This window comes from Coffea eugenioides, chromosome 11, assembly GCF_003713205.1.
Source record: "Coffea eugenioides isolate CCC68of chromosome 11, Ceug_1.0, whole genome shotgun sequence".
In the NCBI taxonomy this organism is placed as follows: domain Eukaryota; kingdom Viridiplantae; phylum Streptophyta; class Magnoliopsida; order Gentianales; family Rubiaceae; genus Coffea; species Coffea eugenioides.
Window position 1 is genome coordinate 39,166,167 of NC_040045.1, and position 68,255 is coordinate 39,234,421.

Consider the following 68,255-nt stretch of genomic DNA (forward strand, 5'->3'; position numbering starts at 1 on the left):
TGAATTATCCAACAGGCCTAACAGGACATGTAAAACTTATGTTAACGAGATTTTTTTTTTACTAAACACCTATTGGATAAACCTACACAATAGATCATTACAGATTTCTAAGCCAGATAAGAGGAGAAAAGAAAAAGTGAAAGCCGACATCTACTTAAGATTCCTTGAATGCAGAAGAAAAAATGGTATCAGGATTAATTATCCACTTGGGGATTCCGTACTACACTGATGATCATCTTGCTGTCACCAAACTCCGTGTTAATATGTCGACTGATTCACACAATTCTTTGGTGAAATTGACTCCATCCTAGTAAACAATTGCAATAAGACTGTATATGCAGGATACGTTTATCAAGTCAACCAATTGACTAGTATCAGTTTCTCATAATTAGCTAGCCAACCGACGGCTTTTGAAGAGATCCCCATGTGGGATTAAAAGTTCATTAGCCTTTTATTTTTTTATTTTTTTTAGTTTTATGTTAAGAGCTGATATATTATGAATTAATTAACAAGGACCAGATGACGGCCTTGTCGGTTTGTAGATTGCAGTTCCAATTACGTACCCACAATTTAAGATTCATTTCTTACTTTTTTTTTTCAATTTATTTATTCAAAACTCGAAGATTCAAAACAATCGAGATTGCATAAAATTATGCGATTGAATATTGACCTAACATTTTTTTCTTCTTCTTCTTTTCTTTGTTATTTATTCTTTACGTTGTAGCTTGTATGTTCTAGAAAAGGCAAATTAAAAATAAACACGACACAATTAGAACGTGTTCTTAGGACATTTTGACAACTTATTATTTATCACCTTGTAATCTTAGGAACTTCAGACTAGATGATATGCATTGGTAGGTAAGGGTCCATGCCCCTTTTTGTTAAACAATTGAAGATATAAGTATAGTTCATATAAAAAAAAAAATAGTTTTTATGCCTAAACAAATCCTTCTAGAAAATACGTACTCAGTCACAAATATAAATTTATCTCAACATCAAGAAGGTAGTTCTGAAATAGTCACATGAACAGAAATTATCCAAACATGAATTTAGGTAATAGTCTACGGTTTGCAAAATAAATCCATAAATTGCGCAATTCCGGTTGTAAGCCAAATCTGTACGTAAATTATCACCTGTTCAAGTAAAAGAACGCTTCAACTCATATAGAAGTAAACTGAGTCAAGATGAATGCTCGATCAAATTTATAAATATCTAAGTAACCTTAAATCCTATCATCTTTAGACACAACTCTTATTTTGTAAGAGCTTAAAGAGTTGTGTACACCACAGTTCCCTCAACCAAAAAAAAAAAAAAAAAAATTGTTGGTGACTACAAGTTAAAAGAAGAACGAAAGAAAGAAAAGAAATTGTGTTGTTCACCTAGATTATACAAAGTGGAATCCTACTCTCCATGTAGAGATCATAGGAAATAACTTCAAATATGAATTTATGCATCTCATCGAGTTTCACATATAAATTCTAACAGCAACATGTTGGAAGAGAAATATATGAAATGAGAATGATCAACAAGTCCATGAGTAGATAAGGATTGATGCAGCAGTTCTTCTCCAAAATTTGAAGAAGACGACAGCATCTGCTTATCAGTTATCAATATTTGCAAGGATTAAAAGTCTCTTTTAGGGGTTCCTAACAAGAGTTTTCCCTTTATTAGGACTTTCTAACGAGAGTTTCATTTTTATTAAATTGTTCTAATGAGAATTTTTTTCTCTCTTAAAATTTTCTTGTGAGGAGTTTTCTTTATTTTTAGTTATTTATCTTGTTAGATCTGCAATTTCTTAGATGTGTTTTTTGGAGACCTAGAAATTCGCAAATTTATTCTGTTGGATTTTTTTTTCTTTTAGTTTGAAAGAGTTTTACATTGGATTTGACAATTGACGACATGCACAAATTTGGGCTCCAAGATATTCGTCCGATGTTGAAAGATTTTTGGATCTTCATAGTACTATTTTACTTTTTTTAATTTCCAAATTTGTTGCGTCCGTCAATTTTCAAATTGTTTTTATCAATTGTATGTTCGATGTATTGTCCGTCGTTAGTACAGATTTATGGAATAAAATTATTTTGTTTATCAAAAAGAAATAAATGATCTTGTTATTTCATATTAAAAAAAATTAAGTACCCCATTAGGGAAAAAATAAAAAAACTCTTTTTAAACAGACATAGCTAAACACATTTATGTAACATGATAGTAGCCAGAACTAAGTTAGGCATGTAAATGTGTCCCTGTAGTTCTACCTGCGTAGGTGACCGAATCTTTAACACTTGCAATACAAAATTTTTTTGCCATTGACCAGTTACATAGGTAAAACCCAAAGAATTATCCAAAATCCGGAATAAATATTTGACGTTAACAACATGACATAAATATTTCTTTAACTGAGAAAAAAATCAATATTAATTTATTCTGTGACACTGCAAATTAATTATTTTCATTCGTATGCAATTTAGGTCATCTTGCTATCACCAAACTCTGTGTTAATATGCCGACTTATTTATATAATTCTTTGGTGAAATTGACTTTTGTCTTAAACAATTGCACAAAACTGGGTGCCATGCGTTTATGAGCCAACCAATTGACTAATATCAAATTTTTTTTTTATCATGATTAAAGCTTACCTAACGGCTTATGCTCAAATCCCATAATCCATTTGGTACTAAAGTACTTTCATTAACCCTTTTTTTGATATTGGGAGCTGGTCTATTGTGACCTAATTAGGACCACATCTCAACCTTGTCTATTTGTATACTAAAGTATCACGTACTGACAATTTAAGGTTCAGTAGTTAGATAATAAACAATTTAAACAACCAAACGCGTTTGGTCTAGTAGAGCCAAAATCGAAACTACTTTTTTTTGGAAGGAAAACTGCCCATTGTCAATTAGTTACATGTCATTTTATGTTTGGTGAATTAATCAGCTTAATTAAAATATTAATGTGTCCAAGATTGCAACAGCCACCCCATCCAACCCTGTGAGGGAAATTGTGACAACAGAGTGCTCAAACTTGATCTTCTTCTTGCCCTGATTTAAGTAAATTATTCGTCATTAATTACCTATTTAAGTAAACTCAAGTACCTCGAAGTCCAAGTAATTAAACTTACTCAACTACAAGCTTGATTATTACCAAGATCAATTCTTCGCCTTGAACTTTTCCGAGTATATAGCCTCTAATCCTAATTCTAGAAGATTTAGACATAACTCCATAACTGACTAGGTCTGTGTTAAGTACTGCCTTCCCAGGAAATAATAATTTCTCTTGCAGTCCTTGTCTAGATTAAAAGACTAAGTCTAAGCGGATTCCTACTCTCCAAGGAAATAATAATTTCAAACACATGATTCTTGTTTCTCATCAACATGATGTACATTTGAGTACTTCTACCATGTTGGAGGAGAAATTTTATAAAAGGATAAACAAGTGCAGGAGTAGGAAAATCAATCAATTGCTTATGAATATTGTTGCTCAGAAAGGGTAATGTTTGCTAGAGTCTTCAAGTTGATGGGTCGAATGCTGGTGCGGCCTCCACTCCACAAAGCCTTGGAAATGAGTTTGTAAGTGCGTTCAGAGGGGTGGAAGTAATCCCAGAACAAGTTTCGATCTGGCTCTGGACAAACTGTGTAACCCTCTTTTCCACATTGCACCATTCCGCCAAGAGTTCCATAACCACAACATGCATTTGTTACATCATTGAAGCCTGTTATATATCAAATATCAGTGGTCAGTAATGATACACATGAAACCAATTTTATGCAAAAAAAGGTTAGTACAAGTTTTGAGAGACGATATGCAGTGAAAAACTTAACAAGGAGAGAATCATACTCCTCATGAACCCCTAAAGAAAAATGGACAACATTTTAATGGATTCAAGAAAACCAAAAATGAAAAAGTAGATGGAATCAAAGGTAAAGAGAAAGGGTGGTGCCGTAGTGGGGAGGCAACTAATACCAATTTTTAGATAGTTATTGACTAAGTTTGGCTGATTCTTGCGTAGAACCATTTTTGATTTTGGGTCAAAAGGAGGGTTTAAGCCCATAAAACCATTTTTTACACTAACACAAGTAGGATAAAAAGTCATAGTTAACGAGATTCACGGCCTAATTAACCAACCAGTCTAATCTAGGACTTTGAAAAAAAATGCTCCAGAATGATTATACATATGACACAAAAATTTTTAGGAGAAAATGTGTAACAATTATAACTTTCCTTCACATTTTCTTTTCATTTCATTTTAGGTCAAACAGACGAGTAAACTTGTGAAAAACAAATATGAAAAAGATTACCGTATTGGCTCGGATTGTCTCGAAAAAGTTGGACAGTCTTATAAACCGCTCCATAAACAGCAATTGCGCCAGGGTACTTGCTAGGAATGGCCTTAACAAGATTTTCCAATCCCATGTTGAAATTCTTGACCATTTTGTTCATCTTTCCATTGCACTTATCAGTTGGTGCACCAGGCAAAAGGGCCCTTGCTGGGACACAGCCAACAGGTCCTAGTGAAAATAAGGCAATTTTGCGTGCCCCAAGCTCATAAATTTGGTCAACAAAATTACCAACTTGTTTTAACATTTCTTGGACATAAGCATCTGGGCTAAGAGTTGGGGCTTCAAATGGAAAAAAGTAGTTAAAGGCATCATTTGAGCCTGATTCCAAGAAGAACAGAGACTGCTTCACCACTTTCTTGTCTAGATGATTTTGGTCTATCAGCGACTTGAATTGTTGCAGTTGGGTTTGGAGTGATGTAACATTCTGGAGTTGAAATACATAAGAATGTCATGATTTGATTCTAAGAAGATCTAAAAATTGATTATTTGGTTCAGATTTGAATATTTATTCTTATCTTACCAAATCTTTGTTGGTTGTGTAAAGAACGCCGCTTCCAGCGCTAGCAAAATTGATGCCATTAGATGGATAATTCTTTAGAGTTCCATTAATTATATCAAGCTGTGCCTCGAGGAATGGTTTTTGTAACGGGAGACCAAGAAATTGAGCTGCATTTTGAAAGCATGAATTTAGAATAACAGAACAAAAAAGAAAAGCAAATGTAATATATATTAAGATAAATTTCACTTTATACCCTAAATATATATTATATTTATTTTATTGTACTTGTAATATTTGGCATCCTATACTCATGACAATTAGCACCAAGGCGCTATACAATTTTTTTTTTTTTTTTTTTTGTTCTTTTTCCAAATTGGCATAGTTTCTTATGAATCTCTTATATCAGGATTCGAAACATTGCACCATAAGATAATAAGAGGTCAGAACCAAATCATGAGAAATTAGGGTTAAAAAAAGCACATTTGCAATATATTTGAGAGTTTATAGGACAATCCATCCTGACTTTTGTGCCTGCATTAGTTTAAGAAAGGCAAAAGAAACACTCACATAAGAAATCTGCAACTGTTCTACCATTGGTGAATCTTCCAGTAGGGCGGTGAAAGAAAGTTGAACCATAAGGTGGAAAATCAGCTTGAGCAGCACAGTACTTGTTATAGTGATTGTTTCCGGCATCAAAAATTGAGTCTCCAAATACGTAGATTGATGATACCTTGTATCCTAAAACAGATGACAAAAAGTTTAGGAGGAGAAAGAATATGAGGGTTTTCTCCATCAGGGCTTATGTGAATAATATGCGCTAGAGCAAAAGGGTGGTGTGAATTTATCTGACTAGAAAGAGAGGAGAAGAAAACAAGGAGAGTGATGAAATGAAACGGAAAGCACGAGCTCAGGCCATGCATGATGAGCATCATCATTCATCACTTTCTGATCAAAAACAGCTAGCCAAAACTGTTACTTGCCACCAGAAAAATTTGTCTTTTTCTGCAAAAATAGTTCCATTTATCTGCTGTTTTTTGCATTTAAAGTTGTGAACTTGAGATGAAATGCATGCTGCAAAGGAAAATTTTTTTCCAGTAGAGATTTGACTTTCTCAATTGTATTTGCGTTACTTTTGAAAATCCTGTACATCCCCTTTAGCCATGGTTTTCCTTTTTTCTAACTTATTGAATTTTTGTTTAACTAAAATTGCAAAAGCAAGTCTTCTTTTCCCCAAAATGAACAGAGACTATAACTATATGGAGACCAACAAGAAAAGAATATAAGCACACATGAAGAGAGCTCCTTGATATGTAGATAGTAAACAAATTTTATGCAAAATTTCGCTGCCTTGATCCTTTTATTTTAGAGATGTGTACTCATTGTTTTCTTGGAATGTCCAACAATCTTTTCTATTTAAAATTGGGATGGGAAAAGAGAAACTAAAAACAGGAGGGGAAGTGGTAAAGGCCTGTTTTTTTTCATGATGAAGTAGAAAGCGTCATAATTAATGAGTTCTCTCAAGTTATTTCTCATCTAAAAGACTTCAAATTTACATAAGTTTTGGACATCCTGAAAAACAATGCAAGCTAGAAGGGCAAACAACTAATTTGTAAAAGAATGATGAGGCAAACCAATTGTTAATAATCATAATTACTTATTATTAGTGGCATGCTTCGAGTTCATCAGAAGCCATTTTTCAGCATATACATTATACAAGTCTACTTATGATAGAATACTTATTACTTAGTTGCTGTCTAAATACTACAAGAAATTCTTGATTCAGGTAGGACACTTTGAGTAATTACTATTACTTATGTGGGAGTTTTAATCATGCAAAATACAAGTCACAAAAAGTAAATTTGGTCACAGTAGAAACTGGAGATTGACATCTTATGCCTGAAGAAATTACTTTTGGATGGAAAAATTTTATCATCTTTTTGGATGAAAATTAACTATCAATTTGACAGTTAGAGGCAGGAGCAAATTGCAAATATAATGGATTCATAGGGCCAAATGCAACTTGCCCTTTAATTACAAGGTGTTTAGCGTAATTGAGCCATTCTTTCGTAGGTTGTATAACTTGTATTCATAATTTTAGCGCTCCCTCCTCCCTTGCTGGTTGCTGCATTGACCGCCTCAGACCCCCAAAAAAAAAGAAAAAATCGCAGTTGATTTCTTCGCGGAAATCAGTGAAATGAACAGAGAAATAGAAGAAATCCAAGAAGATTTATTAGCAAAGGCAGCAAAAGCAGCTGATGAGCTCTATAACATTCGGGACACCTACTTTCCTGCGGACCCAAATGACAAAATATCCAAATTGCAAGCTGAATCAGATCTTGTCCTGCAAACCCTCAATTCCATTCCTCCAGGTAGAAACATGTACTTGTGCATTACAAATTTAGCAAATTAGTAAAAAAGTTTCATTTTTGTTATTGGGTTTAAGAGATTTTCCTTTCTGGATTGATGTGCAGAAAACAGGAAATTGCCAATTCAACGTGCAATGTACGAGTACTTGAAAGGGAAAGTATTGGATGTCTTCTCTGATTATAGGAAAGATGCTGAGGATCATCTCTCAAAAGCAGTGAGTATAAAAGAATTGATTTGTATCAAATGGGTCTTTGTTTCTATTTTTGTCTATTTTTAATTGAATTGTTTGATTTTGCTGAAATTGATGGTTTTTTTTTAATTTTAACTATTTTTGGTGCTAAAGGTTAAGTTGAATCCATCTCTTGGAGATGCATGGTTGAGTTTAGGCAACTGTATTTGGAAGAAGGGAGATTTATCTGCGGCTAAGAATTGTTTTATGCTTGCTTTAAGCAAGGTCATTTCTTGTTTTATTCTTTGAAAACTTTGTTCATTTTATTAGTAGTATGTTAAGTCATGCAGTGATGTAAGTTAGCTAGTTGATGATATGAGACTGATGTTGTTTCTGTCCAGGGCCCCAACAAAAGGATACTCTGTCAATTATCTATGCTCGAAAGGAAAATGGCTCAAGGCAAGAATTTTATGGATATTGCTCTAGTTCTTTTCCATGTAATTTTGCTCATTCTTTGACTGTCTTCCTTTGAGAGATGGGGGAATCCATGAATGAATGACTGGAGTAATAGTATGGTGAAGCTGAAGGACGTGCCAAATTGTAAATGTGAATTTATAGCTGTTGAAAGTCAGAGATCCTTACTTTAGAATCTAGCGTAGTAAGATTTTGAGTATTACTTGAGGTAGGTTATCATGGTTTTTGAAAATTTTGAGCTTATCCAAGCGATTAGGGAAATGTGGCTAGCCAGATATCCTTAGTCATGGAGCGTGACTCATATGTTGGTTCTGGCTTTGTTGCACTGTGACCTCGATGAATAACTGTTCTCTTTGAGACTTTGACTGCTAAATTTCCTATATCTTTTGTCACAATAGATATCTTTGCCCAGCTAAACGTAACACTGATCAAATCATTTATCACGTATTGCCTTTTCGATTTTGGGGAAGAGTAAAAAAAAAGAGGGTTGAAACACCATGGCATGTTCAAGCTTCTTTGCTGCTTTGGTCCACTACACAGCAGAAAATATTCTCTGGACCTCCTGCAGTGATATGATCTTAGATGGTTGAAGCTTCAAGTTCCGCACTTCTCTGGTAGTTTATTCTGATTCTCTGTAAATCCATTGTGGCCTTTTCATCGAGGATTATCATGGATATGCTTTAATAACTTTAATATGAGGAGATAATTTTTATCTATACTGTTACACAGCTGTTACTCATAGAAGAACTAGATATGTTATGATGCCTCTATTCAAATAGACTGAAAAAGAGTAACAACTTTAAATATCCTAATGGCAGTTTCAACTCTGACATCTCCATGTCTTTATCCAAATTTCACCATACAAGCCTTATTGACAACACAACTCCACTTTTTCCTGATACTCTTTGCTGCTCATATGTATCCCTGCTTACAATTCGTAAAAATACTAGAGTTGAATTTAGCTGATGACTTCTTGTGCTATTCTGCTCATCAGATTCATTATCCACTTTCCAGGTGCTGAAAAACAGGCAGAAATTGTTGAAGAGAGCATTAAACATGCAAGGGAAGCTATTGCTCTTGATGTCAGGGATGGAAATTCCTGGTGTGAGTTTCTATTATAAGTCAAATTCTTCTGTACTTCCTTTTCTAATTTATTAGTTAAAGATCTGGTGTAGGGTATTCGCATTGCTTGGCAGAGCGCATGCTTTAGTTTGAGCATTTGTTTGTGAAACTGAATGTTAGCTGTAAAACCTGCCTACTGACAACTAGAGTAGTCCTTGTCTTCTCACTTAACATTCCAAATCAACATGCATGCTTGTGTGGACTCTGGCATCAGTGAATGGTTAGGACTGAAAAGTGTTGATTCAGCCTTCATCTGAAGCAAAGATCTGGAGACATGGGAGAGTATTACCAACTTCTAATGCTGAGATTTTGCATAATGATAACTTTAACCCTTCAATTCCTGTCCATCTATCGTGTGTTTAATATGCTTTGTGCTTGATAATGTTGACATTTGATATACAAGATGGCCCTTTTTATGCTTATTCAAGTCATATGCAATATTATTGTCTGATGTTGACAGGAGACTTGATACATTCTTGAAGAGTCTCTAAGACATGCTGTGGGTGTAATCAACATACTCATTGTTCTCACTTACCAACCCTTAAAAAGTAGAACTAAAAAGAAAAGGGAGACTTAAGATGGTAAAAGCTAGAAACACATGGTACTGATAGATTTCCTTTTATTTCAGGATTATGGGTACCTTGTTGTTGAGAGACCAAGAATAATTATGCCTATCTACCAGACATTTTGAGCATACAGCAGTTCTATGGCTAATAGTTACATATATTGTTTCATGTTTTCATCTTTGGCAGATAACCTAGGGAATGCATGCCTAACCTCTTTTTTTGTTACCGGAGCATGGGATCACAGTAAACTTCTGCAGTCACTGAAAGCATATCAAAATGCTGTATGTATGAGATAATAACTTGTACATCCTCCGCGTGATGTATTTCTACCCTCTGAATTGTTATTAAGCCTGTAAAATATTTCCATTCTGCATATCAGGAGAGAGATGAGACAATGAAATCCAGTCCAGACCTGTATTTCAATTGTGCTACTGTAAGTATTTGTTCAACACTTTAAATCTTTGCTTTTCTTTAAGTTTGTGTGATTCTTTTTGTGCTTTCTAGCTTTTTTTTTTTTATGATAATCTATAAAAGTTACACACAGGACCTAATTGAATGAATAATTATAGCTGTGATTCTCAAACTTTAACTGACAAGTTTCATAAATTATGCGGAGGACAGAAAGTAGTACTCGCTTTGTATTAGCATTAAAGATGCTTTTCAAAATTCCATGTTTTTGTGTAAGGTAGCTCATCTTGCTTGGTTTCGAGATCTTATTCCAGCTTTGCCCAAAACATTGTCATTTTTAAGTCATCTATGTCTTTTAAGTTCCGAAAATGTTTGTAGTGGGTGTGATTTCAAGCTTTGATGAGATGAAACTTTTGATTCTTGGAGAGGTTATAACACGCGGAGTGACGAACCCCAAAGTTGATTGTTATTTGCATCTTGTGCAATAGTAAGATTCCTTTGGGGTCCCATGTGGTCAGTTTTGCTCCTTTGAAGACCTCATTTGTGGGTAACTTTGGAAGTACGCAAGGAAAAAATTAGTGATTCGATTTTTGGGTAGTCAAAAAGGATGTCATTTGGAAGTTACAAACCAAAGTTTTGAGCTTTTGTATTAACCTGCAGTAGCCATGATGTTAATGGTCAGCTAACTAGCTGTCTTGGAGAGAGGAAAACAAAATACTGAAGTAATGGAACAAAGCCAGTGAAGATGCATCAGTTTCACAAAAAATTAGAAGTTGACAGTCAGAGAGGAAAGCTTTAGTTTTACTAGTTTAGACAACCTCTGGATCAAATTTTGGCCCTCTGATACCTTTTTGTGTAAAAAAAGGCTATGTAATCACAATATTGACCATATTCTTGAGTTCTGTTTACCAAGGATCAGCCATCAGTGGTATCAAGTATGTACTCTTAAAACTCATGCTTTAGTCCATACTCCAGCTAACTTTAATTCCAGAATCATTTAGTTTTTGGCTTGAACAATGTCTAGACACATAACTGGGAGATCTCATCAGAAAACAGTTTGGCATATTTTTAACTGTTTTTGTTGTTCATATCCTCAGCTTGTAATTGTTTTGACCAAGAAGTTTAATGTTTTTACAAATTATTTTCATTCGAATGAAATTCCGTGAATACTTATTTCTTTCTGTTATCATTTAATTTACCAGTTAAAATTAAAATGAAATTTTGTTAGGAGGCTTCTATTGAAGTTAAAATTGCTTTTACATTCATGAATTTCCCCGGCAGTGTACAATATCTGCAGATGTGGAACGTGTTTGAACTTCCACTGGGTCTAGTTAAACTGAATCTATTCTTCACTCTGCTTTTGTATGCTTGTAAAATTCGATTCTGTATTCTTTCATTGTAAAATGCATTTGAATTCATTACTTGCATCTGCTTTGCTTCTTTATAATGTAGATGCTAAGAAGGAATCAGTGTTTGACATGGCTGAGAATTATTCGTTCAGGTGAACAAATATTTAGAGAACTATGAGAGAGCCCTTACTGGATTTGAAGCGGCTGCCTTGAAGGATCCTGGCTTAAATGCCATGGAGGAAGTTGAGAAGATAGTTCATCTTCTCGACAAATTGGAGAGTTTGCTAAAGGTTAGTTGTTTGTCTCCATGAGGTATAATAAATATTTGGACCACATTGATGCTGCTCAAATAAACCTCATTTCCTCTTGCTTATAACACTGTTGGTTTGCTTGTATTTAAATATTTTACAATTTCCTGATGAGTGAAAAGAAGAAGAAAATTTTAGAAGCTAAGGAAGAAATTAAAATCTGCTCAAAATGATTAAGCTTTGAGTTGATCAAAAATTAGTTGTGGAAAGAAGTCTAAATTATCAGTTGATGATAGTATTGATTCCGAAGGAGCTTGATCATAATGATGGTAACGTATCTAGCCAGTAATGTCAAATGTGGATAGATTAATAACGAAAATTCTAGTGTTCGTTTCTTGCAATTAGTTCCATTCAGCGATTATAAATATGCTTGTTTAGTAGAATAGAACGTGGAGTCTTTGCACCATGAAATTGGAAGTATTTTGTCGTGCTGATAATTGCTACTTTTTCTCTCTTTATATCCCACATGCATACTGCGCAAGTGAATTATCAAGTTCAACTGGGTACATGGGTCAGAACAAGAATACCTGTATGTAGATTTGAACAAAGCTAGTGCCACCAATAAATAAGATGGATATGTTTATATACAGAGAAGAGTAGGGGCTGGATTTAGCAGACGCTAGTTGGAGCATGGTTTGTGTTTGAAGTTAAGCATTACTATCTTAAGAAATCCATCTTTGACTACTTTCTGGGAAAATTTTATATCCGCAATATACCTAGGGTGGATCGTAGTGTAATCTGGTTGTTCCAGAATGCTCATTTCCCCTACAAGGGGCAAACTTGGTAAGGGCCAAATAGTAGGCTTAGCCTATAGGACCAGAGCACACAGTAAACAATTTGATCAATCACACCACCGTCAGGTTTGACAGTCATTTTTATTTATGATTATAATTCTTGTTGATCTAAGCATTTGGCATGAATTCTAAATATTATTTGTGACGCTCAAAATGATAACAATGTAACTGTGGTTTGTTCATTTTTATGCTCTATTAGAACAGATAGCTGAGCATTGCATTTTGAGGCATGCAGACATTTCCAATTCTAATATGTTTTTGTTTTATAGGGACAAACTAAGGCTAAGCGACTTGCTTCATTGGCGTCATCACTTTCCACTGTAAATGGTATGCCAGACTACTGATTCTACACATGTCCTGAAAAAAATGTTTGTTCAACATGTTTACGTGATGACAGAACATGCTTGAAGTTGCAACCTGATACATGCAATTTCAATCATTTGTTGTCTCCTGTGATTAATCCATGTTAATTTTTTTTATTTTCCTATCTGTAGTAAATCCTTCATATATTCAAGTCAGTGTGGATCGTCTAGCAGAAGGTTTAAATAAAGGGGTTGCCGTCGTGGGAAAGGTTCTATACTTTGTTAAACACCAAAACGTGGCTCCATTGTGAGTACTTCGCTAGTTTACTTCTCTCCAACTATTTTGCATAACAGTTGAGTTGCCACATAGTTTCGCTTTGAATTGCACCATCCACATGTTTACGTTCAAAAGCATGCCATTTTTTTTTTTCCGTTTCTGAGACGTATGATATTGCAGATACTATTTGCTGTGTGATGCAAATCAAATATGCTATGTGTTATCAGTCTATGGGATACGTGATGATGTGGTAAGTTTTGCCTGGCAATGATGAAAGCATCTTTATAAAGGAAAAAGTTGATATTTCACTTGAGTTACATTTTTCCCTACCGAAAGAAGCCTAATAATTTGTCATGTGAATAATGTTTCTAAATTTCCCGAACAGCCTTAATTTCTTTGTTTGTTTAATTTTCTTTGGCTTGTGGTTTGAGTTGAAAGGGGTAGACAAGAAAAAAGGATGGCTCTACTTGATTCATTCCCTCTGTGGTCTCTCTTAAAGTTATAGGAAATATTGTCACAGATTTTAATCCATGAATTATGTTTATTCAAAACAAATTAGGGATGCTTACAACCAAGAATGCATTGTCCTTGCTAGTTTTCCCTTTCACCATGTGGTTGATTATGACTCACCTGCAGGCCAATGAAGTTAACCCTCTGAAGTTATTAAAGAAACTCCCCCTCCCCATTCTGTCTCTGTCTGTGTCTCTCACTCACGTGTAGGATGGAAAGTTTCCAGCCATGCTCTCCTTGTTTCACATGATCCCATATTCATCTAATGATATGTTCATTGCAGGTTAAAGAAGGAGACCAGATCATACTGCTGAGTCCCTATTTCCATAATGTTGATTTCTCTTGGAATGGAAAGGTGTGCTCTTGACACTTTTTGTCATCAAAATCAATCCATTTCTCATCATCATTTGATTTTGGAAAAACATTCACGTTTCCTTTCTACAGCAATGAAAAGACTGATTCTGCTAATATCATCAATAATGATATTGTCTCAGTAGCTAGTAAAGTTGGTCGTATAAAATAATTACCATTTGTATGGTTGATTTTGTATCAGGTCTACCAGTTCAAATCAGTACGTGTAGACTTCTTGGAGCAAATGCTTGTTAATGGAAAAGCTTTGTCTCATAGCCATGCAGTTCGAGCATCGATCTATGCACAACATAAGCCTTGAGATTGCTTTTCATTATTGTTGTGGACGTTACATGTGTGATTTATAGTGGAAGTCAAGATAATCCTGCCGCGAACGAAGTGTCTTTTGTATATAGAACTGCAGCACAGAGTAAAGAAATTTGCGCATGTAACATCATGAATTCTTCTCTCTTGTATCCGTTTTGAGTCCTTGAATTTGTAACCATGACATGAACCAAAGGAAAGTGGTAAAGAGAGAACATGAAGGAAGAAAGCGAGGCCAGTGGTTCATGATTGCAGGGTCTGTGCTGCGATTATTGATGATGAATATGTACAAATTGCATAGGGGAGAGGTGGCATTTTTTTTTTTACCTTAAAACTTTTTATATTTAACTGCAAAGAGGTTTTTTTCCCCTATTTTCTTCCTTTTTTTTTATTTTGCATCTTTTGTTTTAATGAGCAAAAAGTTCACCATATTTGATTGCTAATTTGTACTTAGAGCAGAGCTTGTGAGCAAAAGCCCCCCATTCAAATTGATTTTTCCATCGCATTCCATTTGTTGGAAAGTCTTCCAATTGGCCACTATGACTCTTTGGGCAGGCCCAAACTCCCACACCTTCCAATTCAAAAAATTCAGTCCGATCTAGATGGGCCTTTTTCTAGTCTCACATAACCGAGTTAGGTCCTCTATCCATGACTATAGTTGTTGTCATTTCTAAATAAAAAATTTAATCTCGTCCATTAAAAGTAGGCAGTAAAAGAAGGTGGAAAACTATATGGTATGTAAATAGTAAGTCGATAGAGCTGGGGAGGGATGGGTTGGATGATTTAGCAGAAGAAGTATAAGTGAGAGTTTTCTAATAGTACACCACGGCTTCACATCTTCACAACTCATTTTGGGGCTTCTTGTTATTTGAGGAAGAAATTAATAAGTTATTACGTGACAAACTATATTATTAATTAGGACCTCTGCGGTGTATGCATGCATGTGACGTCTTTTTCACCAAAACATTAAAAAAAAAAAAAAAAACAACCCGAGTGATTGAAACATACGTTTGACACGATCTTCACGGGGTTGTTTGGTGTATCTGCTTTAGTTTCTTATTAAGAATGCTGATTCTTCATTATAATAATGCCTGTCATCAAAAGGACTTAAAATAAATCGACTGTACTAAGCCATGATAAGGAAAGAGAGATAGATGGATAGATAGGGAAAATGTCTGAAGCATGTGCCATGAAGGGAGGAGATGGACCTCAAAGCTACGCCCAAAACTCATCCTATCAGATAGCAAGTTTTCTTTTGTGGGTCTTTTTCACTTTAACTTTTCTGGGAAAATGTATTTTTTTTCTATTTATATTCACTTAGTTTAATTGACAAAAGATTTTAATGCTAAGGCCACTATTGTTTCAAGCCTTTGTTAGACTAGAATCGTTTAGAGGTATTGCAGATAAAGCTCATTAGACGTGCCTTAAGGTGTGCAGATCTGAGATTGAGGGAAACTTTGGTTGAATGATAAGGTGGGAGAGATTACAAATAGAATATTTTTTATTCAAAATCGGTGTATATTTCTTCTACTTTTTGGGTTGCAGGAAGGAGCAATAGACGTTGAAAAATAAATTATCAACAAAGAAATTGACCAAAAAAAAAAACTTGATGTTGATCAACTTAAGTGAAGAGCTTATACATGTCAAACAATTTTAATAGAAAATATTTCATGAAAAAGAACACGGCCCACTTATTATAATTCTCATGACATTAATTTTAGTGATTTGGCCCTGAACGATACCTCTACAGTAAGTTATATTGGGTCACAGAAAAACTAGTACAACTTTGTGGGGTGGTCTACCGACTGATTGGCTTGCCATTTTTGTGGTTGCTTTTTTTTTTTTTTTTTTTTTTTTTGACACAGGGGTGTCCGGGTCAATCCGGATCAATCCTTACGGGGCCTGATTAATCCCCTGCGGCCAGGACCCGGCGCCCTTTTTGTGGCTGCTAACTATTACAATTGTCGTAATGCTATCCGGAAATGGCCAAAATACAAACACTTATCTGAAAATGGCCAGCTAGTATAAATCACTCCATCCTTTTGGGCAGGGAAACCAAGACATGACAAGGGAAGAGATATAGTGAGATTAAATGCGTGTGCTTTGTGCCATGAATGGAGGAAATGGACCTCAAAGCTATGCCCAAAACTCATCCTATCAGGTAGTTTTTTTTTTTTTTTTTGGGTTTTTACAGATTTGTATTCAATTAATTTAAAGACAAAGGAATTTCAAGCTTTAGGCCAGTAAAATAATAGACACTGCATATGGTACAATGATCATTCGACGAGTCTTTAAGGTTTGTAATATAAGGCTTGTGTCCTAAAGCTCATCTATTATTTATTTTTTTTGCCCCTTATGGTTGCAGAGAGGAGCAACAGAAGTTGCAAAAGAAATTATCAGAGAAGAAATTGACAAAAAGCTAGACATTAAACAACTTTCTTCAACCTCTATGGATCCATTTTGCATAGCAGATTTTGGCTGCTCCACAGGACCAAATACATTTGTGGCAATGCAAATCATCATTGAAGCCTTGGAGGACAAATTCAAAAAAGAGGGACTAACACCTGAATTTCAAGTCTTCTTTAATGACCTTGCATCTAATGATTTTAACACACTTTTTGCTTCACTTCCGCCAGAAAGACACTACTGTGCAGCTGGAGTGCCTGGTTCTTTTCACAGTGTCATGTTCCCAAAGGCGAGCCTTCATTTTGCTTATTCATCTTACTCGCTTCACTGGCTTTCAAAGGTGCCAAAAGAGGTTACAGACAATACGTCTCCTGCATGGAACAAAGGAAAGATTCACCATGGCGGTGCCAAAAGGGAAGTTCTTGATGCCTATGCATCTCAATTTGCCAAGGACTTGGACTCATTCCTGAATGCAAGGGCACATGAGCTCGTGGATGGAGGCCTGATGGCACTTCTTATACCTGCTGCTCCTGATGCTATTCGTGAATCTCATACCAGTACAATCACAGAGGTAGAATGTGAAGTTCTAGGATCTTGCTTGATGGACTTGGCTAAGAAGGTGAGATTTTAGCATTCTAGTTAGTTTTAGACACTGGCGAAATCAGAAGTTGAAATTTGGGTGGAAGACTAGTAAAGACATATAATTATATATATATATATATATATTTTTTTTTTTCTCATTCTTTTATTTTTATTTTTTTTTACCTTCCAACATATATATATATATATATATATATATATATATAATTTTTTCGACTCGTCAAAAAAAAAAAGAAAAAGAAAATCTAACTACTTACTGTATCCATTGCAGGGAGTAGTGGACGAAGTGAAAGTGCATATGTTCAACTTGCCAGTATATTTCACATTTCCCAATGAGCTAAAGGCACTGCTGAAGGCAAATGAAAATATGGACGTCCAGAGAATGGAGATACTAAACATTCCAGGAAAGCAAGTGCTTTTTCCCAACCGTACTGCAAATGTTTTGTACCTGAGAGCTGTCTTACAAGGAGTTTTGGAGAAGCATTTTGGAAGTGGAATCGTGGATGAATTGTTTGAACTGTATGGACGAAAAGTTGCAGACTCTTCTTTTTTCTTTGATCCAGAAAATCAAGATCTGATCGTGATTTTTGTTCTGCTAAGGCGAAAAATGAGAACATGAATAAGTTAATATTTAGCAGTTAGCAGTACCATTTTTAATAAAATGTGCAAATGAGAGTTAAATGTCTAAAGCCATAAAAAAAAATTTTTTTTTTTTTTTGGCAAGTAGAAGTTTAATATGTCCCGTACTACATGTGCTGCAATTTAGTTTTATCATTTAGCTACAAAGGATCGTGAATACGATCACTTTTGCCAACCAAGAAAAAAGATGGACCAATTTATAAGGCAAGTATAGTTATCAGGCAAGCTTTTTGTTCATCACAGACTCAATAGACCAATTTATAAGTTGATAAAAACAAAAAAAAATTATCTACCTACATTGGTTCGTCGTCCCTGCTCCAGGCGGGAGAAAATAAAAAAGGAACTACAAAATACACATACTATGGGCAATAGAATTGCAAATATGACTATTGTCTGTAGTAGCCACTCTGGTTAGGAGGATATGGGGGTTGGACGGTGTAAGGGGGCCTAGGCATGGATCCTGGTTGAGGAGCTGCATTATAGTATGGACCACGCCATCCAGGATAGGCAGGCTGGCCATACTCATGGGTAACAGGAGGCTGCTGTTGATGCTGTGGGGGTGGGTATGGAGAACCTGAAGCTGGTACGTGATAAGGAGGTGGTACTTGTTGTGGCGGAGAGACATAAGGGGAAGGAGATTGAGCATATCCTGCCATTGTTGGCTGCTGCTGGGGCTGGTATGGAGGAGTTGGTGGATGTGAAGGGTTGGACACATGCACAGGTTCTGTGTGCTGTTGGGAGTTTGGCCTTGGAGTCTGATGGGGCTGTCCAGCTGCAGGATAACTGTAACCACCCGTACTCTTGTTATCCTGAAAACTGAGACCTGCAATGTGTCTCTGAACATCTTCAATCATCTCCCGGCACTGAATGTTCCGTGTCATCACAAAATCACTACACTGTTGCTTTATATTTGTGATAGCATCCTGTTTAACAGAAAAAATTGAGCGTCAATAAACAAATTTTGAATCGATTACCAAACGAAAAACAGAAAAAATGAAAAAAAAAAAAAGGGATTCATGAACCCCTCACCTTTAATGTGTTTAAAATTTTGGTTAACAGCCATGAATTAATTGTTAATATACAGAATCAAGCTCAACTTTCTTTGGCATTTTAAATTTGTGTATTTGTCAATGTAGAGCCAAATGTATCAAGGGTAAAGCTTCATGAACAATATTACCTTATATTTAGTTATCAAAACTACAACAGCCTTGAGTAATATATGGGCAAGGCTAAAAAAATGTATATAACTATCCACTTAAGCCAAATACGGCTATACCAGCCAGTTCTCTCTAGCTGCTAAACCATACTATGGAGGAATGAATAATGTAAAAGATAACAGACTCACATAACTCTGTTTGTGCACCATTTTTTTTTTTTAATTAGCTAAATCAGTGAATGAAGGGAGTGCCAACTGTTTGTTCATCATTATTTTTGAATAAAAAATATGAAATTCAAGCTTCAAATGGGTAAGAATGACTTGAAAAATATATAGGGCCAAACTCATGAAGGAAAAGCTCAAACCTGAAGAGTAACATAGAACTTCAGTCCTTCATTTATGTTCTCCTTAATTTCTCGATACTTAGCTATTGCAGCTTCTATTTGCTTGTAGCTCTTCTCTCGAGAAGCTGACAAATTGAAACATGGATTCAGGCATGAAAGCGTGAGCAACAGAAAGCAATATTGAGGGCAAATTTAGATGGGAAAAGCACTGATTTTAGCTTGCATCAAGTGCTAGAGCTGAACTTTGTAAACCAGTAAAGCAAGAAGGAAGTGCCATAGCAGTAAGAAGTCATAACAATGAGTCAAGACTAGCTGTCAGGACGATAACAATAGATTCTTGTTTATTGCAGCAATTAGACCTTAAGACTAAACTAAGGGATGAAAAACTCGGCTCAAACTAGATCCTACAAGCTGTGCACCAAGAAGGGTGCCATCAGAATTTAAACCAAGTACCTATACGCCTCTCCACATTCAATACCCCAAATTCCCAATTAACAGACAGTTGGTAAAGGACAATAAGCCATAGTCCAATTATATGACATATTAATTCATGCTAGTAATGAGAAAAAGACAATCAAAATGGCAAGCTACTTTTCAGCACATATATTAGAACCTGCTTTTGAGTCATTTAGTCTGCTACCGTGAGCAACATCACAAATTATTGGTGAGAAAAATTATAAGCATCATCGTTGATAGAGAAAAAGGATACTTGAGTTTGAAAAATCTAGCAATTTCCAAGTAAAACAGAAATAAGGGCTCGACAGGCAAATTCCTCAGCCAAATGATATCTAACTTACCACAATTCAAAAACATGTCTAATTCTAAGAGGAAAACCATGTACCATTACCAAGTAAAAGCCACCCTAGTTGCAGTGCCAGTCAACTTAATAGGTTAAAGCACCCTCTGCTAGACGTTTATCCACAGCTATCATGAAAAGCATGAAATGTAGTCTAGAACTATGATTCCACTATAAACCCAGTAACAAACACCACCAACCATAACACCATACCCTCATAACAAACATGAACAGATGTGAAAAAGCCTAATGCAAAGAACATAAAGCAGAACAAACCTTTGAAATCTTCAAGATTAAAAACTGCTGCAAAGTTATCATTTTGAACCTGAGGCAAAATAAAGACAATTAGAACAAGAGGTTCTCAAACCACACCTGCAGCATCTAAGAACGTTCCAATTAGGACAGGCAAATTATTAAATCAACATCTACTCTGATTTACATTTTCATTTATCCATGCCTCACCTCCATGAGGGCAAATTACCCTAACAAAACTGAAAAGTCAATATTTTGCAAAGCAAGGAGAGAAACAAAATCTATCAAAATCTTGATTTTTAAATGCTGATTTCCCTCCACAAGAATCATCAATTGTCAAACTTACAACTCTCTGGACAGTTTATTATAGTACACCATGTTATCCCATCCCCAGAGAAGCCTTAATCGTCAAGTTGATAAATTTCACAGTAAATTCACTTCTCATTTCTGGAAAGGGAAAAATTAACCTTGTCCTAATAAACACAAACCATATGCATAGTACTCATAGCATACCAAATCAGATCATCAGGCAGCCATAACTACATCTTTCTGATCATTAAGTTTCATCTTGTCAAAACTAGGAAGAGAAAATTAGGGGGGGAAAAAACGAGTGTCAACAAAAGCATGCCAATGGCTTAAAAGTCACTTAAAAGTGGTCAAACAAATAAATGTATTCTTTTCTCTTTTTCTGGTCAAATGGATGTTCATCTTGATGCATGTCAAGGCACCAACAGTACACTGCTCACAGCAAAGATAAATGTTAAAAAGAAGCACGGCGATTTCATCCCTGCACTTGGCTGGTGTAAGAACCACAGGGTTGATGTTGGACTCGGTATTAGTATCTAATGTTCTAAACAGCACCCGACTGACAAACAGAATGAACGTCCAAAATGCTTTATTTCATCTCTTTACCACATCAAAGGGTACCAAACAACATCAACAGAGTAGAGGAATTACATATGATACCAATAGAACCTCAAAGAAATGCTTAGCGGTGAAAACTGCCTCTAAAATACTAACATTATTGTCAATAGGCACCAGGGACCCCATCGAGATATCAATAGTTTAAGAAAATACCGAAGTACCTGAATATGCATCAACAGCTGTTCTTGTCCCTCAACATTTTGCGCAATTTCTTGACAAATATGATCATACTTTGCAATTTCCTTCCTATAGAGATCCTCATGCGAACCAGTCGACGTCATCAACTTTGGTAGTATGTCATCCTGAGCCACAAAAAGATAAGCACAAGTCAAAAGTAACATAACATTAGCATGAGAACAGCATGACAGATAGAAATGACCACCCTCCGCATAGATGTTTAATTGTAATTTTCAGAACTACAATAATTTCTCAGCTTATATCAGCATAAGGGAAGTTATAAATAAGAGAATATGGCACTAGAGTAATACAAGTCAATAAATAAAGATGATCTCACTAATTATATCTAAGCTAATGGGAGGCTAATCTAGTTACTACATTTCTTCTTGGATATAAACAGGAGACTTATACTTTGGCACTTGAAAACAAGTTCACTAGAAAAGTATACAAGAAAGAATTTCTGTTAAGGAATGAATTCACCAGTAAGCAACAAAGAGACTGGTAACAGTAGGCAGAACTCTAACAGAAAGATAAGTGAAAGCAGCATGGCAAAAGAAGACTTCAAATAGTTGATAGTTCAGAACAATATCTGTTCAAAGATGGTCTAAACAGCTAAACAAATTGAATATGAGCGAGTTATCCTCTGTACCTTCCTCTTCATCTCTTTTAGCATGTCTTCAAGACCTGCCCTCTGAGCACCAAGAGTCTCCAATTGCCTCTGCAAAAAGAGCAAGGTTGCATTTATAGTTTCATGGGAAAATTAGTTCGGTGATACAGTCAATCAGAGTCTTTCAAAGTAGAATTGATACTTCACGCAATAAAAAGGGAGATGTAGCTTCTTTCATCATGAAAACTTTCATTTGACTTTTTTTCCACCTTGAAACAAATAGAATGACAGATGCACTTATTTCACATGTAGTTTTACAAAGAATGATTTCAAAAGACCACAAAGTAGTACCGACAACTTCTTCCTTCCTTGTCATTGTTATATTCATAATAGAATGATGTTTTTAGTACTCCATTATACTTTCTCAGTCTACAAACCAATACAGTGATCCCAAATTCTTAAGGATCCATCTGTAAACGAAGTCAAAGAGAAATTGACAGACTTAATAAGACCAAAGAGGTGTATCTTGAAAAGCTGATTCTCCTCAGCATCATATTTTAAATTCTTTATTCATTTCAATCACAATGAAAAAACTTCAACGTGAACATGCCCTATTGCCTAACAGAGATTAGAAGAAATTAGTGAAGTTCCAAAGGTCAATTTGTTGACATGAATTGCAACTAAATATATGTCCAGAAGACTTAATAATCTTCAAAAAACACAACAAATAGATTTTACACATTACTAACTCAGAATTAAAACACAAACAAAACCAACTTACCAAGCTCTGTTTCAGGGCTCCCACTACAGCATCTTCATTTGCATCTAATGACATTATGGGCCTTGACAGCGAGGGTAATGCAGATTCAATCTACCAAAGATAAAATGCACAGAAAAGAATCAAATTCCTGTTACTTCACAGAAAGTGCTCAAAGAAAAACTCGAGCATTAGAATTATGGGTCCATTCTAATTCTTAGTATTAGATTTTGCTTTTCACACCCACTTCCAGCTTCCAAAAAAAAAAATACCTCTCCAGACTTGATTTGAAGATGATAATTCTCCTTCATAGAATTTCTAAACATATAAATCTTCAGATGTTACATGACCTTTTTCACTAATCACATTTTTTCCTGTCCATTAAAATTAAGGCAAGAACAAGAAGCAACAGATAACTAAGCACTTGCTGCAAAAAGGGGAAAACTAATAAACATCAATTCAGACATAATGCAGTTCCAATTTCAAAGCCAAGCAGCCACACAACACTCCTTATGGGAAACAGAACATAGGAATTTATAAGCTCAATATTAACCTAACCCCTAGCTAAATATCCATGAAATCAGATAAAAGATTTATAAAATCATGCAAGTGGCTAAAGGAACTTCAGTATTACCATCAGAGTAATTAAAACTGCACAAACTTCAAAACCATTAAGAGAGGGGGGGGGGCTACTGAAGGATTTCCAAGCCCATAAAAGATTTCAAGCAATATATCAATCATACAGCAACCGAAGTCATACAAATTAACCTAAATCAAATAAAGAAGCATACTGGGCGATGATCAAGGATTGACATTAGTGCCGAATGATCTCTCACAGATCGCTCTATCCGTCCATCACTTTCTGCTGCCTGCTTCAAGTTCGCAGCAAACCTATTAAGCCGATCTAGCAAGTTCTTTGTTAAAGTACTAGATTGTGGTCTAGTCCACCGTGTTCCAAATTGGCTTCTGAACTGTGCATCTTCTGTTGCCTCTTTTTGCAGGAGCTCCTCTGTCTGCACCAACAATTCTTGGTCCACCCTCCTCAAATCTTTAAGTTGCTGTAACTCACCCTCTAAACCAGCTGGGCCCCCACAAACTTGCACAGCCTCTACATCTTCTTTAAGATCTGTTGGAAGAGTGGAATTCCCTTCCAAAGCAAGAATAGAATCGGGTAAGTCCATCTCCTTCAGCCTCACTCGGGCTAGCTCACTTGCCTGTTGTAATTTCTCAGCTTGCATCCTGATAATGTCATCAACCATTTCTGTATATCTTGAAAGAGATTTTGCACTGCTATCAGGAACAAGCCTCACAAACATTTTCTCCTTGCTTGCATCCAACACCTCATTCATTGGCATAGGCTTCACCAATGAAAAAGCAGGAAGTGGCGGCAAAGAACTGGCAGTAGGAACCCTCATTAAGTAGACTCTTTCATTCTCCTTCACAGCCCTCTCCAAGTTGCGGTTCAGGGTTGATTCTAATTTGGTCATTGCATCCAGAAGCTGCTGAGCTGCCCCCCTTGGACATGATTTCTTTGCCTCAGTCAATGCAGCAACCCCACTCTTCAAACGGGCAATCTCCTCAGCTATCTCTTCCTTCTCATGGAGCTCCAAACTGTACCTGTAGCAAGCCTCTGCATAAAACAAGGCTGCTTTAAGCTGAACATGAGCTAGCCAGTTCTTATCAAAGTGCTGGTTGAGAGGTGCAACATTCAGAGCTGCCAGACCCTCCTCATAATATAGTCCAACCTGTAACACCACAACATGCGACCTCAACTTTGCAGTCATTGCCAATTATGTGAACCCAAAACATGTGAACTATAGTAAAGTAACCATTTTCTATCAAAAGAATTTACGTATTAATGGACATACTAAATTAAGAACAATCTGCAAATATCCAGTAATGGCACACATTCAATAATAAGATCATTAGTATATGGGCGACAAAAACAGTCATTATGAATGGAAAGAATAAAAAAATTGGAAAAGTTCTCAAGTTTCACCAGGTGTAAGGACATATGGCATTCATATTATTGAAGAATCAAGGTCAATGTAATCTTTTGACTGAACAGATCAAAAGGTGAACAATAAACCAATATGCAAAACTTGAATGCCTTTGTATAGCTCCTTTTTTTATTCAATTGACCAAAAAAAGAAAGAAAAATTCCTCTAATGGGGACATTTTCCAGTCTATTCTTCTTGCGTTTGTTCAGAAAGAATTCCATCTGCTGAAGCATTATTTTAGTGACTGATAAATCGTTAGCATTTGCAATACCTGTACTTCGAAATAGTTTCAACAAGAAAAATACCGAAAAAGAGAAAGACCAAGACATAGATGGTCTCAGTTTAGTTACAAAAGGAAAGTCACTGCAACCAAGGTTATTGAGCCAAAATCACCAGTTATACGTTATTGCAAAATCTTTAGCAAATTTGCACACCATACTTGTATATCAAATATTTGGACAGCCAAATTTCAAATAAAAGGTAGCTAAGCTCCCAAAAATCCCTAAATACCTGTCTGGAAATCTTTGCACAAACCCCAGGAGTGTTGCCCTTGGCAATAGTATTCTCGAAAACACACTCCTGAGCCTGAGCCAACATCAGTCTCTCCAGCATTCCAACACACTCCACTGACACATCCACAGATGTTGAGCTACCCATTGATGCCTTCATTGCCACATTATCCCTCAAAAAGGCAAATGCACCAGCTGCTGCTATAAAAGCATGAGATGCCTGCTTTCGCCCATCAACCCCTGATCGGTCAAAACTCAGCCCCATTTGACTATGGACTGCCCCCAAATTAAACAACACTGCAGCTTTTTCTAAATAATAACCCAAAAAAAAAAATTTGATGGAATGCCAATTAGTATGCTACAACTCGCAAGTAAAATACAAAGCTTCTATAGAAAAGTCAGAAATGAGTAAGATTAACTGATGGACAAGTCTGCCAAAGACTCGTACCAACCTCCAGAATAAGAATAGCATAACATATTCCTTCAATTCTGCCTAAAAAATTGTACCTTGCCCTAAAATCCCAATCAAAAAGTAAAAGATAAAATCAATCTTTTCAAGAACACTTAACGCACTGTACTTTCTGTATGCTCTGATCATACGAGAAACAAGAAGACCAGAAACAATTTCATTTTATTGTACAGATTATCTATAGTTAATCCCCTCACAAGAACCAAAACTAATATAAAAATATGAAAACCTAAACAAAAGTTTGGTATCCCTGTTTCCTAGCAAATAAAGATCAACATAGATTTCCCCAAGAGAAAAGGAGTATAAAATGTCAATATTTTGCCAAACTAAACAACACTACTGAGTCATTGCATCTTACACAGAACATATTGTAGCACAGCGAAATGCAATCAATCAAACAAGCAAAACAATATTTACCTAACTCAAAACAATAAAGTACTAAATGACACTACAGAATACACCTAAAGCATTGACGGAATGTACCATAGCAAAATCGAACCAATCCAAAACAAACGAAAAAAAAAATTGAAATTTTACCTAAATGAATATTTTGCTGGGCAGCTCTCTGTTTATTTTTGAACGCATCAAACCAAGTGAACGTGACCGTACTAATATGGTCTTTATCGGGAGAAATAGGGAACCTCGACTCCACAGCGCAAAGAGCTCGATAATACTTCTGGAGAAGATCACGCCGCGCCGGGAGAGAATCGGCCGGAGTAGGGCCACGTTCCATGTCGGTTCGAAGTTCCTTGAGGGTTTGGAGATCGTCCTCCAAGTTCTGAGCCTCACGTTCGCCGTAATTGATCACTATGTAGTTCCGCAACGGACGGTAAAGGTCTAAAGAGTTGGTCTTCTTCTCGTATATTGCTAGCATGATGTTTGTGGTTGCTGCAGCCGTTGACGACGACGGAGACGCCATGATCGGCAGTGGTGGGATAAATATTAAGAATTTCGATTAAATCCGGCTCCGCAATTCTATTTATACTGATTTTTCTGTAGATAGATTAAATTGATTGAGAAAATTGGTAGGATTGAAGTCAATGGGAAGGTGTGTAAATTGGCCCCCCGCGGGGTGTTTTGGGGCGTGTGGGAGGTGTTTTGCTTAGTTGGAAAGTAAAGGACAAAACCTTGGGGGATTTGTGGGGCAAAATTGATAAAAGTGATTAGGAAAGTGATTAGGGGGCAAGGTTTTGTTCAACTAAGAGTTTAGGGGTTTCAGTGTAATATACTTGATAACAAAATTAAAAAATGAAAGAGTTCTAAATATAATTGCTGTTTTAACCTTTTATTTTTACCAATAATCCTATTTTAATTTCTATATCTTCTACTAATTGTTAACATTACTATGCTCACTTGTTGAAAATATATCAATTAGATCACTTGTAGAATGATTTAAAGTGGATAGCCAAAATAGTCTACATTAATTTATTGTAGCATATACGACTTGGTTTGGATTTTTTTTATTAGGAAAACTTTAAGAAAAATATTATTATTGCACTTTTTTTTTTTTAAAAAAAAAAGAGGTTCTATGTAATAAAAAGTTAATTGTAAAACATGCTAAAAGATTTTCTTTTTTTTTGTCAAAAAAACTTGAATAACCAATATATTTTAGATAGAAATTGAGAATCAAGAAAGACTTATTTTATTTTATACGTTATTTATAAGATTATAAGACGTCCTTCAAAATCTTGAATTAACCAATAGTTAAAAAAAATAATATTTTAAATAATATTTTAGAACAACAAATAGTGGAATGAATACTAAAATATTAGTCAAAAGAAATTTATACACTATGAAACTATTTGAATCATAACTTCTACGTCTTGGAATCTCAACCTTAATGCCTCCTTAATTACGTACAAAATAGACAAAAAGATGGGGAGGCAAAATAGAACAACTCAGAAGAATGAGGGCCAAAACATTAGTTCACCAAACTTCGGAGAAAAATCCTAACCGGGTTCCGAGTAGTAACATAACATTGCAAGGCTGGCTGACCGGGTTAGCAGTAGCAGAGGAATCCGGTCCATGAATTAAGAAACAGCAGAAAACCGCGTGGAGAAACACCCACGCATATTCTTTCTTGTTCTCAGGTTCTATAAAGATCCGGTGAACCCCTATTTGGTCGAACTCTCTAGAAATCCTTTCAGATTGGGCAGCAGCTGCTCAGATTTCGAAGGTTGAGATAACGCCGCTTTTCAAGATTTCACAGCTAAATTCAAATCTTCTTGTTAGCCTTAGGTAGCCGTCTCAGATCTCTCCTTCTTGCTGTTCATCCTTTGTACAACTAACCAGGTATGTGACGAATTTTAGTTTTCGCCAGTTTTTCTATCTTTGTATCTGATTGGATTGAGTGTTTGTCTCTCGCTCCTAAATGGGTTTTAATTGTTATTTTATGGGTTTCTCTTATTTTGTACTCATTCAATATGCATACGAAGAAATTTTAGTGTTTATGCCTAGGCCCTAGGGTTTGTTGCTGCTGTTTGATTACTTAGTGTAGTGGCTATACAACAAGGCTGGATGGATTTTGAGTAGATGAATTTTAGCTGGAATATTGAGTTCTTGAAGATGAAAAGTAACAAGGCTGGAAATATTTATAGCTAGGTGAATTAAATTTTCGAAGGTGGTTATTATGTTTCCTTTTTGGTTGTTAGATTTAATCGTGGCTGAAGTACAGTACTTAGTATCCGGTTCAAAATCTTTTCTTTTAAAAAAATTTGTGAAAATTAGTTGCTGAGATATAAAGCTTCATGTGAATTATGGATTGGCTGCAGACTTCTTGGAAAAAAGGATTGGAAGTGAAGAGACAAATTTTAGTTGGGCATTCAAGATTGTGACTTTCTTATAGTATTATATTGTTATAAGGTAAGAAACCCGACTCGGATTTGTACAGTCTCTTTCTTTGCATTCTTTTGTCGTGTTTATATAATTTCTCTGCATGTGTAGTATTTTGTTTATTACTGAGAAGCTGGATTTGTATTACTTTCTGCCAAATTTCATGAAATTCTCTATGAATGTTAAAAAAAAACTGTAGTTTTTTGGTGCCAATGAAGCAAACCAATTGCAGCAGTTGTCATGCCCTATGTAAATTTTGAACCTGGGAAATGTTTGTTAAAGAGAATCTCTTTTTTTCATGTGTCTCAGATGATTGTTAAAGAGAAATCTCTTATTTTCATGTGTCTCAGATGATTATTATAGAGAATCTCTTATTTTCATGTGTAAGATACAGTCAACAAAAGTGTAGGACTTCATGTGGTTGATACTTGTTTAATACCAATAACATTGATGATTAAATATTTGGCTTAAATTATGTACAAATGCTTTCAACCAATGTTGTGTTGGAATATACGTTGAATTGGTTTCTGTTGTAACCCTCCAATTCCTGTCGCTAATAAGACTATTAAAGCTTTCTAAGAAAAACAATGAAAGTCTTTTTTCTGAATGAGCTCACCAGTCTCTTTATCAAATATGGTGGACCCTGCAGCTTTTTTGGGTGTGAATTAAGTTGCCGAACAATCTGCCAGGAAACCAGCCTCATAATTTGCGAATGACATGTTTAGGCGACTGAGTATACAATCTGTATGAATTATTTGTTGTGTGCTCTCCAGAAATGATTGTCTTATAGTGTCTTTTAACTCCACCTTGACGTGCTTCAGTTGAAAGGTTTTTTTGTTTCTTTCTTAATTATGTTTTTCTTAGTGCTATGTTTAGATTTTCTTTGAAATATACATTGAAAGAAGTTTTTTCTTAATATCTGAGCTGTTCAAAATGTATTTAACTACGTCATTTTGCTCCTACAAAGGGCGTTCTTCCTTTGTGCTGAGAAAACATTGTAATTTTTATACCAATTTTGCCTTCTAGATTTCTGCACCTTCACTTCACCACGCGTTCCACTTTTAGCCTCCAATTTTCCATCTTAGATGGTTCAGAATCACTCAAATCTTGTGTGCTGAAAAGAGAATTCTTTGTTTGCTTCCAAAAACACCTAAATGGTTGTGTAAGAAGAAGTTTGCACATGGACAGCTTACTAATTGCTTAAACCAGTAAAATAACTTTCACTGTGCAGAAACTAGTCTTCGATTGTAGAGTTTCTTTGAGGGGAGAAAGACATAAAAACAATCAAAGATATCTATCATATATCTGCCAGAGAAACATACGGCTTTGCTATGTTGTACTTCCATTTGTCTTTTCTGAAACAATCAAAGATATCTATCAATTTGCTTCTCATGCTAGTTGTTGTTGATCATCTCTTTCTTGACTGATTTCCTGGTGGAGGAACTAACATTGTTTCTTTCTCTTTTTGAGATGTACTTCTGGTCATCATCTCATACCAAAATGCAGGTATTCAGTTGTATTTTATATCAAAATGGATGCCAAGAAGTTTATCCAGCTGGTCGAGGAGAAGAAGAAGCGGATGATGGAGAGGAAAGAAGCCCCTTTGAAATGGGAGCAAAAATTGGAAGCTGCAGCCAAGGCTAGAGCTGATGCTGAAAAGGAGAGAAAGATGAAGGCCACTAAGCACAAGAAAAGATCTGTATCAGGTTCTGGAAGTGATTGTAGCAGTGACAGCAGCGGTGATGAAAGGAAGTCAGCTAAAAGGCCCCACAGGAAGCATAGGAAGCATAATCACTCTGACTCAGGCGATAATGAGAAGAGGAGGGATAAGAAATCCAGACATAAGTCGAAAAGGAGATCCTCTGACTCTGGTGATGATAGCAGTGGATGTGATACTGACTCACAAGAAGAGAGGAGGAGAAAGAAGCAGAGGCAGAAAAAACGAAGGCATCATGATTCAAGATCAGATTCTTCTGGTGCTGATTACTCTGATGATGAAAGTGACATTGATATGAGAAGAAGAAATCGCATAAAGAGTCACAAGCGCCATCGGAGATCTCATTCTAGTGATTCAGAATCTGCATCTGACGATGACCATCCAGGCAGAAAGAGAAACCGTGCAAGGCACCACAAACGTTCTAGACGATCAGGTTCAAGTGATTCAGATTCATCAAGCGATGATGACACTCCAAAGAGGAGCCGTCATGCGAAACACCATAAGCATCATCGTGGAACCCGTACTCATGACTCGGTGTCCTTAGATTCTGAAGATCATTGTCGTGACAGGAGCAGATCTCTAGGGAAGTCATCTGATGACGATTTTGGTAAAGTAGAAAAGCAGAAAAAGCATCATCATCGACATGGTCATCACCACCACCGTCATCATCATAACAATCACAATCGCATCCACTCTGACGAAACGCCACTCAATGATCAGCAGGCTGGGAAAGCAACAGAATCAAATGGAAAAAATACTCTGCGAGAGGCAAATATGGACAATAGCCATGATAAAGCTGTTGAGCAGCAAACTGCTTAATGGTCCGAGTGCGCCTTCCAATGGATTCATGTGCGCCGTTTCTGTGTTGGTAACTTAGGGTTTTCTGGTTGGTGTTGCTGGAGGCTTGGAATCTGCAATTTGTCAAAGATTATATGTTGAACTGCTGCAGCAAAAACCTTTCTGATTGACATTTGAATTTACTGATTCCGTATAAATATGTAACAGCTTATCAGCAATTTATTCCCTCTCTTTGCTGTGTGGAACATTTATTTTAACAAACTGTAATGGATGCGTTTAGATTGAACAATCAACCTTCTCATGCGAATGTCTAGTTGCTGTTTGGTTGGCATGCCTTGTATCTTCATTGATCAGGCCTACATTTCTTAACATGTTCAAAATCTTTATTCATTCATGTTTAATAAAATCTCAAATGATACAAATTTCTTTCGTATTCCGTGATCAACATGACATGAATTAGCTAAACCTGCCATACAGGTCTGGGATGTTTGAGCATAAAATTAATTACTAATATGCAAACCCCGCCAAGTTAGTTGCAGTGTGGTTGAGGAGGTATGAATTTTGAAGGGTATCAAGAGACGGCAACTGGACCAATAGTTAAAAGCTATAAAATACATGAAAGTAATCACTCACTAGAAAGCATCCTAGAAGCGTAACAGTAACTACACACTAACTGTTTGGGTCTTTGGCCAATAAAGTGGGCACTCAGAAGAAACAGGCTGGCGTATAAGAAATCCAGACATTATTCTCTGAAGAATACATACCGAACTACAGCAATTGATAAGGTAGCACATAATGGTGCACGTCAAGTATTAATACAAAATTTAGTGTATCATAACTAAGGCATCGATGCTTTTGCCCACTTACTTCTGCTCCTTAAACCTCTAGAATGCCTAACTCTTAATCAAGACTGCCACGTTCACCTTAAAGCTGAACCACTGATAGGAGCTGTACTCAGTGAAGGCAGTGCTAATTAGCTGTTGCAACCCGTAGAGTCTCAAAATTGCAAATAGTGGAGTCATTTTGCGATCAAAATTCAAATGCTGAGTCATTTATACTCGGCAAGATAAAATGAATGGATAGTACTGACCGCTAGGTAAAAATAATACAACAAATACAGCCCACAAAAATTTGTTATCAGAAGTTCTTTAAGATCTTCTCTGCGGAGACTCCATCAGCGACAAGAAGAGAAGTAACCTCCTACAAGAAACAAGATCAGAGATCCTTAGTTTCCTTTCTTAATGCAAATGGAAGAAGATGCCTACTTAATGCAAATCAAGAAATATCTAAGTGGCCATAGTTTACACTTCTGGCACACTAGTTACCTAGAAGAAGAGAATTTTCATCTTCTTAATTATAAGGCAGTAATTCCAGTCAAGTGCTTAAACAAGTTTACTTTTTAAATCAACCTTCTTTTTTCGGGTTTTTTCTGGGTCTCAAACTTCTACAAAAATCTCTCCATCTTCACAAGTCAGATTATATTTGTTCATCACATCCATGATAAGAACGTGTTCCTAAATCTATTGGGCATGACCACACTTAGTAGTTGCTCCACCACCAGGTGTCAACAACCAACATAAACAACGGATGTTAAAAACACTACAAATAATCGCTTAATAGCCTATTTCTTCACGACACGGTCAAATCTAACGACAGTAGAACTCCAAAATACCTCAGCCATTGGCTTCTGTCCACACAGAACTGCACCTGTGGATTGTGGGCTAAAAATCTTTTTCGCCCTAGCAAAGGCAGCCTGCAAAAGCAATCTTATCAGGATATGGATAACAAATTTCAAAAAGCAAAGAAAAATTGAGCTACTGGAAATGAGCAGTAAAACTGTGAATACAGAATATCTCATCAAGGCAAAATCTGTGCACAAAAACCTCGTCACGTTATGACATGGTGAATAAGCTCATACCTGGACATATCCCTGCTCCCCAGTCCAAGTTTGATCAGGCTGAGATAGTACTGGCACAATTTCCACTCCAGACAATTCCCACTCTTTAAACCTATCCTGTAGTGAAACAGATAAAAGCTTTCATTTTGGGAAATTTGAAGGGAGAATTGTTGTTTTATTTGCTTTGCTTTAATTTTTTTTGTGTGTGTGTGTGTGTGAGAGAGAGAGAGAGAGATGGTATTCAATGCCAAGAACAAAACCTGATAAGCCATCCTCTTAAGATTCCTGGTGCCATAATAGAGTCTAACATCAGATCTCTTATCAGCACCAAATCCAGACTCAATCAAGGACCGAATTGGGCTGCACTCCATTAGTAGGTAGGAAGGAGTTAATTATACAGAACAGAAGTATATATATATATATATTAATACTCAATTTACCAGAAAATGATAACAGGGGCAATTCATTTTCTACTCAAGAAATTCTTATTTTGAACCAATTGACCAGACACGCTGTATTTGCAATTTGAGTCCAGCACAAATCTCATCCACTTCTAATGCATAAGTTTGTTCAGTCACTCCTATTTCTCTTGATTCTTTTCTTCCATATCAGGCCAGTATTGGCTGTATGTTAGTTACTATGAATGAAGACGAGTTTTACCTACAATTATTGTTTTGGAGAATAAGAAAAAGACAAACTTACCGTCAGACATATACATCTAAATCCTCAAGGACCAATTGTCTCAAAACCATTCCAAATATGGTATACAGATACAGTCTTATTTTCTCTAGCATTTAAATAGGCCTGCTAATTTCATGGCTGACAAACAGTTCAGTGAGCAAATTAGCAAATAAACTTCACTAAGCTTGGAATCTGTCTTGAACTACAGCTTCTGATAGCTTGAACATGCTCAACTGTGTAAAACACAAACAGTCAAAATAGTCTAAAATTTACCAACCCCATAAAAAGTTAAAAGTTTATTAATTACAATCATACCATGTGCTTAATTAGTGAGTATATAGAAGGAAAAGTTCACAAGAAACTGATCAACTAACAAATGATTCGCAAAAAAAAGCTGATTTTGAAGATCAGAAATCAGAAAACTTTCAAGCAAATATAATCAAAAGCTCAATGCCCCCATAGCAGTAAAGTTCAATACAAGTAGATATCAAGAAGAAGCAAATACTGCTTTTAGATGCTTGCAAAAACATGCAGCATTTTAACATGAGAAAAATGTGCACACAAGGGAAGGGAACCCCCCCCCCCCCCCCAACCAAAAACAAAAACATGAGTATACACACACACACAGAGGAAGAAGATCAACAAAAACCTTACTTAGAAGCATGTGCAGACAAAGCAAAAAGAAACAAATACAAAATCCAGTATCTGATTTTCTTTCCAAATGTTGAAATTAGCTGTTTACTCTTATACTAAAGTAACATGCCAAGCACTCAAAAGCATTGGAATCACTTCAACTCCTTTTCTTTCTTCACAACCGAAGCCTGCAGCCTGACTATTTTTACCCCATCATGTTATCCCTAGCTCTCTGCTAACCAACCCAACCAAAATGTTTGACACAATTCAGCATCTTTCTTCTCCTAGCCAACAAAAAGCAAACCCAGGCCTTTGACAATTATAACTGAATTAACAGGATTCTTGCAGCCCAATAAAAAATGGAAAAAGGTTTTTCCTGATTAACTGGGAGTCTAAGAATCTTCAAATTCCCTAATCCCTATTGTGAAGTAAATAACAGTGCGTCCAAAGCTCACATCAAAAAATATCTCACAAAGGCAGAGAAGACTATAGACAGGCGAAGCATTTTTTTTTTTTAATAAACAGGCCAAGCTTTGTTCTTTCCAATTGAGATCATACTAACTAATTAGGAACTGCACCGTGCATGGTGATGTTTCTTCCAATAAACTTACAGCTCCAAATTCAAACTTTCTGAATTTACCGTAGATATAAAAATTTAAATAGTGATTTTATCTGTTTTTCCCAATTTTTACCATAATATGAAATCAGGAATTGGAAATTTTTTTAGAGAATCTCTAATATTACCTGATTCCAGATCCAGTAGCGAAAATAAGCACCGTCTGGTAATCCTGTGGCGGAGAAATTTGATCAATTTCGAAACCTTTCCCCATGGCCGGAGTCAACTCCACCACATCACCTTTTTGGAGTCCACATAGGAGCTCAGCGGTAGAGCCGGCGACGCTTTTAACTAGGAATTCAAAAACACCTTTAGCAGCGGCCAAGGACGGTGGCGAAGCAATGGCGAGAAAAGACGGTTTCTCGGAGACGGGGACTTTAAGCTGGAGATACTGGCCAGCCTTGGTATAAGAAGCGGCGAGGTCAGGAGAATCGGAGACGTCGACAGTGACGTGGAAGAGCAAATCGGCGGCGGGGGAGACGGTGAGAAGAGGCGCAGAGGTCCAAGCGGTAGTGTCTTGCCGGACGGCGGCGGCGGCGGAAACGGAGAGTTGGCGGCGGAAAAGGTGGAAAAGGAGGGGTTGGGGTTTTGGTCTGAGGAGGGTGGTCATGGGAAATGATTGACTACGGCAGGGTGCATGGGAACTTATGCGAGGAAGACGCGGGGTTGGAGTTGGGGAAAGAGTGATTATGGACATTTTTTCTGGTTTTTAAGGTAAAAAGAATAGTAAGCACTTTAGTTTGCTGTTTGAGTTGGTCGTGGAGGAGACTAGTAAGCTCCGCCGCCGCAAAGGGTGGTGGACTGGGGAGAAGGGAACTGGCCTGTGGGCTGTGGGTCAAAATACGCCGCGAGCGCGATGCGCCGGAGTAATTGGGAGCTTCCACGTGGCATTTCTTGATAAGTAGCGGGCCCTACCAGTTGCTCCAATTTTGCAGGAGATACCAAATGCAGACGCCAGAACTAGAAGCGTAAAAATAAGCACAGACAGATCAGTAAAATGAAGCACGGAAACAGAGAATTACAACCTACGTTGGAAGTTTACCTGATCCGAGGAGGAGATTGTCAAACACTTATATTTTGTGATAAAGATTGATTAGAAGTGAAACGTCTTGGCCTTTTTATATTATACTGGATAAAGAAGAAAACATTTCCATACAAAAATTTGATTAAAAGTGCAACATCATTTCAAAAACATCAGCAACACATATTATAGGATAGCTTCAAATGCAGTCAATACAGGAACAGTTACTTCACAGCTATTTCGTCCATGGTTGATATTTGTTCTAACAGCAGATCATTAAAGTTTGTTCCAATTCAGGTTTCCGTGACAGTTTCATGCCTCGGCTGTAAGATACAAATGTAACAGCGGATCATTAAAGGTTGTTTTAAATCGGATCATTTGCACACCCCATTTGCTCAAAATTTTGACAAATACGAGGTAAAGCAACAGCCCGCATGTCAAAAAGCTAATGACACAGAATAATTTTGTGCTGGAAAGATGGATCAGATCATTGAGCCTAGTTCTTTGCAGATAAAAATTTCATAATTTTCACTCCCGCTTCGAGTACACAAGATTCAGGAAAAGGGGAAGAAAGTGATTCAGAAAATTCCATGGCTGCTGCTCTAGTGTTTCTAACATTAAATTCAGAGGCAAAATATACATGTCCGCCACCGCCCTTATTGTATGACAAGACAAGGCATAAGGGGGCTTTCGCAGGGGGGGCCTTGCACTCTCCGGCTCCATGTCCGTCACAATCCCACACCTTCAGTTGATATATAAAACAGAAACAGAAAAACCTGGACTCCTCAGTTCCCCAAAAACCTCAAAATATAACTCCTGATCTTGGCCAAAGCCAGAAATTTAAATTATTGATTTTCAGAATCATCAGTTAAAAAGGGTAAAAAAAAATAAAAGTCACTAAAATTCCTTATGCTGCAGATTCCTTGGCAATCTTCTCAGCTTTAGCAATGACCTCGTCAATGCCACCAACCATGTAGAATGACTGTTCTGGAAGATCATCGTAGGTTCCATCCAAAACACCCTGTAGAAATCAACAAACAGAAAAACATCAGCATATCATTTGAATTCTCTGAATAAATAGGAAGAGTCAAAATAGCCAGAGGAGTCATAATGGAAAGTAAAATGATGCAAATGATTGTTCTTAGACCAATCAAATTTCAGACTGAAGCTATACCATTGCAGCATAATGTGCAATTACATCTGCAATTGGATAGCTGAAGCAGAAACCCAATGTTTCTAAATTTCACATAGTTCAAGAAAACTAGGATTCAAAAGAAAAGCTTTCACAATTAGCACCAAAGAAATTCATGCTTTGACATTGTCAGTTAAAAACATGGGTCATTGTACCATCAAAAGTTTATATAGGAGTTAAGACATAGCATTGCAATCAGAAGAATATTCTAAATCAAATAAAGAAACTGAAGTAAAAAGCTACTCCCAGGTTCTGTTAATCCAACCTGAGATTCCCAGGACACCACATGGCATATCTATAAGTTCAAAAAACCGAAACATTCAGGTGGAAAGGGACAGTGGCAAATGTAGTGCAGACCATACATGGGCTAAAATGAAACGATATTTACCTGGAAACTGGCAATGCTCTCCTTCAACTCAACATATTTTCCAGGGGCACCCGTGAAAACTTCAGCAACATGGAAAGGCTGACTCAAGAACCGCATCATTTTACGTGCACGGGCAACTGTCAATTTGTCATCTTCACTGAGCTCATCCATTCCAAGAATGGCAATGATATCTTGCAAATTCTTGTAGTTCTGAAGGACCCTCTGTACTCCACGAGCAGTGTTGTAGTGATCCTCTCCCAAAATGTGTGGAGAGAGCATACGTGATGTGGAATCAAGTGGGTCAACAGCAGGATAGATACCAAGCTCAGAGATCTGGACCAAACATTAAATCATCAATAAATGTAAATTTTCATGTGGTCTGAAAACTTTTAAGACTTAAAAAGTCCAATTACCTGTCGAGACAAGACAGTTGTGGCATCTAAGTGAGCAAATGTAGTAGCAGGCGCAGGATCTGTCAAGTCATCAGCAGGCACATAAATAGCTTGGACAGAAGTAATGGAGCCTTTTCTTGTGGTTGTGATACGCTCTTGAAGGCCTCCAAGATCTGTAGCCAAAGTTGGTTGATAACCGACAGCAGAAGGGATACGACCCAACAAAGCAGACACTTCAGAGTTGGCCTGAAGATATACAAAGTTAAGTTGAAAGTATTCAGGAGAAGGACAGGAAAATGACATGAATTACAAGCATGATCATGTATTTCTCTTAAAGGCAGAATATAGACTTAGTCAATAAGGGCCAAGCAGCAAAAACTAGCACGAAAATTCCATTACACAGGTGCACCCACCTGGGTAAAACGGAAAATATTATCAATGAAGAGAAGCACATCCTGCCCTTCAGCATCTCTGAAGTGCTCAGCCACAGTCAAACCTGTCAATCCAACACGAGCACGAGCACCCGGGGGCTCATTCATTTGACCATAGACAAGCGCACATTTGCTTTCAGCCTAGACATTCATCAAAACATCGACACATTGATAAACAGGGTTGATAACCTGATTAAAAAATACTAGTCTACAAATAATACTAATGTATTTACCTGCTTATCACCAAGCTTAATAACACCACTCTCCATCATTTCCCTATATAGATCATTACCTTCTCGAGTTCTTTCTCCTACACCAGCAAAGACAGAAAAACCACCTGGACAAGGAAAAAGAGCACAATGCAAATGTTAAACTAAGAAAACTAGAAAATTAACCACTGAAGCCAGAATATCTCCTAAAACAACCAACCATGGGCTTTTGCAACATTGTTGATCAGTTCCATGATAAGCACAGTTTTTCCTACTCCAGCACCACCAAACAATCCAATCTTGCCTCCCCTTTGGTATGGTGCAAGCAGATCAACCACCTGAAAGAATATTTAAAAGAGGGTAAACTCGTTATACCTCTCAAACTTACACAGACTTGACAGTTAATCGAATAGAGCAAATGAAATTACATTTTCTAAGGATATAGGATAGGCTTAGGTATGAAAAATTGTCATTGTGACATTACCTTAATTCCAGTAACAAGAATTTCTTGTTCAGTCGACTGCTCAACAAAGGCTGGAGCCTCGCGATGGATTGGCAAATAGTGTTCAGTTTCTGCACAAGTATCAGTTGATTTGTAAGACACAACCCCTTCTAGGAAACAAGCTGCAATTCACATCATGCAATGGCAAAAAGTTTACTTACTGATTTCGCCTCTCTCATCAATAGGTTCTCCGATAACATTTATGATTCGTCCAAGAGTAGCTCTACCAACAGGCACCTACCAGTAGAAGGAACTTGTGAATCAAAATGGTATGATCACCACTTAAAGCACATCACACCTCGAAGAACTATAGTAAGGATATACCCCAGAAGAAACTGCAGACATAAAACCCATTAAAATGAACAAAACAATGCACCTATTTCCGTTATGAATAAGAATTAGTTAGTTCAATAGCTCAAGATTCTGACTTTATAACTAACCAGCAGCAAATACTTAGAAAAAGGTCCCAAACAACAAAACAAGATTTGCAATGCCCCTAAATTCCTTTCCTTTCCCACAAAACCCCTCTCACACGTCAAAACAATTTTAAGGACTTTTCAAATATGACCTTTCATCTTCCATTATCCATATTATATCTACTACTATCCACTACAAGCATAAGGTAACAACTCTATTCACCAATCATATGACCGTCGTCCAATACAATCTAATTTTTTCCAGCTTTCAAGGACCGTCAACTGATTGATTTGGGTTCAAGGTTCAGCCACCAATTGAGACCATTTCACATATCTCCAGTAACTTAACAAATCGTTTCATTGCACATACCATACATCCTCACATTATCCAAAGCAAAATGTACAGATCCTACCCCAAAATCCACCCAAACCTTCTAAGAGGATTCAATTCCCAACCCAAGATTTCCAGATCTCACAATAAAACAACCCAAAAACCCCTCGAAACTAACCCCATTTTCAAAAACGAACCCATAAAACATCTTCAAAAATCAAGTCTTTTTCTCAATAAATCCATCACTCACAGTAATAGGAGAGCCCGTGTTGAGCACGGCCTGGCCACGAACAAGACCTTCAGTACCATCCATAGCAATACACCTAACAACATTCTCCCCGAGATGCTGAGCCACCTCAAGCACGAGCCGGATCTGATTATCGAGCACCTCCAACGCCGTCAAGATCGGAGGCAATCCATCCTGGAATCTAACATCAACGACGGCACCGATCACCTGACAAACTTGCCCAATAGCACCTCTTCCAGTAAAATCATCAGTTATCTTCCCACCAGTTCCGCCGGCCGGCTTAGTGGAAGGAGCGGAAGCACTCGACGAGGCAGCAGCGGAGGTAGCGTAGTGGGCGGCCCGGTTAAGTAAAAAGCCGGCCGGGGAAGGTCTTGTGGAGGATTTGGAGGCGGAAGTGAATGAAGAGGATGTACGACGGAGAGAGGACGTGGAGGAACGGAGGAGTGAGGCAATTAGCCTCCGGGAAGCCATGATGGTGGTGGCGTTAGGGTTTGGTCAATAGAGAGAGAGAGAGATGACAGTAGAGTAGAGAGAGAGGAAGAGTGAATAGGGTTTGAGGAGAAATGTATAACTAGCGAGATTAGCCTGAGAGTGAGAGTGTAATGATTGTAGAAAAGTAACCTTGGAGCTGTTTTTACTGCGGTGAAAAAGTGGTATTACATGATTTTCTTTGACTTTTTTCCCCCAGAATATTCTCATTCCCAGATGAGCTCCTAAATATGTGATTATGCAAATATCATTGGATAACTATTAAGAATTAAGCAAATTATTATTGGAATATGAGTTTTAACCACATCTGGTCCATGGTTTTAGATTTTGAGAGCGAAAGATTAGGATCACTAACACACATTCAGTGTTTAGGTTAGACTAATTTTGGTGCACGAGTCTTATGAGTTATGAGATGTTATGTGCAGTAAAAAAAATCCAATTAATTACCTTGATAATCTTTTGATACTAATAAAAATATATGGTCTATACAACATGATGGGTACATTAAAAATATGTTTGCATATTACATATTAATTACTTACATTTAACATGTAAACTAAATTATACTATATTGGCATATATATATATATATATATATATATAGGTATATCACATACTGCTCTTTTTCTTAATATATTTGCTTTTAGGGGGGATTTTGTCCTAGTAATTCTAAATTCTAGTGTAGTTCATGCCTCATGGTCATGTTTACAAGTTGCCCTAATAGTGGTCGATAACTTTACAGAATTTGCATTGCAAATTACAAGAGAGAAACAACCAAACACAGTAAGATATCACGAGATGTCATCAATTTTAATGTATTCATGGTTTTTATGATAATGTAGCTTGAGTATATATATACAAGCATTAGAGCAAGCATAAGATCAAGAATAGAAGGATTTCTTTCGAAGGCAAAATCTTGGAGGTATAAAGTAATTTTCTTGTAGGACTTAAAGACAAATAGTTTCAGGTCTACAATTTTTCTTTTTATCTTAATTCATTTATGCTCATATATTTTATGGATTAATCTTTTATACACTGACAGTTTATACATCATCATCATCAGATGCACGACAACTCATCTGAATTTAAATTTAAAATTCAAATTTTATTTATGTGTCATGCATCCAATCTTGATAATATATACACTGTCCGTGTATATAAGATGTACTCATATTCTATATGCCCTCTTTATTGACCAACGGAGAAAAAATTGGATTTAGATTATATCCACTGGTCTAGCAGTATTGTGATGAATTTGTTTGCGTGTCCATGATTTAAAAGAAAACAATAGGCAATCTCATAGTTCGTTCGAGCCATCTGAACTCTGAAGCATCATCCCCTTGTCCATTGGTTATTTGGTCGGTATCTCAGAAAGAAATATTCCTCATTTGATGGTGCAGATGACAGGAAAATCAGCTTCCTTTTTTTTTTTTTTTTTTTTGCATTTGATTGGTTTACAAAGCAGTCGAGAATTTCAAACTTCTGCATGCACTTCTTATGCACTACTGCTAAAGTCACATCAAGATTTCAGGAAAAAATTCTTGCGCACTTGGAACAAGTTTGGTACGTAGCTAGTAACAGAAGGTTAAATCCAACACATTTGATTACTCATTTGCTATTTCTTTGATTAGCCTCTAGGAATGTCTCTGTTGAATCACAATATCAAATGCAGCAGCAAGGGTGAAGCAATCTTGAACAAGTGCTCTGTCTCTTGGATAAGATGCTGCAACTTCTTGTTAAGGGAGCAACTTGTGAGACTGATTCAATATCAACTTCTTCAATCCTTTATGTCAAGCAATTTGCAGGCCCTCCCTAATATACTCTAGAGTTCAGCCATAAGACTCGAAAGATTTTCTAATAGAAACATGATGGCTGCTTATCCATTTTCCTCGATCATCCCAGAATAAGTCTAGCCTCTCTTGGGCTGCTTTAAGCAGCACCATCCGTATTCAATTTCAGTGTACCTAGAGGAGAACGAGACCAATTAACCAACGGGGGTTCATTAATAAAAGCATTGGAATGATAGCAAAGGTTAGTTTGCTATCCATGTGTACTCAACAATACTAGGAATAACAAAGATACAGTGCTTTAAAGGAAGGCATGCTGGATTTGCATAGCTGACATTAAAAGTCAAACCACTTGAGTTGCCCAGATAATCAGGAAGAGCTCTTTTGGGATTAGGATACGCAACTAGAGGAGACCCTTCCCAACTCTCAGTTCACTTTAGCTGTAAGGCTTCCTATTCGGCTGAACCCTGCTCCTATCTCTATATTGTGCATATGCCAGCCAGCGGACTAAAGTATGAAGTATGAACGATGGATACACTAGAATTATACGAAATACATTTGCAGGATAATTCTTGCTATTAGGTTTAAGGTTCAAATTGTGGAACTAGCAATTTGGAGTAGAAAGGATATGAAGAGGGGTGGAAGGAAAAAAAATTAAAAAAAAAGTCATTGAATGTCCTATAAAGTGCCAGTTAACAATGAAGAACCAGGGGCAGGAACGGTTGCACTTATGTGCATTTTGCACACGATGTAACTCTGTTTATATATGGTGTAAATTCTTTCAACAACGTGTAATTTTAGAACAAAATTTTGTGGATCCCACACATGTTGTTAAAAACGAGGTACAAAATGAGATCTGAACCATACAACTTTTTTTGGCCAAATCTTGGCTGTGAACTGCTCAGGGACGATCCGTCTGATAACCGTCCCTGCCCCAAATCCAACGATGAAGGACGGTAAATTTAGACTTTCTAGGCTATGAAACACGACTAGTAGTACTTAAACGTGTTTCAAGACTCTTAGGATATTCTATGCCAAAGAACTCAGTAATACCTAAACAAGACCAATTAACTAATGTGGGTTCCTTAATAAAAACATTTGAATGATTGGAATTAAAAGCTTTAGAGATCTCCCTTAGTTCTAGCAAAGTTTAGTTTGCTATCCATGCATACTCAATAAAACCAGCAGTAAAGAGAGTGCTCCAAGGGAAGGCATGTTGGATTTGCATGGTTGACATTAAAAGTCAGCCACTGAAGTTGGTCTAATTGCTGTCAGATTTTGGGTTTAAATTCTGGACCTAGTGGCTGGAATGGGAAGGGTGAAGGAAAGACATTAAAAGTCTAAAGTGCAGGTTAAAATGAAGAACCACTGGATCTAGTAGTCTCGGGTCGGAAATTCGACACCCATTTATGGTAAAACAAAATTTAAAGGAGGTGTCAAAACATCCATTTAATTTAGTCAAATCTATATACCTACTAGCCACTTACATAATCTCCCTATAGAATAAGTTATACAAAGGTTATAGTTGTCGGGAAAAAAAATAAAAATGATGGATTGTCATACAAATTGTATGGGAAAAAAAAGTTTAAATGAAGGATTGTAAATTTAGACTTTCTAGACCATAAAGCACAATTAGTAGAGGACCTAAACATGTTATTGGACTCTGCGGATTATTTCATACCAAACAACATGTGTTGTGACCCAGGCCAGTAATTGGCCATGTCCAATACAAAAACATTAATCAAGTCAAGTCATAGACCATCTATTTTTGACCCAATCCGGCCCACTTTTAGTCATGCAGCTTGGATTTGGCGGGTACTTTTTCTCAATTGCAAGCTGCAACTCCCGCCAAAATCCCATAACAATTTAACAAGAATTCGTAACGCAAGTTGAATGCTTCGTTGATTTCAATCTAAAATCCCTATCTGGAATTCGCTTCATAACCTTCTACAATTGGGATTTTCATCTTCTCATAAAAAAAAATCCGGTTTTTCTTCCCAAACAAGATAAATTTCAGCAATAAGCAGAGGAGCTAGCTTTCATTTTAGGGAAAAACGAAGAAATGAGCGCTGTCAATATCACAGATGTCACAGTTCTGGGTAATCCGGCGCCGTTTTTGAACCCTCTCCAATTTGAAATCTCCTACGAATGCTTGGTTCCCCTCAAAGATGGTAACCTTTCTGTCTACCTTCCTCAATTTCCTCACAGATGGTTATTTATCACGTTTTTTCTGTTATTTGCAAGATTATTTGCTTATTTATGCATTTATGCATTTGACGTGTTGATATTTGTGAATCGAGGCTATGTGATGAGGTTTGATGCCTGAAAAAGGAACCCTTTTGCAGAACCTTCAATTGAGGCTTACTTTCCTTGAGACTGTTGATTTTTCTTTTCATCTCTAGTTTAGTTATCGTATTTATGGTAAGAAATTTTGCCTAATATGTAATGAGACTAGCTGAACAAATTAGAATTTGAATAAATGAAGTTTAATTGGATTAGCTTATCGCTTGTACCAATTGCCATGATAATGCATTTCTTTGAATAATATTTTTAGGTGTTTATTAGCCTTTATTCATATTGAGGTGGAAGTTTGCTAAGGTTTTATCATGTGCTAACGCTGTAAAAGGTTTCTGGATACTAAATGTGTTGTTAATCAGGTTCGTATATAGGAAAGTTCAGGGCATGTAAGTTAACCAGGGGTTTAATTGCTGGTGGTTTCGTGTGCTTTCATGAAGTCTATTTTGGCTGAATATCTGTTTAACGAAGAAAACAATCCCTAGGCTAGAGATTGCTTGCTCTATCTTGCAAGTGTATGCTGACTTCGCAGGGAAACTAATGAATTCTTGTTGGTGAATCCCAAGTATGAAGAATGTATAAGAATAAGCCTTGACATGCTTTTTTAGTAGACAGCATGTTGTCTGCTTGTCACCCAATTTGTACTGGTTTTATGAAATGAGCCAATGGAAATAGCTATTTCATGTATGGAAAGGCTTGGAATGGGGTTCAGTGGGCTGGTAATAATACCGCAAATTTTGTTTTTCGTTGCACCTTTTGTATGAAAATGAAATTATATTAGCCCAGATATTCTTCATTCATTAGAGAGATGCTTGTGAAGCTGTCTTAGTACTTGTCATTGAAGTATTACTTCAGTCAGTCAGCAAGTAGAGCTAACTCTTTCGTTACCACGTAATCGAGGATCTAGTGTAAATTTCTGATGACAGTGGAGTTAGAAGCTATTCTTCTATACTTAGGAGGTATACGACCTGTTGCCATTATTTCTGATGATATGGAGTGTGCACTTTAATGGACGTCTGACACTCGTTAAGTTGGTTTTTTGAATCAAGTTTGTCTGAAATGAATTATTATCGCATTACAAAAGTGAACAGAAGTAGTTGTCTGTGTAGAGGAGAACCAATATAGAATTCAAATATAGTGTAACTGAGGATTTTTTTTTTTTTTGTGGTTGGTTGGGGTTTGAGGGGTTCTCTAAGGGAGTATGCTCTCAATACGTGAAACCATATGCATGTAAGTGGTACTGTCTCAGCGGTTTGGATACTTGGGCGAACTTCTCTTATCTCTTTTTTTGACCTACCACGAAAATTATGGTTGTAATTGCAAGAATTAATGTAACTATAGTTTTCTATCTTCTAATTTTTGTCAACTTGTAGATTTGGAATGGAAGCTAACTTATGTAGGATCTGCTGAGGATGAAACATATGACCAGCTACTAGAGAGTGCACTTGTTGGACCAATTAATGTTGGCAAGTATCGATTTGTTTTTGAGGTAACTTAAGCCCTCTCCTAGGAAGTTCAGCAGTTGACCTTTCCTCTGGATTGCTTCTGCTTAGTTCTTACTCTGCTTCTTTTGGTTTTCCCATTGTGTGAGACAGGCAGATCCACCCGACCAAGCGAAAATTCGTGAAGAGGATATTGTTGGTGTCACAGTAATTCTGCTGACATGTTCTTATGTTGGACAAGAATTTGTTCGAGTGGGATATTATGTTAACAATGACTATGATGATGAGCAGCTAAGAGAGGAGCCACCTCAAAAGGTTTTGATTGACAGGCTTCAAAGGAACATTCTGGTCGACAAGCCCAGAGTTACAAAGTTTCCAATAAATTTTTATCCCCATAACGATGATAATGGTGAACAGCCCCAGGAATATTCTACTGACACTGCTACAGGCATTACTCATGTGGAAGAACAAGTTTCATCGCCTGATCATCACTCTGAGGTGCAACTTCCTTGAGTCCGAGCACTGAGATTTTTGCTAGATGTCTTCAGCAAATGTTCAAGTTACAAAAAATCTGGGCACATTAGTTCTACCATCTGAATTTATTGCAGGAAGAAAGCACCTGCAGTAGCTGTTCCAAGGATTGCTATCCAACTTGTCCTTCATTATTATACTTTAAGGGTGTCCAGCGAAATTGTTCAATTCACCTGTCAATTTGACAATTTTTTTGTGGACTATAATGTCACAATCTCCTTCAAGTGGGGAATGATGGTGGGTATAATCTAGCATTTCCATTCCCATTAAAAATCTCCTAGCTCATGTCGATCAATCTACAAAAGTCCCATTTAAAGTTCTCTTTTGCACAAACAACGTGTATTTCCATTCCCATTCCCATTTGAAGTTCTCTTTTGCACAAACAACGTGCAGTAACTCAGCAAAAGTATCAAAAGGGACTCTCTTAAACTCCCATTACTCACAGCCTTAGACTTCCTTAACGATTTATTAGGTTTGGCCCTAACAGCTGAATGCAATATGTTCTCATATTTAGTTTTGATCTTTAAAGACGATACAAAGTGAAAAAAAAAAAGAAGGAAAAAATTGATGCTCAAAACCGTTAAGAAAAACTAACAATCCGACATTGGTTATCCCCCTCCCCCCGCCTCTTCCTTTCTTTTTTCTTTTTTCAGTTGAGGATAAAGTAAAATTTGTTATAGAGTAATTGGCGTGTTTAAAACCATAGTTGGCCATCAAGAGAGCCTTAAGGCTCTACTTGGATGTAGGTCAAGGGGTCGAATCTCTTGGTCTATATTCTAAAAATTCAGGGCTTCCTGGAATGTTTCATCAACGGATGCGTAGGCACCCATCTAAACCGGTGGTGGTTCAGTCCCCCCAAATTCCCCCCTAGTCCCGTTGGATCAAGCCTCTCCTTATAGTATAGAGTAGGAATAAGTCTATCATATCCGGGGGAAAAAAAAATTACCGTGTTGAATTTTCCTTTTTATGTTGGCACTGAACAACTTATTTACAGATGTAACTAGGTACGACCTTGTTTTCATTAATCTTTAGAATGGTAGATAGCTTAGATTGATTTTCCAAAGAATTATGAGGAAATTATCTACACAATTTTTCTCTTAATTTTTTGACAAAAGCCATTGTATAAGATTAATCTAACATACACACACAAAAAGAAAAGAAAGATTATTCTAACACAAATTAAAATTAGAATACATTTTCCAATTGATTACAATTTTCAAGAACTTATTAATTGCCTCACATGTTTGACACTTTATAATGCATTCCAAATTTATTTTGCATTTTTGGTTCATGATTAATTGTACTAATCGTATGAGAGTGAATAAATTAGTGGCATGGTCTTTACCATATACAACATCTTGTCACGTTTTGGTATCTAGCGCTTATTACCAGAGACTTATCCTATGCCAACCAGGATTTAGAAACTTACCATATAGGAAACCAGGCACTATATATATGTATATGTATATATATAAACCATGTATAGGCGCTCACCATTCATTTGTTCTTTCGTTTCTTTTAGATAGTGTTTGGTTATGGCTCCCACCATTTATTTGTTCTTTCGTTTCTTTTAGATAGTGTTTAGTTGCAAGGAAAGTGAAGCATTGTTTAAACTTCTTGGATAGATACTATGGAAGTACTAGTGCATTGATTAGAGACTAATACATTGAAATAAAAAAATACATTCATTTGCTAAAATATTAACTAAAAGGAGCATAAAATAAGTAATAACATATTTAATTGCACAATTATTTCAAAAAAAAAATAAAAACTAACATGAAAATAAAGTTGAATGCATATACGTTTATGCTATTGCATCTAAGTAATTTATTCAAAGTCAAACCCTAAAAATAAAGAAAACACAAAAATACATCACTGTCAATAAACTAAAAATTATTTTTTTATTAATGAATTGGAAATTCTTATTAGTTACTATCCTAATGAGACTCAGACTTTCATAAGGAATTTAAGAAATCCTCACTGTATTCATGGTCTGAATGTAGGTTTTGGCATTTTTTGCACAATAAGTTTCATCCTTATCAGTTGTGTTTGAGGATAAAGCGCCCCTTAACAGCAATTTGTTGGGGAGTTTCCTTATTTGACTGTTATATTCACCTTCATCTGCTTCCACCACATCTTCCAACTCATTTTCATCTATGGTTCCATTTGCTGCATCACTTCCACAAACGATTCCCAATTCTTCAAGCATTTCAATGCATTTATGTCTTAAATTTTTTACTCTTGGGCGTGCCTATAAAAAGAATATATAAAATTATGTAAACTTTAAGAATAATTTTAATAAATAAACATAACTAGAATATGAGTTACCTTTACATATGTTTCCCGTACTTCATCTGTGCATTCCACTTTCTTCGTTGTGGAATTAAAAATAAATCCGCTTTGAGACAACATTTGCTCAATGTCTCTATAACCCCTTTTGATTGTTTTCATACAATTTATCACATTATCCTTGTTGACGTCAATATTAAATTCTTTTTTCAAAGCTTTAGCCGGCAGCAACATATGCTACATATTTGAATCTTTTATTGCATGACTTATTTCCTTCGTGGCATTGAATGGCAAGACCGTCCACCAAGCTTTTATCCATTTCAGCAGTTCATATTCAATTTTTTTGCTTGTCTTAATGTGATTGAGTAGCATTATTAAATTGTTCCATAGTTATTCAAAAAAATTTATCCGTTGAGATTTTCCCATGACTTGTTTTTCCCATGATTTTTGCTGGATGAGTTTTGCTAGAAACTTGGTAGTTATGGGAAAATTTTTTCTTATGGATCCTGACTGCTTTCTTGTCAAACAAACGGGAAAAAATTGCAAGAATCATATCTTCCCTCACTTTTCCTGTAACATTCCTGTCAACCAAACACAACAATTCAAATTTTCCTAGACTATTTTCTTGTCTATCAAACACATATAGTTGTGTTTGGATTGCATTTTTCATGATTTTTCATGGAAAAATTACTGTAGCGATTTGATGTATGTGAGGAAAAAAGGTAATAGGGAAATGTGATCACGGAAAACGACGTAATTTTCCGACGGAAAACTGCAATCCAAACAAGGCATTAGTTTCCTTTTTCTTTACATCACTTCACTTTACTTTTCTCGCGATGTACTTTTTGCACAACTTTCTTGTCAAATAAACAGAGCGTTAATGTTAATTGACATAGGAGTTTTTTGCTAAAGTAATTCAGTTCTAGAAAAATATTCCCAAGATAACACAATTGAAATAATATACCGTTTCTAATGTATTTGATGCTACATGGATTTCTAGTGCAAAATATTGAATCAAATTTCTACTTCTACAACTACTAGATACCCATCTTTATTCTATACTCTTTTCTTTCTTTTTTTCAGCATTATAGGAGAAATTTTATTAAATGTGCTGCACTGAATCTACTTAAAAATAATGATAATCATTCCAAACTTCATTGTTACAAATTAGTGTTCTTTATATAGAATTTTAATGGGGTAAATTATTTGCCTTTGTTTTACTATTGGTAATAGGATGATTATTTTTTAAGCAAAAAAAAGATTTTGAAATTGGGCATGCATTTTCCTCTTCTTTTGTTATCAAGGTGGTATCTATTATTGTATGACCATACAAATTATTTCAAGCATTTTGGTTGTCTTGATATTTTTGTCTAAATTTAATGCACCACGGATCAAGCACTCAAGACATGGTTTTCAATTTTTTTCCAATATTACCCCCATAAAAATTCCCATATATCGGTTTCGTCAAGTGACTTTTTCCTTTGTTTAGTCCTTCCATTCTTAGTGAGATATACCTACATAGAATAAATTTTTATTGGTGTTTTGTTCCATATTACTTTGTAAGAAGATTTATAGCTATTTAATCAGGATTAGAAGTGACTAAGAAAAGGTAAAGTATTATTAAGAAAAGATTGGAAGCCTTTTGAAAAGGGAAAATAAAGGAAAGTTTGAAAAGTCTTATGTAGATTATACAAGTTATTATAAAGGGAATATGATTTAAAAGTGTATTATTATGGGAATAATTTTTAAAAACAAAGTTATTTTAGTAATCCTAAGACCAATAGGATTTGAAAACTTACCAGAAACCGGGAGTTACAACTGTATATGGGTTACAACTATGTATCGTAAGCATCCCCGTTCTTTTCTTTTCTATATTTTTGTGGATTATTTTGAAGTTATATAGGGAGAGAATCATGGAGGGAAAGCTGATTGTAGTTAGAAAGTTGTATGCATACAATTTAAGGGCAGACTTTTCCATCATTGAGCAAAATCTTGCAACTTATCACTTCATAGCGGTAGATACAGAGTTTCCAGGAACAATATTTCGCAGCCAAGAACCTTATCACCAGCTCTCACCTGAAGAAAATTACCAGTTGATGAAAGAGAATGTCAACAGTCTAAAACTTACTCAGTTGGGCCTTACGCTATCAGACTCGAGTGGCAAGCTTCCTAATTTGGTTACTGATAGTTATTTCATATGGGAATTTCAATCTTTTGAAAGCACATGAAATTGATTTTGTCAAGAATTTGGTTCATGGTATCAGTTTTGTAGATTTTGCCAAGTTTTTTTATGGAATCAGGGTTGGGATTTTCTTTAAGATCATTCACAGGGTGCAAAAGAGAGTATGATCCTCGCAAACTAACGTGGGTGTTCTTTCATAGCACGTATGACGTGGGCTACCTTATCAAAGTTCTAACTCAGCAAGATTTGTCGAAAAATCACGTTAGATTCATGGCCTTAGTGATGATCTATCTTGGGACTTCAGTTTTTTATGTCAAGGAAATTGTTAAACCATTGGGCTGGCAAGTTGACCTAGAGAAAGTGGCAGCGTATTTGGGGGTTAATCGAGTGCAATGAAATTTATGAATCTTAAATGCTGATAAAAGTGATATTCATATACTAATAACTAAAAGCAGTTTCTTTTTTTTTTTTCGGGAGGGGACTCAATCTATAAAACTGAATGTTCGATAGATTTGTTCAAGTAACCAGTAATGAATCTGTTGATGCTTACCTTCCTTTTATCGTTCCTCAAATTTCAGACATGTGGACTGCCACTTGATAAGAAAGTTGAAGCAGGAGAACAAAAAAACTGAAAACGGGCTTCCTTTGTCGCAGTGAAGCAAGTGCCATCTGATAATTACAGTTCTAGAAGTAATTAGGGATTCTTTTACTAACTTCCTTTTGTTCTGGTGATTATTCCTCTGGTATGCTGCAACTTTGAATTCTATTCACTGCCATTCTTGCCTACAGACCAGACAAAAAGGGGAAAAGGAGAAAAAATGTCATTAAGTTAAGAAGTAAATAGGCAAGTCCCTGTGACATAACAACACAATTAAGTTAATGCAGAAGACAAGACTGAAATAGTGCCTCTTGATGAAGATCATTTCGAGTATGTTAAGCAAAAGTACCAAGTCCTTTACCCAATGACCATACTCAAAATACTCTGGAAAAGTAGACTAGTATGACACAGGTCCTACTACTAAGTGTCCCTCGAAATTCTTACTTTTTGCCACAATTATCAAACCACCCCTTTCCCTTTCCTGTTTCCAACCTGTCCAGAATTTCCTGATTTCCACCCTACCAATCTCTCAAAGCATGAAGATTGCATCCTTCCCAGCTAAGCTTCCAATATGAGCCTTGGTCTGACTCCCACCCTCCCAGAATGGCTCAATAATCCAAATACACCAATCCTCTATTAATGGACACCTCCAGGCTAGACTGACTGATCCCTTACCACAACTTCTGATCCCACTTCATCCACTGATCATCTCTGTTGAGGGTTTGACAGCAGTCATAGCTGAGGTTGAAATCACCCCTCCGAAGTCCTATCCCTCATCATGTTCCTCTTAATCCATCCAGCATGATCCTTGCCACACCCTCTTCCCCATCCCTCAATGTGGGTAACTTGTGATTATCAATCAACAAAACTCCTCAGCTTTTTGTGGGAGACAAAATTTGTCTAAAGAACGCAAACTTGACCAATGTTAACTTTGTGAAACGTGTTGAATATTGGCTAAAAGTTAACTATTTGCCAAAACAGTTATGAAATTCACAAAACTGAAATCAGTTTGTATACTAATTTAAGTTGGATTTTATTGCATATAGAATAAACATTTAGTTACAAGTTACTCCACCTAATTTGGTCATTATCCAAAAAGAAATACTTGTTATGCCAAAGTAAATGTCTGCCAAAGGCATACCTCATTATCCCAATCAGTGCACAGGTTTACTGTAACAAGTGCTACAACTTGCACTGAAAGGCCACATATGATTCCCATCCAAAGTCCCTGTAGGCAGTTAAAACTTGAAAGTGTCAATCGTCAAAGGCACAAAATTTTCAACATCCACTGATAGGAGTGGGTGGGGGAAGGGGATACCATGCCTCCAATGTGGAAGAAGAAAGCAAGCAGAACAGCTGAAGGTATTCCTACAATATAATAAGCTCCAAGGTTGATAAATGCACAGAGGTTTTGCCATCCACATCCTCTTGCAGCCCCTAGAAGTAATTGGCAAACATCAAAGAAACATTCTGGAGATTGCCACAGCAGGCAATGAAAAAGAAATTCCAAGATATGCTTTTACGGTATAAGCAAAACTTAGCAACCTGATAAGACACATTGGAATCCATCAAAGAAGTCAGATAGTGCAAGGAGAGGCAACATCTTAGCCACATATCTAACCACCTCTTCTTCATTGCTATAGAGCTTTCCCCATATATGCCGAACCAGAATGGTTGTTGTTCCAACAATTGCGCCCTCTGTAAGGGCCACTATGACTACCACACCCAATGCTAAGCGCGCGCCTTGTGGATTTCCAGCGCCCAATTCATTTGAAACTCTCGTACTAAAATGATTACAGGGTAAAATCATTTTCAACCAGCTAAATGCATGGAAAACAGTAATCAAGAAAAATAGTTCGATCCTTGAGGTATCCGTTAATTAATGTCATTGTTAAAACTTTTTTTTCTTCTGTCATTGTTAAAGCTTAAAAGCATCATAAGAACTTTGATTGGGTTTACTAACCTTATGGCAGCACCAAGACCGACAGAGATCATATAGACCATCCAACATGTATTGAGGCTGTCAGAACAAGAAAAAACAACTGATGTAATCAGAAAAGACTAGTATATAACGTCTTTCAAGTGCGCCTGAAGCTTTATTTATGTGAGCTAGTATAACATCTTTCAAGTGCTGTAATCTGATATATTAAGTTCAGTAATAGAGACAAACCTGATAGATAGGACTGATGTTTCTAGTTTTGGATTTGGCAAAAGACCAGATAATAGAACAACCATCTCAAATGACCAATACTCCAAACTGTGGCTCAAACAAATAATGATAAATTGTCAACTAAAGAAAAATGCTGGGCAATACGTGATAGAATCACCAAAAAGAAGGTGAAGAACAAAAAACATGCATCCATTCGAGGAAGGTCCTTTCGGAGATGTATAAAAGATTCTCACCAAACAGTGCTATACATGCTTCAGTATGACAATATCCTCTGTTTTTAGGTTAGGTGCCAATACCATACAACTTACCAAATCATGATAGCTGAAGGAATTGCAAGTTTTATAAAACTGACGATACCAAGCAAGGCCTCTTTAGAGAAGCCAGTCCAAGTACTTGAGCAAGCTGGTGAAAACTTGATGTACACCGTCAGCAAAAACACATTAACCCAATATGATATGCCATTTGCAAGAGCAGCTCCTCTGTTTCCAAATCCAGTTTTGAACACAAGAAACCAGCATAAAAGAACATGAAATAACGCTGTAATGCCAGAGCTCATCATCATAGGAAACACAATATTTTGAGTCTGTAAAAATCTGTTGATGCATTGAAGGAGGGCATAGGCAAAAAGGCCTGGTATCATTGACCGATTAAATTTCCCAGCTTCAATAGATATCTCCTGATCTTGACCAAGAACTATTAGAATGTGGTCTGTGTAGAACCAAATCAATGCAAGGAAAATGCTTAACACTAGAAGAACTATCATCCCTCGCTGCGTATAGATGCCAAGCATGCGATACTGTTTGGCTCCATAAGCTTGTCCACATAGCGTTTCCAGTGCACTTCCCATTCCTAACTATCAAAACATTGTTAGAATACAAGATTCCGAGCTAGTGAACACTGAGATAAATCGAAAAAGTTTCTGGGCTTTCAACTAGAGACAACAAAAACCATGTAGTATGTCATAACATATATAGCAACTATGCTTTACGTGACATACTGCCTACGAAATTTGATCCTTGACAAGGCTATAATTATACTTTTACTGACTAAAGTTGTACTTATTGGAATAGTACATTGAATTAAGGAGTTTAATATCTTCATTCAAGAGAGAAGGAGGGGGGGGGGGGGTGTGTGTGGGGGTGCACAATACTCTCTTCAGTGCAACTATGCAAGTTATGGGTGGAGAAAGTTGCTTTCTGCAGTGGAGCAAAACATGAAGCTAATTTTCATCTATTAGTAACAAACTATAATATTCCTTAAAAATCCCTCTTGATTTCTTCTTTAAATCAGGTTCTGATATCAAAACCAAAGATCGGCAATTCTGGAAGTACATGATTAGGGACATGGGCATCAATGCATTACATGCCAATGAATCTACAAATCGATGATTATGGCCATGACACCTTCCTATGACTTATCCACGAGGCTGGCATAGCGGCATTCGAACTGCCAATTTCATGTTTAAAATAGCTATCTGCTACTAAGCTGCTATCTTTACTTAACATGATGATTAAACAAGGAATACTTTAGTCATGACTTCAAATTGAATCGCAAGGCTGATGGAATTTGAAGCAAAAGACAGACGAATAAAGCCAGATAATAGAATTTACTGTTTCTTTTGTAACTAACTATAATATCTAAGTTAAAGAAGACATAAATCATCACCAATTTTGTTATTTTCTTGATAATCTTTGAGCTGAACTAAAAACAAAATAAAGGGTAATAAATGAAAAAAAGATTTGGAAGGGACATAGACTTACCAATACGTTGAATCCAGTGACTGAAGCGAAGGAAGTAGCCATCGAAGCACTTGAAAGAGGCAGCTCCCCAAGATGGCCGACAAACATGATCGAAATAATTTGTAAACAGTACTGCAGAATGCTCACTGCAATCAGAGGCAGTGCTAGTCCTAGCTGCCTCTTTACTTCTTCAATAATCTCCCCTCTATAACAACCTTGTTCAGATACCTCTCTATCAATGCAGTGGCTTCTGCCTTGGCTTGGGATCAAAGGGGCTACAGGGCTCGAGTCATATCTGTCCATTCTCCTTCTTTTCCCAATCAATAATGTTCTTCAGTCAAGATTCTCTCTCTCTTTAACTGCTTTTGCAAGTCTTTTATCAATTTATGATGAGATAATCATATTTCAAGTATTAATTGGTTTATTATTAAGGCAGTGGCTCCCACTTAAGTATAAAATGTAATCCAGCAATGCTACTGAAGAATATTAGGAACTACAGCTGGGAAGATTTAGACAGCAAGATTACGAAAATCTTAGCCTACAAATGGTGAAAAAAAAGAAAAAAAGAAGCACTGATTGAATATTTGTCAGATTGACATTTTGCATATAGTAATCTTCACTGCAAGATATCATTGTAATAAGAGTACGAAAATATGAAAAGATTCAAGGTGATTCACTCTGATCAACCAATCATCGGGAAGGATAACTCTTTCGCCAACTCCAGTGGAATTCGTCCTTTACTTTTTGGCATTTTCTGCTGGACATGCCACTTGTCGGTTGATTCGGCCATACGAAAGCCTAATGTTGTCTTGTCAAGAATTAAATAATTATGACCCTTTGAGGATGTTCAAGGCTAATGCTTGAGTTACATTCATTACCCTTTAAAATAATTCGTCTTGTCAATCATGGAGATACATATAGTTTAAACAATTGGGGTAATACTACTTGTCTCTGTCACCATGAATGCAGAAAATGTCAATATATGGATTGCCTTGGATTGGATGAGACAAACTGTTTCTTTAGCGGACTGCGTCCCATCCGCAGAAAAGAGTATCGCCTGTGCATTTTGATTTGGATGGTCAAGTGAACAGCAAATTTTGATTTCTATTAAAAGGAAGAGCCCAAGTGTTTGATGATAGTTCCAAGTTTCAGAGAAATGACAACAAATCCACATAATAAAGTATAACAGGAAGTGGCCCAGCCCCCTTCTTTCCTCCTTAATTTAATTCTTATGACCTGGAAGAGTTCTTTACATCGATTGATATTATTGTTCTATAACCAGTGCACCAAACTTGAAAAACTAGCGTAAAAAACATGAAAAAGTATAACTGGAGACATCACATAATTCTAGCAATTAATTGTACTTATATGAGAAGAGAACATTACTGATGACATTAGGATGAATTCTTTAATACATCTATACACATGTACTGCATCAAATGTAACTTGCATATGCTGATCTCTAGCCAAGTTACAGTGTTGATACATTTCAAGTAGAAAAGCTTATCCATACGTCGTTGAGCAAGTTTTGAGATGAAAAGTTCAATCAAAGCACATGAAATAGGCATGCAAATGACATAAAATCTCACTGACTATCCATTCACAATTCAAATTGCAGAAAGCTATTTGAGACAGTGGAACAAAATAGCGCTCCGGTCATTAATGCAATGAGAGATTGACATGAAAATGGAGCATAGAGATGAAAGAAAGAAAAAGGAAGACGGAATTTCTTGGTTTAGATGGTAAAAACTGAAGACAGAGGCTATCTAGTTTATCCTAGAGTCCTGTGATCTTCTCATCATTGTTTCACCACAAAATAGCGATGACGGGAGGGCCCTCCAATGTGATCACTGACAATGCAGCAAACAAGCTGAATGCTCCGTGTTTAGCCAAATGATCAACGCATTGGTTTGCCACTTTAAAGATGTATTTTATCTGGTTTTAAGAAATCTGCTGACTCAATGCCTGCTGTCACCAAGAATGGTATAAAGCACAAGAGAGTCTGAATTTATTTCCTCGAAACAAATCGGTAATAATCTGTGATACAGATTCAGCAATGAGACGTGAGAATCTTTTCTGCAAAGCAATCATTAATCCATCTCTTATCGGCCAAACTTCAGTTGTGTTTATTGTTGCAGAGCCACTATGTCTGCTGAAACCAAGAATTCATTCCCCTGTGCGAAAAACTCCCTCAGCACCTGCTAGACTTGTACACATCCAACAGCTCAAAGATCAGTCAGATGTTGGTATGGCAAGGAATCACTCGGAACAACTGCAAGCATTATTAGAGAAAGGAAGACTGGAGATTCATTGCAAGATCAGGCAGAAGCAGTGAAGATGGCTATGACAAAAGCAGCCAACCAAGGCTAGAGTAGAGGAACATCCTAATTGAGATTGAAAACAAGAAATTATTAGGGTACATTCAGAGATTAGGCCACAAAGGCAGTCGAATACCAACAGTTATAGATGACATACAGTCCCTCAGTAGATTGTTTTTACAGTGCTCTTTTTCTTTTGTTAACATAGAAAAGACTGATAGCATTATTCAGCTTAGCAAATATGCTCTTAGCATTTGGATAGATAAAGAATGGGTGAACCCTAATCTTCGGTGCTAATGCATCGGTATAGATGATAGGACCTTTGTCCTTTTTGCTTGGACCTTTGTCCAGGTACTCCACATTTTTGCAAAAAAGAAAAAACTGCTAGACTTGTACTACGAATGAAAGAATCATCTAATATTTGACCATTATGAAAGGGGCCGGCCGGGAGGATACAATATAATCAGTCTGTCATCACTCGTTACAGAGGTAGAACTGTTACAACACAAAGAATAAAAGGGATAATTTCAAAAACCTCCCCTAAGGTTTCTGACTATTTCACTGGCCTCCTCCCAGGTTTCAAAAATTATACTAATCTCCCTTGAGGTTAATTATCTCGTAACATTTAGATTCAATCAATAATTAAAAAATGATATTAGAAGAGAGAAAATAATATGATTTCATCATTGCCCTCTCGTCTATTATATTATTTAATTAATTTAATACAACCCACACATTAAAAAAAATACAAAAATTTGCTACTTATCATTAGGAATCAAATCATATATAGCAACAAAATATAGTATACCAATTTATATTTTTCACTTAATACAAGATCTAAATTATTTTTTTTTGTTACATACCCATTGTCAAATATGATCAATAATAAATAATAAAAAAATTTGCAATCAAAATATTTTACAGAACAAAATTTAACATTATAATATTCTTGTCAATATATTAAAATTAGTTGTTGAGATTTTTATGATATTAATGTTTGCTTTTTATAATATTTTGATTACATATTTTTTTATTATTTGTTATTGATCATGTTTGACAGTGAGTTTGTAACTGAAAAAACAATTTGAATCTTACATTAAGTGAAATATGTAGAATAATATGCTCTTTTTGATGCCGTACATGATTTAATCTTCCATGATAAATAATAAATTCTAGTGTGTTATTTAATATTTGGACTAGTATTAGATTAATTAAATAATTTAGTAGACAGGGGGTAATAGTGATATCATATTATTTTTCTCTCCTAATATCACTTTTTAATTAATGATTGATTCTAGATATTACAACATAATATTTCGTAAAGGAGGTCAGTATAAATTTCAAAATCTTAAGAAAAGCCAGTGAAATATTCAGAAATCTCCTTTGAGGTTTCTGAAATTATCCCATAATAAAATCGAGCGGGGGTGCAGCATTGATGTAGAAGTCAACCTAAGTTCTTAGGTCCGTTTTGGTTATCATAAAGATATTTGTTGCAAACACACAAGAAATGTGTTTTCGATGGTATATGAAACAAATAAGGAGCATAAAATTCCAACAACCTAAACATTGGATGAGGATCATTAATGGAGAAAGAGACGGATAGCCGCACGACCTCAACTTTAGGGCATTTGGATTTGGGGTAGGAACCCTTGCCTCCCACCCCCACCCCACCAAAGCCTTGCCTCCCACCCCCACCCCACCAAAGCCTTAAAGGCTTAAAGGTTCCTACCCCAAATCCAAATGCCCTAAAGTTGAGGTCGTGTGGCTATCCATCTCTTTCTCCATTAAACTTTGCCTCCCACCAATTTGTCACAATTGTGGTTCTTCAAAAAAAATCTAGGCACCCGTCTGGTCCGGTGATGGTTCTGTCCCCATCGGCCTCCCATAGGTCCAGTTGGGTCTCCTCCTAGTTGAAATAGAAATAGGGTTGACGATTGACAAAAAAAAAAAAAAAAGGATTTGGGGTAGGAAAAGTCAACAAAGAAATCATCCGGTCCGATTTATGTATTTTGCATAAGATGTAATTCAATTTACACATAATATAACTCATTTTACACAACGCATGACTACATAACAAAATTTTATGGGCCACACACATAGTGTAAAAAATGACGTATAAGATGAAATTTAGACCTTATATTTTTTTTGCCCAAATCTTGGCCATTAACTTTTCAGAATAGTTGCAGGAACCGTTCCCGCCCCAAATCCAAGGCCTTTAGGATTTGGGATAGGAACGGTCAACAAAGAAATTATATGAATCAGTTTTGTGCATTTTACATAAGATGTAATTCAGTTTGCACATGATATAACTCACTTTGCACAATGTGTAACTATAGAATAAAATTTTATGGGTCTCACACATGATATGAAAAATGATATATAAGATCAAATCTGAACCTTACATTTTTTTTTTGACAAAATCTTGACCATCAACCTTCCGGAACCGGGCGTTTACCATCCGACAACATGATCAAGAGTCTTTAACAAGAGCCCCACAAGAAATGGTCATGAATCATTTTCCTCCTTAATACAAGGTCCTGGACGCAAATCTATTCTGGCAACATTACCACAAAAAATTGATACTATGATCTCAGAACAGGCTTTGGCTTTCCTGACCCAAACAATACAATATCCTTTTTATAGGGTGTGTTTTGATATCAAATTATTCAGAATAATATTTTTAATAACATTTTAAACACATTTTTCAATTATTCTTTTTATATTTTTAATTACCTCTTTACATGACATATATAATATCACAAAAAACATTTTACATGATAATTCTAAAAAAAAAATTCAAATAATCTTCAACCCAAACTTGTTACTTTGGGATGAAGGGAAGGCGCTGAAGGCTAAGGCTTTATTTGGATTGCATTTTTCTAATTTTTTGTAGAAAAATTAATCTAGCGATTTGATATATAAAAAGATGATTGAAAAATGTGTCCATGAAAAATATAGCAATTTATCTTTAAAAAATTGCAATCCAAACGGACCCTTGGTTACAGTCTTTAACAGTTTCAGGATTGGTAGAGGTCCAAAAAGAGGGTTACCCTAGCCTGAAACATCGTGTCAGAGCTATATACTCCTAAGTACAATTTAACTATTTTGTAGTCTCTCTGTTTCATTCTGTCATTCGTTGCCCCATTTAACGAGGGCTGGCTCTGGAGCTGAAGAAAGCTCTGAAACAGTGAAACTATACACATACACCTAGAAAATGGAAGAAGGGTTGTTGGTGAAAGAGAGAGAAGTGAAGAGGGAAAGGCTGACATGGGGTGTTATAGGCCAAGAAGCGAAGAGACTTTGCTACATAGCAGGACCTATGGCGGCTGTGACTCTATCCCAGTTCTTGCTCCCGATGATATCTTTGATGATGGTTGGGCACTTGGGTGAACTCTCACTTTCTAGCTCCTCCATAGCCATTTCCTTTTGCAATGTTATTGGCTTCAGCGTTCTTGTAAGTTCCTTCTCTTTTGTTCCTCTTCCAGGCTTTTACTGACGTTTTCTTGCAAATATTTTTAAGCTTTAGGAGAGACATTGAAAACTTACATGCGACCACTGTGTGACGTTCCTGTTTTGTTTTCTGTCACTGTAAATGGCCAAAAAAGTCTCCAAACTTTTTGAAATTCTTAACCCTTTTTCTGCCCAAAAAAAAATCACTCATCTTCTCAAAACCATCCTTTTAGGTCATTCCGACGAGTTTAGCTCTTAATGTGACCGGAAACAAGTAAATGACCTGTGAATGTAGATTGCTCAAAACAATTGCTTTCTTCGGCTTCTTCTTATAAGCAGTTTATCTCACTTTTAGTACTCACAGCCTCTTTCTTTGGAGCAACGGCTTTTTTGGCTTCTTCTCACCAGCGACAACAATGGCAATAGTAGTCTTCACAGGAGCAGGCTGCTTGAACGAATTATTCACCTTAAAAATAGTTTTTCCGATGCCAGATGCCTTTTCAACTAAACCGACAAAAGCTACTTGAAATTTGCCAGCAACTTCTGCTTCTTTTTATGAAATTTGCGGACAATCGTGTAGGGACCCGATCTAGCTATGCCTCCTTAATTGCAATAATTGCCTCCTTAATCATCTGAAAATCGGCCATGGATGAAAATTGAAAATCGGCATTGCTGAAATTGAAGATCGAAATTTGGATCAGATTCAATCGCGACCTTGTTGCGACCAAATTTGACATGAAGGAGATGGGTGGAAGTGCTGGAGTGGGAGAGGAAGAAGGAGGAGGGGTAGGGGGAAAAGGAGGGGAAGGGGGCCCAGTGGAGATGGGGAGGGGAGTGACGGTGGAGGAGGGGGTAGAATGGGAAGAGAGAGAGAGGGAGAGAGGTTGCTGTTGTGGGAGAGTACGGCGGTGGAGGTTGGGAGGGGAGTGATGGTGAAGGAGGGGATGCTGGGTTGGGTGCCGGGAAGGTGGTGGCGGAGGAAGAAGAGGTGGTGGTGTTGGTTTGGTTTTTCGGGTTTAATTACATTTAGCTCCTTTTAGCTTGATCAAAATACAAATTAGTCTTGAAGTTTGAGGTGTTTTTGTGAAAAAGTTGGGGTAATTATTTTTAGACATTTTTGTACTTGAAAATCTACACTAACTGGTTAAATCGCTAATTTCTGGTTGGATTAAGTGTTAAACTCGCCGAAATAATCCAAGAGGCTCATTTTAAAGAGATGAGTGACTTTTTTGGCAAAAAAAAAAAGTTAAGTGATCAAACGGTGCAATATTAAGTAGTTTGGTGACAATTTTTGTCATTTACTCTTTGTCTGCTTCATCAACTTTAGTGGAGGAAGAAGCGAATCGATGTTATCAAATCGTCCTGAAATTGAACTCTTCAGATTGTACGCATAGAAGTCTTGACAAAATCTGACTTGTATGGATAAAAGACTTAAATCCAGTTCCAACCTTGCCATCAAGATTTGACTTCATAATCATGAACTTCTTTGTTTTCTTCATTCCTCTCCCTTTGCCTGGATTTCTGAGATTTTGCTATGATATTTAATGTTCTAATGTTTGTGTGATCAATGATCAGTGAAAGGATATGTTTGATTTTGCTACCATACTACAATGAATGTCTCTATCAAAATTAATAAGGCATTGTTTTTCCTCGGTGATAATTAATGCAGACATGAATAGGAGGAAAGGCAGAAAAGTTTTGAGTACGGCCATTTATTATACTCTGCAATTGCCTCTGCCAACTGCAAAGGTTCTTGATTAATTTTTACTTTGGGTAACATATATTTTTCGTTTCTTTTTCATTTTGTTCGTTTCTTGAGGAGGAGGAGGAGGAGAGAGGATGCATCAAGAATTTTGAACTCATTGATAGAGCTTATGGAAAATTCAATTATTGCTAATTCGAGTGTCACCAAAGGAAATATTTCTGTCATGCTAATAAGGACAAAAGCTGAACCTCCATTAGTACAGCAGAGGGTCCAGAAGACAAAACTTCAACTGAAGATATATTATGTTTCCATAGCATGAGCCAAAGAGCTTTGCTCAAGCAGATGTCTTTGTCGTTCATTAATTTATTTCTTGGCAAAGGTCCAACAATGACCAAAGCCTTTAGGGAATGGGAATTGTCAAATTTAGCGTCTCATAGATAGGGACCACGAGATATCAGGAATTACACATGTCCCTCATAATCCAAATTCCAAAGGTTTTTTGATAAGAGGGAAGGACAACGATATGCTGTAAAAAGGAAGTAGAGAAAATTGAAAAAAGAAAATTCCCTTTTGATTCTTCTTCTTCATTTACATTTTCTGCTGGAGGATGGGTTTTTGTCACTACAATCTGACTTTCAGTGACAACACGATGAGCACATAGTTAACTTTTGAATTTTGATTCCGTCATGTGTACTATGAGATTAAGACGTAAGAGCATGAATTTCCAATTTGGAAATGTGAAATTCAACGAAACAATATAATTTTCCTACCTACCTGAGAGAGCTCCTTGGTCACAAGAAAGAGTTACAAAGACTAGTGCTAAAATCTTGTAAGTGATAATGGAAGAGTTGCAGGAAAGAGTAACAGGTAACATGTAAGTCATAATGGAAGATGCAAAATTATCAAGACTAGTGCTGCCATTTTGTATGTGATCTGAAGTATTCTGTTCTTGGTAAAGATTTTAGTTTAAGTACACATGAATATTTTTCATTAAAAGACAAGAATGTGTACGACATGACTAGGGGTAATTTCTGATTTACATGCATATATTGAGGAAGATAAAGTCTTGAAATGGTTCTAATCAGAAGTGGACTATTTATGTGTCAAACAGTTAGGAATGGCAAGTGCACTGGAAACTCTATGTGGGCAAGCCTATGGAGCTCAGCAATATAAAAAACTTGGAACTCAGACATATACAGCAATATTTTGTCTTCTCATTGTTTGTATCCCACTCTCAATCATATGGATATACTTGGGACGGATACTCATTTTGGTTGGACAAGATCCTCTGATTTCACATGAAGCTGGAACATTTGCTACATGGCTTATTCCTGCTCTCTTTGGCTATGCAACTCTTCAGCCACTTATTCGATTCTTTCAAATGCAAAGTCTGACCTTTCCCATGTTCATAATTTCCTGCATCACAATTGTTTTCCACACAGTTCTTTCTTGGGTGCTTGTCTATAAGTCTGGATTGCAGAACCATGGAGCTGCATTAGCTATGGACGTTTCAATGTGGTTCAATGTTATTATCCTTGGTTTGTACATGAGCTACTGTTCCTCCTGTGCACAAACCCGTGCTCCAATTTCAATGGAGATGTTTCATGGTGTGAAAGAATTTTTCCGCTTTGCTATTCCGTCTGCTGTCATGATTTGGTAATCTCTGGATATGTTGCCAATTTTCTTTTTCTTTGGCCTTAGAAATGAAACATCTTGAGGTTCTAAAGGATGTTGCGTTTATGCATGATTTCCAGCCTTGAATGGTGGTCATATGAGCTTATGATTTTGTCGTCTGGCCTTCTGCCAAATCCGGAGCTTGAAACTTCAGTCCTGTCTGTATGGTATGTTCTGTGTAAGCCTCCTGGAAGCTACAAATTGAGGGACGAATAAATAAATCTTCAGGGGAGAATCTAACGTTTTGTTTTAATTTTCTGAACAGCCTCAGTACCATTTCGACACTCTATTCAATACCATATGGACTTTCTGCTGCTGTAAGGTATGTTGAAGACAAAGTGAATATCCGCTCCTACCTCATGATCTGTCGATGACAAGAAGACATCCAGATATTAACTTTTCCTCGTGTTTTTCTTCAGCACCAGAGTGTCAAATGAGTTAGGAGCAGGAAACTCAGAAGGCGCTCGAATTCCTGTAATTTGTGCCGTAATCCTTGCCTTCACAGAGATGATAATAGTGAATACAGCCCTTTTTGCTAGCCGGCACGTATTTGGCTATGTCTTTAGCGGTGACAAGGAAGTTGTGGATTATGTCACAATTATGGCTCCTCTTGTTTGTCTATCTGTTGTAATGGACAGTTTCCAAGGAACCCTTTCAGGTTAATTCTTGAACTCCTTTCTTTTGCTTAATTTCTTTTTATTGTTGTATCAGAAGGAACAGGTAAGAGGGGGGCTAGGTTGGACTGTTGCCTTATAATGCAACTAAAATTTTCAGGTGTTGCTAGAGGATGTGGCTGGCAGCATATAGGAGCCTATATCAATCTTGCATCATTTTATCTAGTTGGAATTCCTATTGCTCTTGCATTAGGATTTGTCGCAAAGTTAGAAGGGAAAGGTCTATGGATTGGAATCCTATCCGGTGCTACTGTGCAAACTCTACTGCTATCCATAGTAACAGCTTGCACAAACTGGGAAAAACAGGTCTGGTATCTGGCTTTTTTCTTAATTCCATTGAGCTACTTCCATTTGAAATCCGAAAACTGTTTATTTGTCTTCATTAACTCGAAAGCCTTCAATATCTTATTATGCAGGCAATAAAGGCGAAAGAGAGGCTGTTCCAGGAAAAAATTCCGGCTGAAGATGGACCAATTTGATGACAGGATATCTACTCCTGCTAATTGAGAATAGGTTTATCTGGACCATTGTACCGTTACTGTTTAAGGATAATTTTTGTTAGGAATAATGACTCGGTAGAAGTGTTGAGACAAAATTATCAAGCAGGGACTATCATTAAGGTTTGCCATTTGAAATAAGCGAGTCCAAACATAAGCTTCTCCATCTAGCGTTTCCAGTGTACTTCCCATTCCTTACTATCAAAATATTGTTAGAACATGAGAAACTACAGCTGGGAAGATTTGGACAGCAAGAATACAAAAATCTTTGCCCCCAAATGGGGACCCCAAATAAAAAATAAAAAAGCACAAATTACTCATATTCCCTGTATATTTGTATAATATTACATGAGCCCCTTAAGGTTTGAAAATGGGTTTCCTCTTGTGGTTTTATATAAAATGAAAGTTAGATGGAAAGCATCTTCAGTAACGGCAATTGACCAGAGACATGCTCCAGGAGCGTGTGTGGTGAAATTATGATATCTATTTAATCTTCCTATCATTTCATATAAATATCTAACCAACCCTCTGTAATTTTGTATTTATCAACATAATTCCTCTAGAATTTTATGTAAAGTGATTAAACCCTTATTTAATTTAGTATTTAAATAATCCTCCTATCATTTTTCACTTTACATGAAACTATTGAGGGATTATTTAAAAAAAAACAATTACTAAATATTAGTCGGATCTAGCCGACAAATGGGGGGAAAACCAAAAAAAAAAAGAGTATAAATTACTCATTTCCCCTATACATTTGTACAATACCAGATGAAAGTTACCCTCCTATGGTTTCATATAAAATGAAAGTTAGATGGAAAGCATCTCCATTAAGGGGCTAATGGTGTTGACGGAGACATGCTCCAAAAGCGTGTGTGATGAAATTATGGTATCTAATTTAATCCTCCTATCTTTTTATAGAAATATCTAATCAACCCCTTGTAATTTTGTATCTATCAACATAATTTCCTTATAATTTTATGTAAAGTAGTTAAACCCTTATTTAATTTAGTATATAAATAAGGGCAATATTGATATGTCTACTAATGACAATACAAAGACTATTATCCATCTATTTTTTTCTCTTTATATGAAACTATTGAGGGATTATTTAAAACACAAAATAAAAAGAAAAACAATGACCGAATCTTAGTGGGATTTAACTACTAGGTAAAATATAGAAAAACCCCTTGAGGTTAAGTGAATATACAAAAAAGCCCCTTATAGTTTCAAATCACACATTTCGATACCTCATAGTTTGAACTAATTTAAAAAAGTGATGGAAATCGTTTGAATTACCGAGTTTGAAATACACACACTTCTTTTGAGAGTATTTGTATTGGAAACAAATAAATTTTTAGTTGATAGACCTATTATACCCTTAGAATTATAATACAGCAAAAGCCCTTTGTGGTTAAGCAAACATATAGAAAAAAAGTCTCTTATGATTTCAAATCATATAATCCAGTACCTCGTGGTTTGAACTAACTTGGAAAAATTAATAAAAATCATTTAAATTAATGAGTTTGAGGTTGCGTGACATGGAAAATAATTTTTTAAATCAAAATTTTAGCTGATGTACCTATTAAACCCCTTAGAACTTATAAAATTTCGAAAAACAACCCAAAACTCTCAAATACAACTCTCCTTATTTTTATATACAAAATAAATAAATAAAAATTTTCAAATAAAACTCACCTTTTTCCTATGCACAAAATATATAAATAAAAGCAACATTTAACTATAGGGGGTCTTTCTGTAGGTTGGCTTAACCACAAGAAATTTTTTTCGTAAGTTTGCTTAATAGGATCGTTATTAGAAGGTTAGTTTTGACGATTTTCGTTACTATTTCAAATTAGTTCAAATCATGAGATGTCAAAATATATGATTTAAAATCATAAGAGACTTTTTGGTAAGTTAACTTAATCTCAGAGAACTTTTTTGTATTTTATCCTTAACTATTGCACGTACTATACGCTACAAGATATCATAGCAACAAGAGCAGGTGAACTCATCCGTCAGTTTTGGGCCTTTTTTGCTGGACATGCCACTTTTCTTTTCGGCTGGTTCAACCGTACGAAAACCTAGAATTGTCGTTTCATTTGTCAAGAATTGATAACCGAGACCCAGTGAGGATGTTTTTCAAAGCCAGAGCTTGAGAGTTGCATTTGTTAGTGTCTGAAGCAATTTTTCTTGTCACAGACAAAACATATCATTAAAAAGATGGGGTAATTTCGGAAATCTCCCTTGAGGTTTGAGAAATCTCTCTAACCTCCTCTAGCAGAATTTTGGTGACTATTGCTCTATGCTAACACTTTAGAGTTTATTACAAACTTTGTT

General features: G+C 36.4%; 11 protein-coding genes across 13 annotated transcripts; 6 read left to right on the plus strand and 5 right to left on the minus strand.

Moving 5' to 3' along the window:
- Positions 1-3,460: 3,460 nt before the first annotated feature.
- Positions 3,461-5,632, minus strand: LOC113752538 (GDSL esterase/lipase 6). Its single transcript, XM_027296653.1, has 4 exons — positions 5,407-5,632; positions 4,861-5,006; positions 4,299-4,764; positions 3,461-3,712 (listed from the first exon to the last, which is right to left on the minus strand). Exons 1-4 carry the CDS (start codon positions 5,630-5,632, stop codon positions 3,465-3,467), a joined length of 1,086 nt encoding a protein of 361 aa, XP_027152454.1. The 3' UTR covers positions 3,461-3,464.
- Positions 5,633-6,972: 1,340 nt separating this feature from the next.
- On the plus strand, positions 6,973-14,455 carry LOC113753375 (tetratricopeptide repeat protein 5-like). The gene is made up of 13 exons (XM_027297512.1): positions 6,973-7,208; positions 7,311-7,420; positions 7,550-7,660; positions 7,777-7,834; positions 8,864-8,953; positions 9,724-9,818; positions 9,917-9,970; positions 11,447-11,584; positions 12,666-12,723; positions 12,891-13,005; positions 13,156-13,225; positions 13,769-13,840; positions 14,039-14,455. Exons 1-13 carry the CDS (start codon positions 7,034-7,036, stop codon positions 14,153-14,155), a joined length of 1,263 nt encoding a protein of 420 aa, XP_027153313.1. The 5' UTR covers positions 6,973-7,033; the 3' UTR covers positions 14,156-14,455.
- A 1,772-nt stretch (positions 14,456-16,227) lies between these two features.
- On the plus strand, positions 16,228-17,826 carry LOC113753858 (probable S-adenosylmethionine-dependent methyltransferase At5g38780). Its single transcript, XM_027298122.1, has 3 exons — positions 16,228-16,318; positions 16,523-17,182; positions 17,435-17,826. The coding sequence occupies exons 1-3, from the start codon at positions 16,250-16,252 to the stop codon at positions 17,780-17,782; spliced, it is 1,077 nt and encodes a 358-aa protein (XP_027153923.1). The 5' UTR covers positions 16,228-16,249; the 3' UTR covers positions 17,783-17,826.
- A 123-nt stretch (positions 17,827-17,949) lies between these two features.
- LOC113751622 (vacuolar-sorting protein BRO1) lies at positions 17,950-26,844 on the minus strand. Its single transcript, XM_027295690.1, has 9 exons — positions 26,331-26,844; positions 25,326-25,633; positions 23,607-24,560; positions 22,840-22,929; positions 22,101-22,169; positions 21,436-21,576; positions 20,375-20,423; positions 19,324-19,427; positions 17,950-18,725 (listed from the first exon to the last, which is right to left on the minus strand). Exons 1-9 carry the CDS (start codon positions 26,710-26,712, stop codon positions 18,189-18,191), a joined length of 2,634 nt encoding a protein of 877 aa, XP_027151491.1. The 5' UTR covers positions 26,713-26,844; the 3' UTR covers positions 17,950-18,188.
- Positions 26,845-27,876: 1,032 nt separating this feature from the next.
- LOC113751537 (CAX-interacting protein 4) lies at positions 27,877-31,453 on the plus strand. 3 transcript variants are annotated; one of them, XM_027295576.1, is made up of 3 exons: positions 27,877-28,085; positions 28,565-28,655; positions 30,096-31,453. In XM_027295576.1, exon 3 carries the CDS (start codon positions 30,157-30,159, stop codon positions 31,159-31,161), a length of 1,005 nt encoding a protein of 334 aa, XP_027151377.1. In that variant the 5' UTR covers positions 27,877-28,085; positions 28,565-28,655; positions 30,096-30,156; the 3' UTR covers positions 31,162-31,453. The 3 variants fall into 3 exon arrangements, with proteins under 3 accessions (XP_027151377.1, XP_027151378.1, XP_027151379.1); XM_027295577.1 differs by having other exon boundaries at positions 30,132-31,453; XM_027295578.1 differs by lacking the exon at positions 28,565-28,655 and having other exon boundaries at positions 30,132-31,453.
- A 299-nt stretch (positions 31,454-31,752) lies between these two features.
- LOC113753102 (fruit protein pKIWI502) lies at positions 31,753-35,811 on the minus strand. The gene is made up of 5 exons (XM_027297196.1): positions 35,096-35,811; positions 33,298-33,397; positions 33,059-33,154; positions 32,813-32,893; positions 31,753-32,340 (listed from the first exon to the last, which is right to left on the minus strand). Exons 1-5 carry the CDS (start codon positions 35,662-35,664, stop codon positions 32,278-32,280), a joined length of 909 nt encoding a protein of 302 aa, XP_027152997.1. The 5' UTR covers positions 35,665-35,811; the 3' UTR covers positions 31,753-32,277.
- A 730-nt stretch (positions 35,812-36,541) lies between these two features.
- On the minus strand, positions 36,542-40,628 carry LOC113753676 (ATP synthase subunit beta, mitochondrial). The gene is made up of 9 exons (XM_027297896.1): positions 40,079-40,628; positions 39,243-39,318; positions 39,064-39,152; positions 38,800-38,917; positions 38,604-38,707; positions 38,353-38,511; positions 37,961-38,185; positions 37,569-37,880; positions 36,542-37,009 (listed from the first exon to the last, which is right to left on the minus strand). Exons 1-9 carry the CDS (start codon positions 40,544-40,546, stop codon positions 36,896-36,898), a joined length of 1,665 nt encoding a protein of 554 aa, XP_027153697.1. The 5' UTR covers positions 40,547-40,628; the 3' UTR covers positions 36,542-36,895.
- Positions 40,629-44,269: 3,641 nt separating this feature from the next.
- LOC113754091 (histone chaperone ASF1B-like) lies at positions 44,270-46,894 on the plus strand. The gene is made up of 3 exons (XM_027298420.1): positions 44,270-44,522; positions 46,020-46,135; positions 46,242-46,894. The coding sequence occupies exons 1-3, from the start codon at positions 44,414-44,416 to the stop codon at positions 46,599-46,601; spliced, it is 585 nt and encodes a 194-aa protein (XP_027154221.1). The 5' UTR covers positions 44,270-44,413; the 3' UTR covers positions 46,602-46,894.
- Positions 46,895-50,821: 3,927 nt separating this feature from the next.
- On the plus strand, positions 50,822-51,486 carry LOC113752539 (probable CCR4-associated factor 1 homolog 9). Its single transcript, XM_027296654.1, has 2 exons — positions 50,822-51,095; positions 51,209-51,486. The coding sequence occupies exons 1-2, from the start codon at positions 50,822-50,824 to the stop codon at positions 51,484-51,486; spliced, it is 552 nt and encodes a 183-aa protein (XP_027152455.1).
- Positions 50,928-55,900, minus strand: LOC113752540 (protein DETOXIFICATION 16-like). Its single transcript, XM_027296655.1, has 9 exons — positions 55,619-55,900; positions 54,167-54,711; positions 53,859-53,945; positions 53,652-53,708; positions 53,234-53,472; positions 53,007-53,125; positions 52,830-52,916; positions 51,641-51,873; positions 50,928-50,984 (listed from the first exon to the last, which is right to left on the minus strand). Exons 1-8 carry the CDS (start codon positions 55,898-55,900, stop codon positions 51,823-51,825), a joined length of 1,467 nt encoding a protein of 488 aa, XP_027152456.1. The 3' UTR covers positions 50,928-50,984; positions 51,641-51,822.
- A 5,112-nt stretch (positions 55,901-61,012) lies between these two features.
- Positions 61,013-66,235, plus strand: LOC113751714 (protein DETOXIFICATION 12-like). Its single transcript, XM_027295823.1, has 7 exons — positions 61,013-61,369; positions 64,182-64,726; positions 64,825-64,911; positions 65,010-65,066; positions 65,164-65,402; positions 65,519-65,724; positions 65,835-66,235. The coding sequence occupies exons 1-7, from the start codon at positions 61,130-61,132 to the stop codon at positions 65,895-65,897; spliced, it is 1,437 nt and encodes a 478-aa protein (XP_027151624.1). The 5' UTR covers positions 61,013-61,129; the 3' UTR covers positions 65,898-66,235.
- The last annotated feature ends 2,020 nt before the right edge of the window (positions 66,236-68,255 follow it).

Coding starts and splice junctions, on each gene's coding strand:
- LOC113752538 (XM_027296653.1), bottom strand. CDS start 5,632: ATGGAGAAAACCCTCATATTCTTTCTCCTCCTAAACTTTTTGTCATCT. Junction 4,765..4,860: donor ACACAACCAACAAAGATTTG/GTAAGATAAGAA, acceptor TTTCAACTCCAG/AATGTTACATCACTCCAAAC. Junction 3,713..4,298: donor AGACAATCCGAGCCAATACG/GTAATCTTTTTC, acceptor GATATATAACAG/GCTTCAATGATGTAACAAAT.
- LOC113753375 (XM_027297512.1), top strand. CDS start 7,034: ATGAACAGAGAAATAGAAGAAATCCAAGAAGATTTATTAGCAAAGGCA. Junction 7,661..7,776: donor TTATGCTTGCTTTAAGCAAG/GTCATTTCTTGT, acceptor GTTTCTGTCCAG/GGCCCCAACAAAAGGATACT. Junction 7,835..8,863: donor CGAAAGGAAAATGGCTCAAG/GCAAGAATTTTA, acceptor TCCACTTTCCAG/GTGCTGAAAAACAGGCAGAA.
- LOC113753858 (XM_027298122.1), top strand. CDS start 16,250: ATGCGTGTGCTTTGTGCCATGAATGGAGGAAATGGACCTCAAAGCTAT. Junction 16,319..16,522: donor CCCAAAACTCATCCTATCAG/GTAGTTTTTTTT, acceptor TTATGGTTGCAG/AGAGGAGCAACAGAAGTTGC. Junction 17,183..17,434: donor TGATGGACTTGGCTAAGAAG/GTGAGATTTTAG, acceptor TATCCATTGCAG/GGAGTAGTGGACGAAGTGAA.
- LOC113751622 (XM_027295690.1), bottom strand. CDS start 26,712: ATGGCGTCTCCGTCGTCGTCAACGGCTGCAGCAACCACAAACATCATG. Junction 25,634..26,330: donor CCAGCAAAATATTCATTTAG/GTAAAATTTCAA, acceptor GTTATTATTTAG/AAAAAGCTGCAGTGTTGTTT. Junction 18,726..19,323: donor AGTTCTATGTTACTCTTCAG/GTTTGAGCTTTT, acceptor TCTGTTAAACAG/GATGCTATCACAAATATAAA.
- LOC113751537 (XM_027295576.1), top strand. CDS start 30,157: ATGGATGCCAAGAAGTTTATCCAGCTGGTCGAGGAGAAGAAGAAGCGG.
- LOC113753102 (XM_027297196.1), bottom strand. CDS start 35,664: ATGTCCATAATCACTCTTTCCCCAACTCCAACCCCGCGTCTTCCTCGC. Junction 32,894..33,058: donor GGGAGCAGGGATATGTCCAG/GTATGAGCTTAT, acceptor TTGCTTTTGCAG/GCTGCCTTTGCTAGGGCGAA. Junction 32,341..32,812: donor GACAGAAGCCAATGGCTGAG/GTATTTTGGAGT, acceptor TGTTTCTTGTAG/GAGGTTACTTCTCTTCTTGT.
- LOC113753676 (XM_027297896.1), bottom strand. CDS start 40,546: ATGGCTTCCCGGAGGCTAATTGCCTCACTCCTCCGTTCCTCCACGTCC. Junction 38,918..39,063: donor TTCTTGTTACTGGAATTAAG/GTAATGTCACAA, acceptor ATATTCTTTCAG/GTGGTTGATCTGCTTGCACC. Junction 37,881..37,960: donor CAACTGTCTTGTCTCGACAG/GTAATTGGACTT, acceptor TGTTTGGTCCAG/ATCTCTGAGCTTGGTATCTA.
- LOC113754091 (XM_027298420.1), top strand. CDS start 44,414: ATGAGCGCTGTCAATATCACAGATGTCACAGTTCTGGGTAATCCGGCG. Junction 44,523..46,019: donor CTTGGTTCCCCTCAAAGATG/GTAACCTTTCTG, acceptor GTCAACTTGTAG/ATTTGGAATGGAAGCTAACT. Junction 46,136..46,241: donor AGTATCGATTTGTTTTTGAG/GTAACTTAAGCC, acceptor TGTGTGAGACAG/GCAGATCCACCCGACCAAGC.
- LOC113752539 (XM_027296654.1), top strand. CDS start 50,822: ATGGAGGGAAAGCTGATTGTAGTTAGAAAGTTGTATGCATACAATTTA. Junction 51,096..51,208: donor TCCTAATTTGGTTACTGATA/GTTATTTCATAT, acceptor TTATGGAATCAG/GGTTGGGATTTTCTTTAAGA.
- LOC113752540 (XM_027296655.1), bottom strand. CDS start 55,900: ATGGACAGATATGACTCGAGCCCTGTAGCCCCTTTGATCCCAAGCCAA. Junction 53,709..53,858: donor ACATCAGTCCTATCTATCAG/GTTTGTCTCTAT, acceptor TTGTTCTGACAG/CCTCAATACATGTTGGATGG. Junction 51,874..52,829: donor GCACTGATTGGGATAATGAG/GTATGCCTTTGG, acceptor TCTGGTCTGTAG/GCAAGAATGGCAGTGAATAG.
- LOC113751714 (XM_027295823.1), top strand. CDS start 61,130: ATGGAAGAAGGGTTGTTGGTGAAAGAGAGAGAAGTGAAGAGGGAAAGG. Junction 64,912..65,009: donor ACTTCAGTCCTGTCTGTATG/GTATGTTCTGTG, acceptor TTTTCTGAACAG/CCTCAGTACCATTTCGACAC. Junction 65,403..65,518: donor TTTCCAAGGAACCCTTTCAG/GTTAATTCTTGA, acceptor TAAAATTTTCAG/GTGTTGCTAGAGGATGTGGC.